The sequence below is a fragment of the Accipiter gentilis genome, chromosome 14 (assembly GCF_929443795.1).
Source record: "Accipiter gentilis chromosome 14, bAccGen1.1, whole genome shotgun sequence".
Taxonomy (NCBI): domain Eukaryota; kingdom Metazoa; phylum Chordata; class Aves; order Accipitriformes; family Accipitridae; genus Astur; species Astur gentilis.
Genome location: NC_064893.1, coordinates 26,351,883 through 26,423,971, shown reverse-complemented (window position 1 = coordinate 26,423,971; position 72,089 = coordinate 26,351,883). Strand labels below are relative to the sequence as shown.

Genomic DNA, 72,089 nt, shown 5'->3' with positions numbered 1-72,089 from the left:
AAAAAAGCTCAATGATAGCAAGCTATGAGCAAGAATTCAATAGAGGTTTTGTTTTAGTATCTCTGAAAGGAAACTGTCTCCTCTAGGAGAACACTTCTTCCTCAATAGCATATCATTACTTACTTCTTTACATGCTACGGAAAGATGTTTCTTTGAATCTTTATGTGTGGAAAGAGGCAGAAAAGAGTGTATGATAAAAGAGTCTGCTAAATATAGCATAAGCCTCTGAATGCAGAAACGCAGTGCATACTTATATGCAAAATGTGTAACAAAGGGAAACATGCCTTATCACATCAAAATATTATGTTTTGTTAGTGTGTATTTATGTTCTGTAATGACATTTATATTGGGAAGGAAATGCTTCCTCCTCCTTTGGCAGTAACCAACAGGACAAATTTCATTAACTTAATTCCCAAAAGTGGTGTTTGCTCATGTATGGTCCTGCGTAGCTGAACCATTCTGTGCCTTCGTTTCCTGTCCATCAATTATACTTGTTGAATTCTCAGGCATATTATTAAGTCATTTATATGTTTTTAAAGCGCTTGGATGTCTCATAAAAACGATTGCATAAAAGTGCATTTATATTAGTACACCTTAATAAAAACAGATCATGCCAAGCCCAATTAAACTCTTTTTTATGTCCCACCATGCAAATCTTCCTGTACAGCTTGAAGTTTAACTTTCAAAGCTCAGCTGAGTTTATTCAACTGATTACTATCTAATCCACCCACCCATCATCCCACACTCCCTCAAAAAAATGTTAAAATCCTGCCCAGAGTGATATTTTTATTTTTAAACTTGAATGTCTAAGCATTCCTCACAGATGTGAGAAAACTTGAGCCTTAATCATTACAGTAAACCCATGCTATCATTAGACAGAACATGGTCTTTAGCAAAAAATGTAGATTTTCATGAATAAATTGGCTGGTATCTACCAGTCAGTACTGTAGGAAGCCACATTTGAATACCTGGCAGTCTTACATCTGCAAATATTGTACATCTCCTCGATGCATTGCTTGCTTATTACGCTGGGAAACAGGAGTCACCATCCTCTCTTCCTGCTCCAGCTCCAGCTGTTGCAACATACTGGATCATTTCCTAACTTTCCAAAATGAAAGCAGGTATTGCCTCCAAATGAAAGCTCGTTGCACATAGGCCTTTGCTTGGACAATTGTTCGTGGAGCAAAATATTAGACCCAGTAGGTCTTTGTGATCTGGCCCGTGCTGGAGCATGGGGACAGAGATGCACTGGAGACAGAGCTGGGGGGGTACCAGGTGTATGTGCCATTTCTTGCTGGTTCACTCTGCACACTCAGGTGACCCTCCTGGATCCTAATCTTCCCTTTACTGCCTTTTTCAGCTTCTTACTCTCAGGGTCAAAACATTTGGCTCTTGTCTGACTCGCAATTGTCCAAGTCCATGGCCAGTGCCCTTTGGGAGCTTCCTTGCTCGCTTAATGCTGAAAAGAGGATTCCCAAAAGAAAGGAAATTTCTTTCTGCTTAAAATGTCTCGTCTAGCTTGTTGAAACCCCAGTCTTACCAAAAAGCAGACTTTCTTGGCAGTGGAGGAAAGGGCTGGCGTTATTCCTGCTGGAGGTCACACTAGAATCTGTTGGAGGTTTGCTGTACATGCTTTCTTCCTGGTTTCTGCTGTGCTGTACAGTACTCACATCAAGCTGTTTTGGAGGAAATATTTTATTACATTGAACTGTTTAATTCCCTGGGCTGGTGTAAACAAGTATAACTTGTTGGTACTCAGTGAAACCATGAATATTTATGCCTGCAGAGCATCTTCTCCATTATTTTTAATCTAACTGCATTAATAATTCTAATTAAATATTAGTACTTGACACTATATAGCAAGTCTGGCCAATTCCTTTTGCAAAGATATAGACTCAATATTTGTCAAAGTAAGGCGCTGTATTGATATAAAGACTACTACTACATGATGCGTGAAGTTTTAGTTATAATTGTATCATCCTGGTGTACAGTCAGAACAGTGTTTATTGTGCACAACACAGACTTGCATTATAGTGGCAAGGCATGGTAGCCGATCAGGTCTAGCCATAAGCAAATCGTCAATTTGGTCTGTCTTGAAAATTTTAGCACTTTGCAAGGTGATCAGGGAGGGCTTGGGAGGCAGTTCACTCCTGAGCACCCTTACATCTCTTGAGTTTTGTGGTTTGTGAGTTCCAAAGACTCTTGTGGGTTTTAGAGTGAGCAAAGAATGATTCCCAAGAAGATCAACCCAGAAGGAATTCTTTAGGGCAGCATTCAGTGGAAAATCCTACTCACAAAGCCACAGCAAGTACTCTTAGACAAAACACCCGTTTTTATGCGTAGATGTAGATGTTGGGCGAGAGTATCTCTCTTTGGGTCCATAGAAGTCTGATCTATTTTATATGAAAAAGGCTAATTTGCACAGGTTGGGGAGAAGGAATCCTATTCCAAAGGATCAATACTTTGTGATTTGTAATAACATTGACTGGGTTATCATTAGTCTTCAGATACTGCACACATGGGTGTATCAAAAGATTAATCACATCTGATTATATACAATTTTAGGATCAGTTCCAATAAACCCAATTACAGTGTTTCATAATGAATAAGTCCTCTCTGAACTCATCGTACCCCTCTTAGGATGCAGACTTGCCTGGTTCTGAGCACCTCTGGTGAGATAGGCAACAGTCTCTGTTAAATCCTGAAGTCTGAGAAAACCAGGCCTCCTATGAGTTAATTATGGGGGATTAACGACCTATATGAAAAATAACAGATGTGGCTAAACAATAAGTTTGCAAGCAGCAATATGACCAATCAATATAAAGCTGTGTTTAGCAGGCGATTATGCACCAAACATGGCAGGAAGATTAAAAAAAGCAAAACTCTTCATACTTAAAAACATATTTGAAATGCTGGGAGTATGCAAACATCCAGTTACGAAAACAGCATGCTAGAACTTCTGAGATAACTTCTCATTCTTGTTATTATACAAGGTGATTTTTAAAAGGTTTGCTTATTTTCATAGTTTCTTTTCACTCAAACTAGAACAAAATGGACCACAGGTAACAGAACTGCCTTAAATAGTTACTTGGTTGGCAAAGCAAAATTTAAAGTCCATTTCAAATCTATACACTAGAGTAATTAATCTAAGCTGGAAAGGATGGGAAAAAATAAACACTACGATAAGAAGATATGATATCAGGAGCTGGCTGTGCTTGAAATTTCTCTTGATTCTTGCTGCTAATGCTCGAGACAGACAGGAACTGCAAATAAATAAATACGTTCTGTTAATATTTGCTGAAATTTTTGAACACATTCCCTTTGGCTCTACTTGTATCCTGTCTCTCTTTTGCTTTCTGAGAACATATGTGCGATTGAGCTAGGGAACAAATGTTTGGAGAAAAAGTTCAAAGTTTCTAAAACTGGCACACATTAGTATTTGTGTCAGAGATTTGTGCACTTTAACCCCAACTCGGAAAAACCATTCCTGTTCAGGATAGCACTAGCACATCAGGTAAAACCCTATCTGCACCAAAAGCCAAAGGGTATTTGGATGGGGACAGGACTTCTCCCATGGCCCTGAAAGTTTCGTGCATATTTGGGGTTTTAATCCTCCCCCAAAGTCTAGAAAAGTCAATGAAATCCGTCCCCTTGGATTTTAATGGACTTTGGATGAGGCTCCCAGACAGCAAACAGAAAAGGTTTTATGTGACTTTGTTCCAGTACTGCAAACTCAAGGATTCAAAGTTTGTAAGTCAGATCCTGCAGAATTGTGGCAAAATTATATTTAACATGATAAATTTGAGATCTTGTTGTTGTCTTTTTGTATCTTGAACCTATGTCTTTCATATTTTTTCCAGCTGGCCTGCTACGAGGGCTAGACACTTGCTTTATATTATACAGGGAAACTGAAAGTCTCAAGTGATCACATGGCTCCTGAAGCATGGGGCTTACCAAAGTCACTAACTGCCACATAATATTTAATGAAATGTTGGTGATTTAGCAAAATAACTGCTAACTGTATTTCAAATATCAAATGCTGCAGATTATGATCATTTGGCAAAGATCTTATTTTTTGGATGCGAGTTTTCCAAAACACTTTAGTATATCACGTTTAACTAGCAAATCAAAACATTGTAGGAAAACTTGACTCCAGATAGATATTTTGCCAAGAAACAAAGAGTTTAATGTGAACTGATGTTTATATTTAAGGATATTCTCTACCCTGCAGCTGGCAGGTGTGATGTGAAAGCTCCTAAATAAGTGTCCATCGTGCTCCTATACGCAGACTGGTAAATTCTCTGAATTTCATGCCACCTTAGCTTTGCTATTTACTTGGGCTAGCTAAAATATATATCCACTGTAGCCTCATCTCTGAGCTCAGTTCTTATATGTGCCAGCCCATAGCACACTCTTATTGTTGCAGGTTTGCTTTTAGAGTAGGACACCAGGAGCTACAATAAAGGGCAAAATTTGGCTTTGTATAGATGGACTGCATGGCTGTCAGAGCAGTATCACCTCTCTTTATTCAACTTTATTTGACATGCAGCCATGATTTGGGATTTCGTGCCTATTTTTACACTCAGAACTCCTGATCTGAAGGATGTGACAGTGCATTTTTCTAGAAGCCTGACCCAGAGATCCAGGAGGCACAGAGCACCCACTTCACCCACAGCCTGTATCGTTTCCTTTACAGGTCTTCGGCTTCAAGGTTGTCCACATCACCTACAGCCCCCCCCCAAGTTCAGGCTGCCTGCAGTTTTCATCTGCTTCTGTTTTTAGGGAATGACCATGGAAAGGACGGATGGCCTGTGTGATAGAAACTGGATTAGGTGCAGCCCATCCATGCGAGAAAGTGGAGCGTCTTTGGGTCTGTGTTAAGTGCAGATCCAGTGGGGATAGTTGGAAACTTTGAATAGCCTTGAGTGTATCCTTGCTGACTCAGGAGAACCAATTAAAAAATATTTCCAGTCAAGTAGATGCATCTTAAGTTGCATTCAGAAGGTCATAAATTTCCTGATTAAGCTATCTGCTTGTTATAAACTAGACTCAGGTGTTAGGTATGTTCCAAGAGGGCAAAACTGTAATTTGGGCTTGTGAGAATAAACTCTATTGCTACAGGTAGCTCCAATTCTGAGACTGAAAAACAACAGATCAGCCATTATGTTATTCACCTATTTGTTAAAAACATTAATGAAATGTTTTCCTCAGGAGCAGGAAAAACCAAAGCAAACAAACACAAACCATACCACAGTTTCAGTGAGTTTCAGAGCTATTATGGCCTTTGATTTATAAGTTTTAGCAGGTTCTGGAACAATGTCAGAAGAAAAACTGGTAGAAGCTTGCTGTTACAGCATGAGAATACTATAGTATTCTCATTTTTATTCTCAGTATTCTCAGTTGTATTTCAGAGGATTTAGTCTTTTATTTTGTGGCTTTATGACACCAATGGGTTGCATTATTTGCAATTTGCAGACTCACAAAACTGTAAAATACAGTGTGCTTACATTTTGAAATTAAAAACATTTTCACAAATAAATCTAAGCAGATTGGAAATAATACAAAACTCTGTTCATTTTACTAGAAGAATTTGAACAGAAACTGGGCATGATTTCAAAGTCAAAACACAACACAAAACTTATTTGGGTTTGCAGTGCTGCAGAAATGCAACCAGTTGTCATTTATTCACCGATCATTAAATCAGAGCAGATTGGTATTACTTAAGAGGCGAGATGAAATCAGCATTTCTCTCCTGTGGTCCATTTTTTGTTTATTGCTCTTATCTTCTGTACAAGTGGATAAGGGAAAAAAATACAGCAAGAACATAAGCAATTACAAGGTCTAAATGCTCTTGCTTGCCAGTGTTAAGCTAGATCTATTCTGCATGGAAAGAGACACTGAACAAGAGAAAACTACATTTTTCTCCATATGAATCATCCTATCTAGTTCCAATAAAATTCCCATGGAAACTTCAGGGCCATCCAGCAGATCCTGCACTATTTGTTAAAGGGAAATGTTGTGGTTTCAGACTTGCCTTGGGTTCCTATCAGGCCATCCATGCTCTTTAGCAGTACAACTCCTATAACTACAGTAAATCCTGTGGTCCAGTCAGGCATGGAAAACAATCCAAAATGTTGTGTTTCTCGTTGTAATGATAGGTGGTTCCCTCCTAAAAGACTAGCAGTGACACTAGATGCAGAAGCTAAAGAGCTGATAATAAAAGTATTGCCTGCATAAACCTTGCTAGGTTCAAACATTTCTTCCCAGGTTCCCAGAATCTACCTATATCCTGAAGATCCTACTGAGTATTTTTTTTAATTAGCATATGTATTGACTTTGATGGGATCAGGTCTGCCTCACATGCAGCTTTCATACCAGCGCAAGCATATCAGTTTATCAGTTTACTGCTATAAGCTCTAACGGGGAACTGCACAGGGGTAAAGGCGCTCTGCATCGCTCGTGTATTGTGATTCTCCTTCCTACTGAGCTATTATAAGTTGAAGCGAGGCTGAGTGGTTACTATATAAGTTTTTGCTGCTACAACTGCTGACTTTTGCTAATGTAGCTACTATAGTTACTGACTCATCAGTGACGTAACCGTCCGGACAGAGGACAGCAAGATGGATGCGGTTTCTTCGAGTCAACTAGGTCTTTGAATATGACTTGCATTTTTTTTCCCCAGTAAGTTTTAGCAAGAAAAAAAGAACATTCCATTGGTAGCCCTTGCTCAAGCAGGTCTGAATCTCCTGCCATGAAGTTTGTTGGCTGAGTCAAGAATTTTGATTAATTTTAATATAGTAGGGGAAAAAAAAGGGGGGGGGGGGGGGCAGGGTTCCCAGAGATTTTCTGACTAATTTTATTTCTGTAATAGGGCTGTAGTAAAAATGCTATTGAACTCTGAGCTACATGGAGACTAATACCAGTCACCAAGCAACTAACTTAGGAAAAAGGATAAATGTTAGTAGGAAAACAAGGATATTATTAAAGCCAAACAAAGCAAAAGCATAAAAAAATCAGGACGCCAGCTAGCTCTCGTTGTTCCAAAAAAAACCAAAACATCACTTCGAAACAAAATCCAAAACAAACAACACTTTTCACTTAAAAAATCTCAAACAACACATCAGCATTCTAGTAATTCCTGCCATTGAATGTTTGACTCTTAAACAGCACATATTTTAGGAGGAAATATTTGAGCTATATAAATAAAAGGCATCCAAGAATCTTTGTTTTCCTCTGAAATGCAAGGCCAATAACTTATCTCTTATTAACAAGTTCATCTTTTGTTTCCCCAAGGTGCTTTTTTTGTGTGTCTGTGTGCTCTTGGCAAAATTGTTTGGAACAAAAAGAAAGCAGCTTCCCCTCCTGTTGTTTTGCTGCCTTTGCAAGCATTTATTTTCATGGAGACAAAGCTGGGTTTCCTCTGTGGCGGTGTTGTGTTGCGTGAAATGTCCCAACATTCCTATGAATGGAGGCTTCTAAAGACAGGCTGTTCTGTTTTGAACTTGTTATGACAAAAATAGCCAAAAAAAAAAGCCAGCTTGTCAAATTAGGAATTACATGAGGTCAGCAAATTTGGGAACAACCGCAACTGGAGGAGAGAGAAAGAGAGAGACCTAATTACGACTTGGGGGGAGGGAGAAAGGGTGGACCTTTCTGAAGCAAACCCAGAGCCGCTTTTGATCTCTGAGAGCGGTGGGGCACTCAGGACGAGTCTCCCACTAATTTTGGTGGCAAATGATCGGGCCTTAATATGCCTAAAAATAGCTCTAATGCTGGCCAACATTCCGGCTTGCCCTCTGCACACCATAAGATTATTTCTGCCAGATGCATAAACAATTTGAATGGTGAGGTTTAGCACTGCCCTAAAATCCTGTGCCCTCTTCTGACTTTCTCAGGTTTTTATACATTACCTGTCGCTCCGACATCGAAAGCTAACTTCTGCAAAAGTCTGGCTCTGAGAAATCTCGGGAAAGGGAACTCCACCCATTTTGGAGAAGGTTGACATCACAGCACAACAATTTTACCACTTGGACCTTTGTCCGGCCTCAGATGTCATCAGGCACAGGGGTTTCTTTCAGGTTGGTACAGGAGAAGGACAAACTGTAGAACTCATATCCAGACCCAAGTAGTAAGTCCAGAAGTGGTTTTGGTTTGTGCCAAAGTCTAATATTATTTGTATATGTAATTACAGAAAGCAGTAGATAGTCTAGTGTAGTCTAGGAGACTGCAGATATAGCAGTAAGCCAAAACTCCTGTATTCTGATCTTAACGCAGTGACTCAGTTTGCTTATCTTGTACAATGCAGATAGTAATCGTGCTGACCAGCAGTGCCACAGGCAGGCGTCAGCAGGCATCCAGCTCAGTCCTGGCAGAGGTCGGGGGAAGCTGCCGGGAGATGCTCTCCCTCCACCTGCCAATTTTGCAATGCTTGATGAATTGCTGGGTTGGTTTTTTTTTCAAGCTCCATCTATCAGTCCCATGATTAAGTGTAAAATTGTACATCCCTCATAAAAAAAGGTTATCTGCATCTGTTATTTCGGAGGGAAGATAAAACTGAGATTTGTGTGCAGCCAAACAGCTTAAAAACAAATTAATAATCGTATTTTCTAAGAACCTTATGATTCCTAAGCCAGCTGGGGGTGTGGGGGTAAAGGATGTCCTGACTTCTGAACGCTTGGGAATGGCATTCCCAATTGTTTAGACTAATACAGATAGAGCACATTGAAACATAAGGCGGGAGATTGTTTAGTCCTCTGCCACGGCTCCCAGAGGGTGCATCACAGAAGAGTGCTGTTCTTGCTTCTTTCCTTTGGTCACATGCAGATGCAGAATCCAAATCACCATCTAGAAATTAACCAACTATTTATTCAAACCAAATTCAACCAACTAATTGTTCCCAAGCTTTTCCCTTCACTATTCATTATTTGGTATGTACAATCGGTCCCCTAGGACCTAGGTCATATGACGTGCCTTTTCTGGGGGCCTGGATAATTAGAGTATGAAAGTATAATAAATAGTAAATACCAAATTTACTTGGCAGCAGTCAGTTATAGACACAACCATCCTCTCTGCCCATCTCCTAATATCTCTGCTAATAAAAACTCATTCATGCCAGTGTTCACAAATAGCAAATGAAATGGGGCACAACACTGAATGTAAAAAGCAAACGTTCCTTGCAAATGTTTGCAAATCCTACCTTGTAGACTGCATTAGTTCTGTTAGCCATGTGCAATACCCAGGGATGTGAAGGTGACAGATATCTCACTGGTGTTTGCAGTAGCACGTAAGTCAACTATGATAAATGTGGCATCTTTGAAATACTACGTCTGGAAGTGGCTAGCATATTTTCACATACATTTTAAGTCTTGTAGTTAAAACATATTCCAACCTTACGTTGTCTCTGACTAGTGAGTTAAAAGTCCAACATTCTGATTTGTTAATTTTTAACCTGGGTACGTAAAAATGTTCTGACTTTTTAAAATGAAGATGTAAAATTAGCAAACCTTTCCCCCTCACACGCATTTCTACACTCACATGTAAAACACACAGTTAAGCACCACTTGAACAATAGAGTAATAACTAAACTAGATAACCTATCTGGATTTAATCCAGCCTGAACAAAGACAGCAGTTCAAGTTGAAACTGAAAGCCAATATTTAATATATGACCTGGTAAAGACAGCATTTGGTGTAACTTTAACAGAATCACAAAAGTTTAACAATTGTGTGGGGTATGTCTGTGAATTTTAACCTTCTATTTATTGCAAACAGAACAGAAACATTTTCAAATAGCAGCTGAAGAAGTGTACAAATTACATTACATGAATGTGTCTAATCTGGGAAGAAGGAAGTTCTGCCTCAGATACATGTTTCATGCAACAGAGCTGTTTACTTTATTTGTAAACCCTTCAGAATACTGTCCAAAGTTCATTCTTTGTTCAAGGTAAGAATGTAATTGCACTGCCTGAAACGCAATATAAGTAATAAAGTTAGGATTCACTAGAGAAAGACAATTTGGAATTAAGAAAAAGCAATTTAAACAATCTGAATGCCTCTCCTCCCTCCCCTCCTTCTTAATGACTCTCTCTCGTCCCCTTAAGAAATCTTTGAAGTAAGCCAAAAAGCACAAGCAAGTCTGTTTAAAGGTCATGTGTATCTGCTCCGTTTCCCCTTGGTGCAATATGCCTTTGATAATCCCAGGAGTATACACTGTTGTTTTACATTTTCATCCAAGTTTCATTTTTAGGGAAGACACAGCAACGTCCAAGCTTTATATACAACCTTTGATATGTGTTTAAAATTGTTAATTACACTCTTGTTCAGACTTTCAAAAGCAAAGCCTATCAGTGGAAGTTCAATGGAGATTTATTTGCAAGCACAGAGCGTACTTACGGAGAAATAAAATTAGGGAAATAGGAAAGCATATTGAATATAGGCACTCCTTCTGCAAAGATAAATGATTTAGTAATGAATAGATTCTTCAGGCCATAAAAAATCCATTTATTTTCTTTTGAATTTCAACTAGAGGTCTTGCACTTTCCCACTCAGTTATAATCAGTTAAAATTAGAATACAGAGAATGAAACCAGTGTACAGGCAGACCAGACAACAACCATAATGTATAATAATAGAAGTTAAATTAACAGACATTTTAAAAGAGGCAGTATTTCCACAGAAAGGTACTCATTTATTACCATTCAACGTGGAATGAAGATGTGATCTAAAACACACACTGCTTTTACAAATTATCTGCCTCATAACAACATGCTGCCAAATTTTAGTCAACCCATTAAAATGAAGAATCCACTTGACCTCTCCTGTAATTGTGGAAATGAACCAGAAATATGATTAGTCCAGTAACTTCAAGGGTTGCTCCACATTAAGCTTGCCTTATCAAGGAAGCTGATCTTGCAGCAGAGTGAATGCCCCAAGTGTTGGCTTCTGCTTCACTCGTGTTTTCCTGCGTTTTATCTGCAAGGGAAGAAGAAAGCTGACACACACCTGGCTGTGGAGCACAACAAATTCCCTTCGCTTCGTGCCACACTTCGTCCCTTGTTTTCAGAGGGGATGGACACATCAGAGGGGCAGAAAGGGGAGCTTCTCCAGGTTGTAGCCACACGACAGGGATTTCTGGCCCCAGGACCAGTCACTTGCTGATGGCCACGTGGCTGCTCGAAGGCAGAGTCCTTGGGGCAGGTCCGTTGGGACAGTTCTGTGGCCCAAAAGCTAAACTCAGCCTGGGCAAGCAAAATGGCCTTGTTTGGACTGACACAGCATCGACTGTATTGAAACAGCATCAGCTAGACTGAAAATATGCTAAGCAGCGATCAGCTACTGCTGTAGCACCATTTCCCCTTCCCTGTTTCATTTCTGTGGTTCCCAGGGTCTGGCTGAATGAGATTATTTTTTTAAAAAAAATTGGCTGGGATCAGGTCCAGTATTGCTACCTTTGGGCTGCAGGGTCTTTTACTATTGAAAAGGTCCCACTGAGGTCAATGGCCAGAGCTATTTGCATGATTAAGGGCTTACTGAAACGAGGGAGAGAGATTGAAGAAATATAAGGAGAACTGGCTGTTTAATTTTTGTGTTACCTGTAGCCTTCATATTTTGGCCTTAATGCAGGTAAATGTGTCAGGAGTTGGGTAAACGTGTTGAAATTAGCTGGATGGTTACAGAACAGTGAGATGGGAGCCAGTTCTGCAATAGCTTCATTCCCAGCGCTGCTGCTGCTGTTTGTCCTTGATGTGAAGAGATAAGGTACAGTTGCCTCCAGGTCCAGTCAGACTTTACCACCTCCCGTCTGCTCCAACTGCTGAAGTTACTATGCTATTTTCATTAGAAGATACGATTTTCCTTAAAACACCCTCCTGAACACCAGGGTGGCTCAGGAATTAACCGGTGCTGGGATTTTCATGTGGCTGTGGCCAGGCACATGGCTGGGAGTGATGGCTGGATCTGCCAGTCCAGGCTTAGACTTCCTTGCTCATCTTCAGGCTCTGAGCATGCAGTAAAGTCTAGTGAAGGGACTCTACTATAAAGGCCAGTTTGACAATTCCAGTGTATTTTAACAAACACAGCTCAGGCAAAAAGAACTGGAGTTTGATCTTCAAAGTATTTTCTAACTTAATGCCTATAAAAGTTATGAACAGTTCTACGATGCTTTGAAAATATACAGGTTTTAGCATTTTTGGCTGTGCAGATTAATAACTGGAAAAGTCTTTATTCCAATCAACTACCCTGAAACACTGAAATATCTGGATCCCATTTCTCTAACGGTAATCTATATAGTTTAGAAATTAGAATAGAAACAGAAATAGAAAGGAGTAGAAACTAGCTTGAATAAAGGCTAAGAAAAAACTTTAGCCCTGATTTTATCCTGTTATTGTTTGCTCTTTCCTCATGCTGTTCATCAGAGCTGTAAGCGAGCTTCATCCCCAAACAGATACTGCACTGGGCACACATCTGGAATCTGAGTGCTGCAGGAGGCATCCTGCTTGTTTATTACAGCTGTGCTTGAAAAACACATTCAAGTCAAAAGATCTCAGGGTTTGATCCATACTTATTATCTATAACTTGACCCATGGAATTTCTGTATATCCTGAAGCCCAGGAATTTTAATCTAACAGTTTACATGTTTAAAGACAAGAGCTTTTGGTTACACACTGTAGCTGCTCAGTAGATGACTATAAATCTAAGCAAATTGTTAAAGACTGAAACTCCAGAAGGCAGGAGGAATGATGCAAACAGAAGGTCCTGTTCTGACTCAGTCACTTACCAACTTGTGTTACATTTTTATTGCAGGTCAAAAGTCGACAGAGTATGCAAATTAAAAAAAAAAAAAAGGTTCTTGTTTTGGAAAAATACACCATTTTAGTATTTATAATTACACACTAAGGGGCTTTTATGCTCAGGCTCATTTATCTTGGATTTTTGCATAATTTGAACTAAAAGCGGCAATATATGTGGAGCTTATTTATTCAAATTATACAGGGTTAGTGTTTTCCCTCTCTTGAACATGGTGTGCATTTTGGGATAAGTGCCAGGTTCAAGGAGGGAGGAGGAGTATAAAAAGAAGAGACTGGAAAAAGACCACAGAGATACTTGTTCTACTTTTAAAATGGCTTCCAAACCCTCCTGAAAAATTAGATGTGTAAGTTAAATCCTCTCCCCTCTGTAAGACAAATACATTCTCCGTAAATCTCAATAAATCCAACTGACATTTGCAGTATTACTATGCCATCTAAGGTGTACAGAAAATTGCTGTTCTCACCTGTGTAATTTAATAGAAGGTGGCTTTTCTGCGTCCTCAGACACCAAGTCTTCCCTTCTCACTTGCCATTCTTTAAAATGACATATGTCAAATATATTAGCTGAAGAATTGACTTACCTTGGCTGTGTGCACAATGTTACAGATTTTACTGTAGGGATTACTCACTGGGCATCCTGTTGTAAATAATGTTGTGAATAGATCTTATCATCCATCACAATCCAGGCAAAACATGTTTACAGTGTGGTTATCCAGTAAATGAAGTGTTTTGTATTCAGTTTTGCACTATACTAATGAACACTTAGCATGGTTCAAATTAAAGGTATTAAATTCCTGCTGAACTAAAATCTCCAATGCAGCAGAATTACTGTGCCGGACAGGACAGTGTCAGTCCTTAAAGGAGGGTGGTATAGGGCAGTCTTTAAGAGACTTAATTATTCCCCAAGGTAACAATTGTAGCTTGTATTGGAGTCATTCTGTCCCCTCATGTTCAAAATGTGATCTTCCCTACCTTCCTGCAGGTTACTTGGGCGGGCTTTGGCACAAATATGTCTATTGAGCAAACTGAAATGAAAATGTGTGTTTGCTGTGAAAGCTCTGGCAGCTCACAGCTAAGCGGGAAGCAGGTTTTTCACTCCCAAATGCAAACTGGGCGGAGAACATTTTAATATATTTGAAGACCTTAATGATCTATACTTAAAAAGTAAATTTGCTGCATTCTCCACTGGTGTAAATCAACAATCACCCATTAAGTGCAGCATAATTTTATGCCCACACGATGATCTACTTTGAAACCCATAAAAAAGCGCATCCCATCAGCACATAAAAGAGGACTTGTGCTTCTGCGGGCACGACGCAGGTCGCATAAATGGAGTCATTTTTGTGAGCCTAACTTTCCAAAATGCTTCTGTAAGCAGGGACAGATGCAGCCCAGATGTGAGCCGGCCAGTTGAACATCGTTCCTGCCTTCCTCGCCCCCAGTCACCGCAGCTCGCGTGGCCGGGAGACACGTGCCCCTCGCCACCCTGGGCCAGCAGTGGGTGGCTGTGGCTCCCAAAGGGGCTGCTCCGGCCAGGGCACTCCGGACCCCGACCCGGCCGTGGCTCAGCCCGGAGAGAGCCCTGTCCCACCACCACCCAATAGGCCTCCAGGGTTCCCCGGTAGCCCCCAAGTCTGTTTTCTGTTTTCCCAGAAACCTGGCCCTATTCTGAGTCTTGCTCCCGTTCCCGGGTCTGTGCTGGTGACTAAATTCTCCTTGAAATAGAAAGTGTCATTGCCGCTACTGCGGTTTTTACGCAAAACGGTCGTTTCCAAACTTTCAGCTTGTGATTCCTGTTCCGGGCTTGTGTGCCCATTTCCTTCTGTACTTCCAGGTCGTGATCCCAGCTGGGTCACAAGCTCATCTTTGGGAACTGCTGACTTAACGTAGCCACGTAACTCCATTGCCAAGCTCCAGTGAAGTGCTGTGATTAGCAGGATTTATTTTTCTTTCCCAATAATGCATTTGTTATGGAAAGGACTGAAGTAGATCTTCCATTCCTTAGGAAACAAAGATGCAGTGTTCCTTTTGTAATGAGATGGCCTCAAGGAAAGAGTAATAGGGGGAAAAAAATTAAAAAAAAGCAGAGATCCACTTTTTAAGACCTCAAACACTAAACTGTGCTGTACTGAAAATCTTTTAGCAGCCTCCGCTATGCTTGTTCCATCTCCATGATGGGCCCTGTTGTTGCCCCAAGGAAATCTGTAGAAAAGTCCCATTAGAAAGTTGCTTTAGTGCTGTTGAAGGGCAAGTGCTGTATCTATACGTGTTATGTTTTGAACCATTCTTTCTCCGTGGCTTGAAAAAGAGCGTCACTGCTTCCACATGTAAAATATGAACTCCCAGTGATACTCTTCCCAAATGCTAATGCACAGCTGTGGAGTTTGGATATTCCAGAGCTGACTCATTCTGCAACACAGCAGATTCACAGAGATGAAGTGGAGGAGGGGCAGTGCAAAATAGCTCTTTCAGGAATTAAAAGAACTCCTAAACCCCAAAGTATTACTATTCCATTACAGTATTTCTTTCATTGAAAAGTTTGGGTTTTAATGACCCCTAATTGATTTTTTTTTTTCGGCTTTGCTTTGTTTCAACATAAAATCTATGTCACTCCAGCGCAGCCTGCCAGTCTTTTGTCTGATGTTACAAACAAATCCAGCCAAACATTAAGATTCATAAGGGGGGTGGGGGGGAAGCACAGCTTCTTAAAGCCACATCAAGTATGTTAGAGACAAAACATTTAATTTAAATGGTAGAAAGTAACACAAAACAGCTTCAAACCTAGTAAGCAGAGTTAGCTAAGTAGAAACACATGTTCTTTTGACATTTGTTTTCATGACAATTAGAAGCAACTAGTTTTCAGCTAACATTCTTGTTCATCCCTTTGAGGCTTTGGCTAATACATTAATTTAGAATTACTGCAGAACAGGTGCCGATTGGAACAGTATAGGTAATTACATGCAACTTTGTAGCATGTAAGGCAAATAAGCCAAGTCTGGTTCAGGCACGTACATAACCATATATTCAATGAGTCAAGCAAATGAGGAACACAAAACGCTTTCATTTTTATGCTGCTTTAACCTCAGTGTATGTTTTGTTCTAATGTGTTTTGCATGCTCTGATCATCCTGATCACATGCATGTGTATCATTCACTTGCAGAGCATATAGCTTCCTCCCCCCATCTGAAGACAAAGCCCTGTGACAGCATGCAAAGACAAGAACAGGTTTTTAACTTGGTGTCATTAGCTGGCTGGGTTTGGTTGCGACAGTTTTAATGTCACCCCAGAGCCACTGAGGGGATTAACTTGTCAATAGGCTCTTCCTACGTTTTTTTGATTTTCTCTTAGCCACGAAGCGAATCCTCGCTTTATTGAAGTCAGTGGAAGTTTCAAGACTGATTTCAACAGGGACAAGATTTCACGTGCAGTTAGAGACACAGCTGAGGTTTTAAAAGGGCAGATGGGTCCGACATACCCTGCTGACTGCAGGGAGGTGATGGGGGGACGGGGGACCATGCCCTTGCAGGTAAATAGGTACACATAACTCCAGGCTTCTGTTGTGGGATGACTGTTAAAGTCCAAAAGAACCAAAATTGCCTCAAAGCTGTTCAGCAACATGGGCTACCCTGAAATTTGTTGCTCCAGGAATAAAGGGCCACAGTTTGGCCAAGGCCAGGTCACTTTTCTCGCAAATAAGGGTGGAACTGGATTGAGGATGCAAGGGGAGAGCCATGAATGATTTGGCTTGCTATTCCTGGGTGCCTAAGACAGGTAGAAATGACACTGCCAGCAGAAATGTCAACACATTCACACCCCAGTCCCTCCTGGGGTGGAGCGGTGTCGACATGCCTTCCCTCTGGTCTGACACAGGTGTAATCCTACAGACCATTTTTCCCTCTTCTGCATCCCATTCCTTCCTATCGCCTTTGGCAACTGCATGCCTTATCGAGGCTGGTATGGGCCCTAAGTGGAGTGACTTGGTACGGGTCTAACAGAGAGCGAAGACTTGGCAGGTTGTGTCCCGGAGCATATGGAACAGAGAGACGTCACTGCGAACATTAATAGAAATTGTATTAGCACCTCCGAATCCAATTTTCAGAAGAGCTATGAGAACTAGAAGCACACACTGCTGTTGCTATCAAGGGATTTGTCCTAGTCAGTAAGATTTTCAAGAAACACAAGTGGCCTATTATTGTTAGCCAATTAATAATTATTTTCTTTTTGTTTGTTTAAACAGGTTTACCGCGCTACTGGAAGACAGGAGTAATCTTAAAAGTCTTGTTAATGAGTTAGGAAATGCAGAAACACCACACCCTGCACTTGATTTATTTCAGTCATACAATGGATTTGTATGTGATGAAGAAAGCAGATGGTGTCATATGACAAAGCCTTTACGGATCTCGCCTGCATTAAATGGATATATATGTGACCTTGGCCTTCATGAAAGACCAACAAAGAGCTTGGTTTATTATCCTGAAATTTTCAAAGTACCATTTCAGCATCCATATATGCTCTTGGCATACAAACATCTGTATACGCAGAGCTGGGTTTTCTCCCATAGAGCATAAAAATATTACAGCAGGATGTCACAGTCTTCCCAGTATTGCTGTATATACGGCAGGGCTCCTGCTAGTGCAGCAGATGGGTGAGGACCGCATCCCTCTTCAGTTCTCACTGATGCCACTGCAAACCCAAGCAAACCAGGTCGTTTGTGCTGGTGTCAGCTCCTGCCGTGCCTCCACATCAGAGGTGTGCATTTGCAGTGGTGTGCATAAATTTTAGTACTAGTACAGATTTAAAACACCTATGTTAATGAATTTCATTTCATGTAATAAAATAGGTAAAACCTTGCTAGAAGGATACGACTGAACTGCAGTGTCATAAATTGATTTAGTGCAAGTGCGGTTTCACAGGCAACGAAGGTTCTCCTGTCCAGTCCGTAACAGGACTCCAGCAATTGCTCCCCCTCCGACCTGACTGACTCTCGCCCATTGTTAAAATGTTCTTGGTTTTATTTTTCTTTCTTTGTTCTCACTTCTTCACAATAAGGTATATACATACACATATATTTAAATACAGCAGTACTTTTTCACTTCTAGAAGAGCGTGGTACTGCCCGGACAAGCTCTATCTATCTCGGGAGGGGTTTGCCGCTATAAGGAGCACGGTATAGCGACATGGCAGACTATTTCTCTGTACTACAGACTTGGTCTGAGGTGTGGCAGGAAGCATAAGTAGTTCAGAGGGTGGCTCCCTCCCCAGCTGCAGCGAGCCAGAGTGCAGCATGCTCTTGGGGACAACACGTTGTCATTGCCACGAAACATAAAGCTGATCCTACCCCACTCCGCTCATCAGAGTCCCAGCAACAGTTTTTGCAGCAGCAGGGTGTTCGCTTTGTGTCAAAATCAAATTATTTTACTTTGATGACCTTTACCTCCAATTGGATCTGGCCTGATATAATCTCACTAGCAGGAGCATTGGTTAGACCAGCAGAGAAGCTGTCCCTTAATTCCAGTTCCCTAAGCCCGCAAACCGCTTCAGAATGAGCCACGGTGAACGTTGGTACATGTAAACGCTACTATTATCATGCTGTTAAATTATGCCTTGTATCTGATGATCCCAAGTAGTTTATCAACAATGAATGATGCCGTCACAACATCACTGTGAATCTTGTAAATAACTGAGATAAGATAATGCAAAAGAATAGAAGGAGCTTTATACCAACTCTGTGCTTTTTAAGAAGCTGTAATAAATTGTGTATCACAGCGTGCAAACACACTACACAAATGCCTTTTCTTTGCCATCGCTACATTTTGTGCATATGATTTTGATTTAATGTCACTTATTTCTGAAGTCTATTAAACCAATTGTCTTAATCTCACTTATTCTGCAGTGTATTTGCTCTGTGTAGCAACAGTATTAATAAAAATCCCTCTATAAACACATACCAGCTGGAGCAAGCCCCACAAGAACTGAGAAGGGTGCCCCACATGTGCAGCGTTATCCATATTCTTTTTATTAGAGATAAACACTTTGTCTGGTCCTTCTCAGGAATGCCTTCTCCTGGATGCCCTGCTCTCTCCTGTCCTACAGAGAGCCAGCAGCTGCAGCAGATCAGGCAGTTTTCATCCTACTCCCCACCCCATGGGGAAGTGGAAATTTCTCTTCCCCTCCCCTTTTCTCTCTGTTCAGCCGGAGGTGATAATCCCCTCGGAATGCAGCATTTAGCACTTGTCAGGTATATGGTAATTGCTACATTCCCAGGGGATTAAATCCGTGGAATCTAATTACAGTGGACTGAAACCTCCCTATAAGAGAGGAGCTGTGCTGTATAAGAGGAGTGAAAGTCTGTGTCAGGCTCACAGGGAAGGTGAGGGCTTTGCCTTTTTCCTAGCCAGCATAAGCAATACGGTGGTCCTTCTGTCTGTCCTTTCGGGAGTCCAGGCTATGGGAGAGGCTCTTGGTAGCTCTGAGCTCTGGCTGCAATTCCTGTAAAGGTCTGGAAGTCCCTACTCAGGGCAGACTCATATCAGGGTCTGAAAGACTCTCTAAATCAGGGCTTCATCTTATGGCTACAGAAATGCTTGGAATATGAAAGATAAGGGTTTGGGGTTTTTTTCCCCTAGACAGGAATACAGGGCCAGGCTGGTGTGGGATGAGGTGGAAGCGGTCCCTTGGCAGCAGCAGGCCAGGCTTCAGGCAAGTTAAAGAGCAGCAGAGCCTCACCCTGAAGGCAGGGTGTCCATGTCCTACATCCTCGGGCACCCCGTCCTCTGAAGGCATCCCTTCATCCCTTTGCATGAAGTCACTTCACAGCTTCCCTTGGAGGGGTGTTCCAGGTGGCCCTAATGGCTACAAACTTCTTTATTTCTCCTTAAGTACACCTATCATGATCATTTTTATCTCTGCTTGTTCTCACAACTCTGGATTGTGCTTATCTAAACTGCTTAATTGTATGTCCCCTTGTATGTGTTTACCCTTGCATTTGAGGTGGGCAGTAGCTCTTAGGTTTGGCATTCCTTGAATAATATGGATGCAATCCAAACCCCATTGAAGTCAATTGGAATTTTACAATTGACTCATAGGCCTTGATCAAACACGATTTTACTAAATCAGATTGGAGTATACATCCACAAACATACCCATATACACACACCTACCTATGTCCATAAAAATTATTATTATGGATAATCTAAAACAGCTTCAGTTGCCACTAATGTGTCCCCTAGAATCATTTTAGTCCATGTCAATTTGAAGTCAGCAGAGCATATTGCAGGGGAGGAAAAGAAAATTCAAAAGTATGTAATACAAATATGCTGATCTATAGATGATACCAGAAGAAAATGAAGGAGACAGGAAGAGGTTTGTTTATAAAAGGAAAGATCTCACTACATATACAAAAATGAAATGTGTTATGTCAAGTAAGATTCTTGCTCTGTTTTATTTACATCAAAAAAGAACAGACGGGCTGCAAGCTCATCTATGTAAGCTATTTTGTTGCATTCAGTTTTCCAGTGGATAATTATATTTGGAGAGTGAAGAAAATGGATATTACACCTTGATACCTCAAATCAAACCCCTTTGCAATTGCGTGTCTGCCTATTCTAAGGAAAGGGCTCTGTCTTTGATTACCTAACCTAATCTTCTGAAAACATGAGTTTCAAGGAGATGAGTTTCTCCTCTGCTAAAATCTACACGTGCTGACTCTGTAACTGACAAAACAAAGTGGAAAGATTTTAAAATGTTACTGCCTATCTGCATTATTTGCATAACACTACCAAGACTGGGTTGCCAAACAACAGTATTAGAAATGAAGTCATAGGACTGACTTTCCAAAGCCTTAGGTTTTTAAAATATTGTCTCCGTTTTATTTGTTTGTGATTTTTGAGACTTTATGTATTCTCAGTTCACATTTCATCAGTTCTTTGCATCTTCAGTTTCTGCATACATAAAGTTGACTTGTAATGCTTAATAAATGAATCCTTAAAAATGTGGTCTGAAATTCTTGGGTGGAGGTCATATACATGCGTAGAGTATTAATCCGTATTATTAATGCTATGACTAAGAAGCATGCATAATTAGAATTTGGAAACATAACTGGACAGTATGTATATAGTCTATTATAGATGTCTCTCCAGCAGGGAAATTATTTCTAACTATCCCACTGACTTATATTCTCTTTTGGGGTAAATTATATCTGATGCTTGATAGTTTACTCAAAAATAAATAGGGAATACTACTTCTGCCTATCTTTTCTGGAAATACTTTTCTTCTGATTTGGGAAATGTTGAGTGTTCAAGTCCCAGTAATCATAGTTAAACATTGGTACCAATAAAATATTCATATGAGAAGTGGACTGATAATTCTTTATTCACTTATACATAAATCACAAAATAAATAAATAAATAAATAAATAAATAAAATTACCCTGACATACCTATGAGCTAAGCCGGACAAATAATTTTACATCTATTTGCTCCATCCTCTTTTTGCAATTTTGTTTGACCTTTCTTCATTTTGCCTGTTTATATTTGGAACAACATTTTGATAGGCAGTAGTGTCCTTTCGTGGTTTCTTTTTTCATATTTTCCCCTTTGTATTTTCCTGTGGTCACCCTCTATTACAGCATACAATAATTTTAGACAAGAGAATGCACGCAAAACAAAGATGCTCATTCAAACACAGGCAGAAAAGCAAGAGCGTGTTGCAACCCAATCTCCATTAGTCTAGAACTGACAAATTACATCGCAGTCACCTAAAATTTCCTCTGCTATTGCACTAAATTTTTGCATGTTATTTACAAGCTGTTGCATTCGACTCCAGAAGTGGCAGCGCTTCCCTCAATGAAAAATTCACTGTACGGTTTTGAAAAAAACACATTAAGTTAGCTCACGTTTAATTTAATCTTTGCTCAGAGTTTGACTGGGTGTAAAAAACAAGCAAGGAGTTGAAGAGCTAGCCCAGTATCTGCAAAGTGTAAAGTGTGGCTCTGTCAAGAAAAATGCCTATGTAAACAGAAAAGGCTCTTTGTGGTGATGCCTGTCAGTGGATATAAAATCATGTGTCCTAGAGAGCCGGCGGGGGGGTTGAAAGTGTTAAATGGGGCTGGCACAGGGGGAATGGACTGCAGGTGAGAAGAATGATCTGATGGGCTGAGTGAAGAGTCCCCAGGTGTTTCTGTTTGGGCATGGGGCACTGTGCTCCCAGAAGCCATAGATTTTATATACTGACTTTGGGACATTCAGAACATACCAAGTCCCTTAAAAACTCCCAGTGAAACAGGCACTGAAACCCACTCTTAATATTGACACCACGTTTAACCTGTGTCCTTACCCCTGTAATCTCCGTAGGGGTCAAATCAGAGCAGTGCGTAGGTTTCTTTGTGTGTTTCGATGAACCTGCACATTTTTTTCACTACTTAGAATTTATTGTAAGGGAGTTTAATACTTAGTGAATAGCCTCACTTCTTTTTTTTCAGTAGCTGCACAGCTATTAAAAATAGTGGGGTTTTTAGCCAAATAAGAAAAGGGAAAAACGCATTCTGAGAAATTATCATATGACCTTTTCAGAAAACTTTTTTCCAAGCATCCTATTTTCTTAGTTTTATTAACTACTAAGCTATTGGATTTTGTGTTTGTTTGGTTTTTCATAACGTTTGTTAGTTATTATTTACCAGTCATAACACTTATGCAGTAATAGCAGCAGAGCCTACTAGTGAAAAACAAATGCATGTGAAGCCAACCCCGATTAATTTTGATTGAAAATTGTCATCTGTGGATGAAATTGGCCTATTAATTGAGTGGCTCCAGCTGTATGAGTCTCTACACCTGAAAGCCATCAGTGTGGCTGACAGCGTTAGCGCCTGGTGAGTAAATGTCAGTGAGGTGACCCGGGAGGATGCGGTGGTCCGATCTCTTTTCCTCCAGAGCTGCTGTTTTCAGGTCAAAGCAGAGCTCCTGGCTGTGTTTGAGTGGTCAGGGCATCTTAGAAGACTTTTCCTCCTTGCTGCATTGTTGGAGGAAGAAGAACTTTATTTCTTAGGGTTGTGACGTTTTAGTAAGTACTAGATTATTTTTTTTTCTTTTTTTTTCCCAGATTAGAGTTAACTCAAGCAGTAATCTAGTATCTGATTACAGGTAACTGGAAAGTGTGACCCAAAAATCCTGAGCTTGATTGCCAGAGAAATTTGGAGAAGTCCTACCTCAGGTGTACGCTTTGTCTTTCTCAATGAAACACCGCGAACCGAAGTATAGTTCTGATTAATATTGGAAACACGTATGGATGAAATTACCAACTGTCTACACACATAAAATGAATTCGCTAACTATGAAATTAGCAGTTTGCTACTGAGCTCAGGGCTGCTGCGAATTCAGAAGGCAAAACACACAGCAAACCTTGGTTTCGTCCTCAAACTCTCATTTACATTAAAAATATGCATATGCATGCTTATTGGGGAAACGTCTTTAGAATCGGCAGTTTAGGGCAAATTTGCAATGCAATATGTAATTTATCTTAGCGAGGCTGCCAGATGACTGGTCATCCTATGTTTAAATCTTGCAGCTGTGTATTGACTCATTCCTGCACTCTTCCTTACTTTTTAATGTGGAGATAAGAAAGGCACCTGGAAAAACTGAAGGGAAGGCCCTGCAGTTCTGCCTGTCACAGCTGCACATGGGCAAATAAGCAGGTTTGGTGGGGGTTTTTATTATTTTTTTTTGGTGGTTTCGTTGGCTTTTTTTTTCAAATACGGCACAGACATCAGGACTATGGGGTTTATAGACATGATCACTTTATAGGGCACGTTAAAAAAAATATTTTACCTAAATCTTCCCTCAGACATACTAATGCAAGTGATTGGAGCTCTGTGTATACACAGAATTAACAGGCTTTTAAAGGGAAAATAACATTTGATGGGCAAGAAATGTACCTGTTATTACAGGTGCCTAATGAACTTTGCTGTGGGTGAGAGCCTGTGAATGTAATAGAGATTTTTGCATAGTTATTTTTAGAAGCATCAAATTGATGTCATTGTGACACTGTTTACTGCTCTTCATGTTGCTTTCCTGAAGAGCTCACCAATTTCTTCATCTCATCAAGACAAACTATCAGAATCATTTAGAAAATAAGAACAAAGGATAAATCAGTCTCTGCTATTGCCAAATCATTCTACACTCTTGCCAAATTGTAGGACTGCTTTTTTTTTTTTTTTTTTTATTGCTCGAAACAGTATTCAAAAAGATTTTTTTAATTTAAATTGAGTAGGGGAGACAGGAGAAGAGGGGAAAGGGAAGAAATATTTTACTTGTCAAAACAACTGACATTGTCCATGCAGTGAAAAAGAACAACACATTTCTGGGCACTGGTTATAAAACCTGTATTTTAGTAGATTAATTTACAGCCATATAACTATTGTCAGGCTAAAAAAATTATTTAATAGAATTTGTCTTTTTTTTCCCCCCCTAAAAACCCCTACAGCCAGCTATTCTTCCATTATTTCTAATCACTACGTATAAGTGCTTTGCTAGGAATACATTATCTCTGTTTGCAGACTGTAAACTTGTATTTCGGATGATAAATCTGCTGAGACATTGGCTTAGTTATGAGCACAGTGCATGGGTAGCTGGATGATATTTCATGTACTGTTTTATATCTAAATTCAAACAGTATGAACCTTATGTTCCTAATATTGCCAATTCCGAAAATGTTTCACAAATGTTAATATTATAACTGAAACAAAGTTCATAGGAGAAGTAGGAAAACCCTTATGCTGAAAGCAGTCCTATCATGAGACCAAAAAAAAACCATGTGTGCATTTCAGGTATATATTGAGGTTCTGTTACGCTTACTTTTTTTTTGAAACAATGTCTTAATGGAATTATAATTGAATATATTCTTATCATTAAAATAAAATATATTTTTAAATTCTCCCTTCACTTCTGAATACAATGTACCTTTCTACCAATAATAATCAGTCAGGGCTGTGGGTATTCACAGCTGGAATTATACTAGATGAGGTGTCCTGTGCGTTACAGCAATCTCTGAGCAGGTACAGCAGTTAATTAGTCCCCTAGTGTGAAGTTTGCCATCAGGTGTTGAAGCAGTTTCAGTTACAGTGTTGTGGTGAATCATTTCCTTCTGATGCTTGTGGTGATCAATCATGTGGGGCCCTCTTCTAGATTTTCACACTAGCTTTAAGACAAAAGACATTTACAAAGAAAAACAAAATATTATCCATCTGGGTACCCAGCATGTATCTCGCATCGCTTTGATTATTTTTAAACTACAAGGTTAGACAAACATTTTACTTTTTAAAATTTACATATTAGTCTGAAACAAGCTTCATAAGGAAATGTTCTAGAAAAAATATCAGAGTATAAAATACAAAACCTATATATATATATATATATATTTGAAATGCTGGTTGGGGCAGGGGGAGTTAATTGCTGACCTTCTTTCTGAGCATTAAATACCTAATCAATATAACACTCAGGAAAATATCCTGATTTTCCAGAGGCAGCTTTTAAACTGCATAGCACATAAAACTAAATACTTTCTTTTTTTCTGAAATAAACGGCAATACAGGCCTGCACTTGTATGACCACGCATATTTCATTACGTACACAGAAAGCACGTATGAAGAATTTTCACCTGCAGCTATTTTGATAGATTGATTTGGATTCAGGAATGCATCCCTATTCGAGCCCACACTTAAGCATGTGGTTAACAACACGCACAAGGTAATACTTAAAGTTGGTCACGCACTTAAATGTGGTCTTGAGGAGGGCAGGATTTGAGCATGTGCGAAAGTGATTTCTTGACTTGTGGCCTTTGTCATTGCAACACAAAAATATGCATGGGGAATGCCAGCCCCACACGGCAATTACAACAGCCTAACCTCCTGTCCTCAGTCATGTTTTAATATGTGAAATAATTGTGTGATGATGAAGACCTTCGGCTCTCAGAGGTTTCAGTGGGAATTAAGGATCATTGGAGGTGGCGAAACTAACAATATTTGCATAAAGATGCACATGGGAAAAAAAGAACGTCAACCGGATAATAATATTCCAGGCCTATTTTCAGTGTCTTCTGTATCTTTTTAGCTGACTGCCATGTTCAGGATGGATTTTGCTAGGAATGTAAATGATCATGCATTTCCAAAGATACACTTTTTTTCTTTACCTGATGGTAATAAACGATGGAAAACAATTTTTAACTTTTCCCCATTGTTTCCTCCATTTTCCAGATCTGTACCCTGGGGTCTGGGAAGATTATTAACTGTGAAGATTGCTTGCTTTCCATTGCTACTTATAATTATAAAACGGTTAAATGAATAAAGAATAAGGAACGTGACCTTATCACCCTAACTCATGAGTGATTGTCAATTGAGGTATCCCAATAGGTCAAATACTGAAGTCTTCATTTATTTTTTTCATTGTGTCATGAGCTAAAAATGGAAATCCTGCTCTCCCAAAGACTTCTGCGCATTCATGCTTTTAAGCATCAGAAAGAAAAGCCTATGCCTTAAATATGTGTGTTACAGAAGTGAGACCTAAGGAAATCAGAAGTCAACCCCGTTGACTTCAATAGAGGTTTTCCCATGAAGGATTGCAGGATTGGATTCCTGGGTGATACAAAGGGAGGTTTACAGAAAGTGCTGGGGGTGGGGGAGCTGTTACTGAAGATATAATTAAAGTTGCAACAGTAGTTACTAACGATGACTTCCGATGAAAGAAGTAAACTACAAGCCAAGTAAATTTGAAGGTCTCTGCTCTCTTCTCAGTTTAATTTCGAACAATAAGGATCCTTCCTGAAAGCAAGAGGAGGGTAGGTCTGGGGGATGGGTGCATTTGCATTTTTGTAAGAGATGGGGGCTATCGCTCGCTCGGGTAGGGAGAGTACAGAATAGTGATTATGTGGAGACACTGGCACTTGAATGTTATTGCCCCTGCTACAGTATTTTGGATAGCCGGATCAATATAACATTGGCTGTCCTTGCAAAACACAACAGGTCAATAAATAAATTTGTCAGCATTTTTCTAGCTTGCCACGCGGGGAAATAATACAGGTTACTAAAGAATTGTCACCTTTGATTTATAAAGCTAATTAAGTGTAGGTGGTTTGGTTTCTCGCAAATCATTTAGCAAATTAAAAGATACAGGGGAAGAAAATTCTACGAGTGAAGCAGAGAAATACAGTACATCTGAATACTTCTCAGTTTATGGAGACATCTGACCTCGATTACTATGACTGCTTCTCACACAGCGTTTTAGTGTTGCTTACCCTTTGTCTATTGCTAAGATATGATATTCAAAATAAATCTGCAATGAAGCAGTTTAAAATTAGCATTTAAGATTCTAGAAATTCACTCCAACTTAAGTCTTGGGGCAACAGATACTCTCCCTACTGATTTCCTCCTTTTGCAGCACTTACTATTTTTTATTGCTTTGCATGATATTATATTAATAATACTTGAGTTTATTCATTTCATTGGGATTTATTTCACGTGCAAACTAGCTTTACTCTTGTATTAACAAATAATTCAGTTCAAGACACCGTACTTATAGCAGCCTTTGGAAACATCACACTCTATTTTGTCCTGTTGTGTTATAAATGAGGGGCTCCTGCAAACTAAAGGAGCAGTTTCAGGCATTTTATTTCCTTTTTTATTTTATTTTATTTTATTTTTTTATTAAATCATGGACTTCTCCTAATCACCTTTGGCTTGCAAACAACGAGGGAGTCCGAGATGAGTGTCTCTAATATTCCATCTAATTAGGATTCCTTTGTGTCCTTTTTTAAAAAACCCCTTGGATTAAGGTTGTCTGCATCTGACTGCAATGGCCTAAACTGTGCTCTCAGTGACACTGTGCAGCCTTTCTCAAGGAAAACAGAGCCTGGCTGGTGCTTCCTGAATATTGCGGGATGAAAGGGGGTTTGGATAGATTCGATCCTAAGAAACCTATGCAACGAATGCGGGGAAATGAAGCTGACTCGTTAATGGAAATTTCCCGTATCTCCCCTTGGGATTTTGCATTGGGGATGCTAGGTATTGTCTCCAAAGCCACGAGTCAATATATTCCTCACAGCCATGGCTCCCTAATCCACTCAGCCCTTCCTTGGCTATGAAGAGCTAATCTGGGACTGATACATTTCTGTCTGGGATTTCCTGGACAGAAATACGTGCACATGTGCTGTGTAATGGCATGTAGAATAAACCTGATGTATCCAGGATGCCTCAAACTTATTGCACATGTGTGAATCAACCGTACATTGTGCAATAAATCCAACATTTCTGAGAAAAGCAGTATAAGATCTACGTGTCCACTACACAGATCCCCGGAATTTGGGATGTATGAAAATTTACCTGATGCTACTGCACAGAAATTCTAACTGCGCTGCCTTTTTACCCAGAAATCCCAGATGAAAGGCAAATCCAGCCCTTAAATTTTTCTTGAACAAAGAAGAAAAGGACAAAAAATTCTTTCTGTCTTGTTGGTGACAAAAAAGGATGTGCGTGCAAATACCTAAGTGCAGAGTAGCCCTAGCTAATCCTACTGTATTGCATCTTCCCATTTTGTTCCTCCTTTGGCTAACTACTGACAGGTCCATGGTTTTGGTTTGTTAGATGCCATATGGCTATTGTATGGTATTCTTTAAAGGTTTTATACACTTGGTTCAGCGGCTGTGTCTCATACTTGTAGTATTTGGGGGAAAATACCGTGCCTCTCCAAGCCTCAGTTTCTCCATCTGTAAAATGGATATGGTGATGCCTTCCACTATGTGTAAAGTACTTGTACCAGTACGCGTCAGTGGTTCTCTTGTTCTTATGGCCATCTCTGACTTTTAAATAAATTGTGAACGGTTTTAAGTACGACTTGTGCTACCTATGCAGATTGTGCCTCTGTAAGTCACTCACTCCCACACAATGCATTTTTTAAAAGCCCCACAAAACTCTCATTACCTTTGACCTATTCCTGTTTCTGAGATGCAAGACATGAAAGTCTAGGACATTAACATAGTGCATGACCCTCTCTGAGCTAGCTTCAAAAATTTTATATAGTCATAGCTATCTTCAAAAAGTCTTTTTCTTCTCTTGACAAATGATCAAGTAGAAACAGAGGCTGTTCAGATGACAAATGTTTCTTACTGAGAATAATTTAAAGCAATGAAAATATTTATAAAATTAAGTAGTAGGTGAGTATAGCGAGTCTGTTGACTTTGTGTAACTGCTTATTATTATCTTAAATACAAGGCATACTGTTACTACCAATCCACTACCATTCAGTGTGTGGCTGCTTGTTCACAGCAGTTAATGCAGTTATGAACCTTTAAAAAGGATTAGTGACTTTCCTGCCTTAGAAATGAATTCTTTTCCCTTTATTTGACAAATTGTGATTTTATTTTCAAAGCTGAAACAAAGGAAAGGCTGTACTCTGGCAAGGAGATGCACTGCTTAAGGCTGACAGCTGGAGTACTGTATATAGGATGGCAGTTCTTGATTTGTCAGCATGTTGCTAGGGGTAGGGAAACTGAGACTATAGTAAAATGCCTATTGAGATATTCCTGTATCTCATGGTACATATGCACACTCGCTCTTTCCCTCGTCTATCTATATTCACTGCAACTTCTAAAAAAAAAAAAAAAAAAAAAATCCTCTTGACAAACCCAGAAAGACGCATCCTGCGTTTCCTTTCTTTTCCCTGCCTTTGCCTACAGGTCTCAAAAGTACCAGAATGAGGGGCAGCACAGAAACCGAGCCTACAAAAAAGTCAGACCGGAGTCCTGGGATGGAGGAAGAGTGCAGCAAAGCTGGGCTCCCCAGGGGCAGCGTGAAAGGAGAAGGGGGGCGGTCAGCAAGCTGACATGGCCAGCGGCGCTGAAAACTATACGGTCTCCTTACTTCAAAGGCAGTTCTGTTATGGGGACCCATAGCAGGATACAGAACCTTAGATCTGTTTGGTGTTGGTGCACGTAGAAAATGCTGAAGGCACGTAGTAGCCTTCATAGGGAGTGCTTCCGATTTCTCCTGAGTGTCTGTGCAGGTAAAAGGAAATGAAAATTTGCCCAATTAGCTGTTTCCATGTACAATTATCTGGTTTACATACCTGAATTAAAATAATTACATGCCTAAAGCAGCCACCCAGCTTCACGCGCATTTGCAATACTCCATCGAGTTCCTAACTTCTCCTGGAAATCCACCTTTGATGACGAATGTCTAAAACCATTTTGGTGTCTAACCCAGCAGACTATGGAGCTTTTCGTGCACTGTATAAAATGATCACATTCACTATTACCTTTCAACATTTGCTAAAGCTATTTATCTAAATCTACGGATACAACACCAGAGGACATAGCGTTACCAGTTTACGCCTTTTTCTAAACTTCTGTGTGCTGCCTTAAAGGCTTTCATTCACCACGCAGCCTGATAAAGTGACAACGTCTGAAACAAACTGGTCTGTGCTGTTCCTGCAGCTGAAGCAGGAAGTCTGCAGCAGGAAGCATTTTTTCACTCTCATGGTTTATAGTGTCACCAGAAGTCCTTGATAAACCATAAAGCTATGGTTGCATCTGTTGGGCAAGGATTTTGTCAGCACCAAAAGCTGTTATTAGGAGACCTGGGAGAGAGGTCTGCTTCTCGGCAATATTAATAGCTAGTTACTGCAGAATGCTTCAGACAAACGTACTTCTTTTTTCCTGTTAAGTATGCGTATACATGTACTTTCCAATTATTATATACAGTCTATACCAAATGTCCTGCTTGCTTAACCACAGGAACAAGCCGTCTTCTCCCTAACTGTTAATAGAAACTTCATTGTTACCAAACTATAATATCGTATAACTTTGGAAGAACACTCTCATATTAAAAAAAGTCCCATATGAAAATTTTCTCCTATTTAATCTGCAATGACACCATCTCAGATGAATAAACTGAAAGGGGTTTACATTTCAATTCTACTTGTCATTTCATTTCTGGTGGTTTAGTTTTTGCATTTGCTTCCACAGAACAAGTCACCTTCCTCTTTGTCTAATGTCAGTAGTTTAAGCTTAAAACGTCCCTCAGTTGCATGGGCTACCGTGAGGCTTCATGGTGTCTTGTTCGAAAACAGGCTTTTTACCTGTATAAAAATTTCCAGTTACGTTAATTTCTTTTAAAAAAAGTCCTCTCAAAAACTTGAAGTAATAGCTAATTTCTTTGGAGGAAAAAAATAAAGTCATACAGGAAATAATGCAACAATGGCAAAAATGAAGCAAAATCTGATGATTTACTTTGAATAATATCCCGACACAAACAGACCACAGGGAAGATATTACTCTCTGCCATACACAATACTTCCATTGTAGCAAAACACCAATGTCAAATTTTGAATTTCCACATGTGGGTGGAAATCCTGCTTGTTGACAGCCAGACTTCAGGGGGCTGCCGTGTCCGTACAACAGCCTGCCCATCACCGCAGGCTTAGGCCTCACAGACTAGTAGGTTTTAAAATCAAAACTCCTCTTAAGCATGCTGAAATGCTGCGGTGAACTCACAGCTGCTGGAAATTACTGTAGCTCCATTAAAGGCAATAGTGTGATATTGATAGGCACCAGCTGAAGCCCTGCTCCGAGCAGCCCCTTGCTGGCCCAACCGCATCCCAGCACTGAAGGAAGACTGGTAGGGAAGGCACGCTACGTAAGCAGGAACCCAGCATTTTCTTACACGTATTGTAATTTGGCAGGTTTTTCCGATACTGGCTGGCTCCCGAGAGTTGTCTGCGTCTGAGCCAGAGTATTGGCAGCGTATTGACCCAACTTCCCTTGCGGGACCGGTTGGGAAATGTTGGCGCAAGTCAGCACGGCAGAAGTTGTGGAAGCTGTGCGAAGAGGCTGCGCTTTGGGCTTGGTTTTGTACGTTACTTGAAAGCTTCTTAGATCTGGGAGGTGTGGGGGGGGGTTTCTCTTCCCCCTCCCCCTTTAACCCAGCACGTAGATGGCAAATGTTCATCACCTGTTTATCAGAGCACCGACTGCGTCGTCTCGCACTGTTGCAAGAACGTTATTTTTGCAAGAAGAGGGAAGAAGAAAAATGTAAATCAAATAAATATAACAAATGTAAGGACAGGGATCAGGTTACCAGTCGGTTGTGAAAGGGAGTGGGGGGGGGGGGGGGGCTAATGTGTTTTGAAGTAAACCGATATCTTCTTATGGTGTCGGAACAATAATTCTCAAAATGGGGAAGCACGTTCACTGTGTGTGTGAGAACATGTGAGGCAACTCTCTTGCACTCAGATCAAGGAATACTTGTTCTCATTAACTGGCATTAGAAACCAGTCAGATCTGGCAACATACCATGCCTTTGTCAACTGTCATGCTAATACCTCATTTTAAACAATTGGTTGTCTTTTTTTTTATAACCTTTCAAATGCACATTTTTGTCATACCAGCTATGCGGCATTCACAACGTTAAGAAGCCTCGGATTTTTCTTCCTGCGTTTCTGATACAAGGAGGAAGTGTTGATGAAAGTACAATAGGAAGAAACAAATAATGATAACAAAGAGCCAAGCCCAGGGAATTCTGTCATCAGATTAGGAAGAAGAAAAAACATCGCAACCCTCCAAGAATGGTAATACCACTTCAGGATTGATCAATATTAGCTTTCTATTTATAGAGCACCTTTCATTCTGAGGCTGTGCGGTGTTTATAAATTAATAAACACATGTGCAAGAATCCCATCATCCATTATTAATGTATCAGCACTTTCAGTTTATGAGAGACAATTATTATTTTCAACACCATGAAAGTTTTGGAAAGAATCACAATATTACTTTTTGTATCCCATTCTCTCTGCCCTACAATTCAGGCATTTAAGTGCTGCAGTAGCTCTATAGCTGAGTGTGAGGACATACACTAAGGCAAATACTTTTGCAAAAGTATGTCTCAAAAAAGTAACTGAACTCACCGCTTTGTTCCTAGGGATTACACCTGACAGAGCCTGGGGTAATCTTACATAAAAACCTTTACAAAATGAATACTTCCTTAACTCTGTATTAATATGCGTCTACGTCTTCAGTCTCTCTGCTATCTTAAGGCAGATAATTTTGTTTCCTTGCCTATGGGTCAGTTCTTAGGGATCTGCCTCCACATCGCGATTACAAACAGCAGCAACTGCCACCCTTCAAGGCATTTTTGGTCTCTGAATGCACTTGGAACATGCCATGGAAAGTAAAGGAATTAATCCAGAGGTGCCTTCTTCACTCTGGGAACATCTTGTGAACTCTGAGAGGCTACTTGCATTATTTTGATGATAAACCCTGTTGCAATTATTATTGGTGTGCCTGAAATTTCGATTCAATTTGTTTAAGATCTAAACAAAGAGGAGGCAAACTTCTTTAATGGAAGGCAAAATAGAAAATGACCCCCAAAAGGAGAAGTGGAGAAAAAGGTGACATTTGAATTGCACCTACAGCACAGCACAAGTGTCAGAACTGAAATGTGGCTGTAAAACTCTTGTTTTACAGACTTGTGAGCTCAGTCACAAGAGTGAACAGAGCTCGCTAATGGCGTGAGGAAAGTTGTATTAACAAATACAGAATTTAAGCATGTCATCATATCAAAACAATGCATTGAGGTTTCAATTTTAGAACCAGTTCAGTGTACACCTACCTCTGTGTGTGTGAGTTGTCAGCTCAGGGTTGGGCATTTAGTATTAGACTTTTTTAAATTGAAGAATGGTGTCAGGTGCTAATTAGCATGGGTGATCATGTTCTTATTTTGCCATATCCAAGCAATGGAAAGAAGTAGTTTATAGACTGAGAGTGAGAAGACTGGAAGCTCAACCTAATCAAGGAAGAGAAAGGATTAACAGCCAGTCTCTAGATCTGACTCTTGATATTCAGAGTAAAGGCCATGTGATACTGGGAAGGACAATTTGGAAAGTTACAACAAAAGTTTAGGGCCTCTGGTGCTGATAACTGAGCCATTCTGGGCAGAGGGTATGACTGCATTATCTTCAGTTTGTTTATCTTCTCAAGCAGCCTTTTTTACATCATTTATATTTCACCCATGTATTTGCCTTCATTTACTGCACAGCACAAATGTATGCAGGCTTGAAGTTTGTTTCTGTTTTCAGTCCTGAGGAAGGGCTTGCGTGCCTGAAACCTCTTCTCTCTCTTCCCACTACATCTAATAAAAGATATTACTTCTCCATGCGAGTCTTTATTCTCTATCACCACAGTAGCAACAATGCTGCTGTTATTGCTATTGTTACATACCCTATCAAACAACTAACGTGTGCTTGAATAAATAACAGTAAGATCCCACAGATCTTTCACCCCACGAGTTATAAGAAAAGAGAACATACACATCATGGTGTGCCGTCATTTCGAAAAGGATCCATTTGCAGAACAAAGTACAGGAACAAAACTGTAGGCTGAGCAAAATGAGCTTCGAGAAAGTGATATCTTTTCTTTGAGAAATCTACATGCTATTGAACAGGCTGCTGTTTACATGTCTTTTCCTACCCTACGTGTACTGCGATAAGTAAAAAGAAAAGACGTGTCATGCTTCAAGTCTGTTAAAGTTCATACGCAGCGAAAACAAAACAAAATCAAGGTCAAATAGAAAATCTTTAATAGCTGTACTGTCAACATGCCTCACAGGATTTGAAATCTATGAGTTTATACAGACAGGATGTATAAAACAGTGAAAGAAAAACCCTGCAATTTTGTTCTCATTATAAAAATAAACTGTTCTACGCTAAATGTGCTGCTTAGAAAGTAACTAAACCTTCAAATGTTAGCTGAGCATAAAAATACCTACGAATGCATTTTTAAAGAATGCAGCACTTTGGTCTAGAATGCAAAGGGAGGGGGGGGGGGGGGGGAAGAGAGCTGCTGTTGATGCGAGGGAGCCTGGTAACTGAATATGGGTTGAGAGATAGTTACTAATGCAACAGCCAGGCACATTCTTGGGGGGGAGGGTGCGGGGAGCCTTCTGCATGGTTACTGCACAAAGTCGCTTCACGGATTATCTGATGTTGCAAGAACCTGATTGCTTGCAGCTTTCTCATCACCGTCTCATCTGTGTCTTCATTTAGTAAATCTAATCATGTGAGCACGTTAGTCAAATCTGAGACCGTGTCTAACTACCAGAGTGCCTCTGCAGCAGGCGTTTCCTGTAAACATACTACTGCCTGCGCTTCTGCAGAGGCAAAAACAGGAGAATCATCTGACACGACGGGATTTTCTTTTACTCGTTGCTGAAATAATGCTGAAAGGAGTAATTTGTGCAAATGGGAAATTCAAAAAACAAGCCACAAAACACTGATAAAGCCTTCTCATAAGAAATTCTGTTTTTCTGGTCTCAGTGTCATCTGAACATCGCACAAACAATTTATGAACAATTTTGTAAGCAAAGAAGCGAAACGATCCTGATTTTACAAATAGAAATTGTTGTGCAGAAGTGAAGACTGCAGAACTTTATATTCCCACTCATGGCCCAGATGCCCAAAATAATTTTAAAAAGGACGTGTAAAATTTGTTCTCTAAATTTGAGCCATTAGGTTACACTCTGATCATGGTTTCAAGCTTATCTCCTTAAAAGCTAAAACGCTGCGTATTTACTTTATTTATCTGTTCATGCCAGCGAACGGAGAATTTCATGTAATGACTTGACTGCTAGAGCAGGGGCTTAAAAAAAACCAAACCTGCCAAATTTTGTGAGCCCTGTGAGAAGACTTGCCCAAGATCATGCAGGAAGTCTGTGGCAGAGCTGGGACTGAGCCCAGATCCCCTAAATCCCATTTGTGCCTTAACCACACGATGGGCCAGATTTAATAGCTGCCTAAATATGAATCTAAAATGAGAGAGTCCCTGTGCAAAAGAATGAAACTTGGCCGATCTCCTGCTGCCAGGTATAGACCGGGTATTTTGCTACTCAGGTCAGTTGTTTGAGACAAAAATCCAGAGTAACCCTCGAAAGACTTTAAACTTAGGTAAAGGCTTCCTGTTGCCTGATCAGCTAGCTCTGTTTTCATTCTCTTTGAGAGCAAGGGTTTTCTCGTGTGCACTATGCAGAAGAGCAGGACTTGAGACAGTGTGCAAGACTTTTAGTATGGACTTCTACATAATGTAAATGTACGTAATGTAATTTAAAGGAACTTATAAATTTAAGTACATTAGGAATTTGAGGACTGAAACTAAACTTTTCAGCTTTTGGCAATGCTATTTTATCTTTTTCTGTTGTTATGGCGGAGATTATCTCAATTTTGGGCATGCTGCCTGGTTCCAAAGTCTAGTTTGGGGCTAGGTTTAATATTGCAAGACTGTGTAGTAACATATAGTGCAGAACAGTAAACACAGGTCTGTCAGTCTTTCCTGTGCATTTGTTGTAGAAGTTTTTACTTCATACATAATACATGGATTGCTGAAGCTTCTCCAGAAAGGCAGCAAATGTCCTCAACACAAGGCAAAACAGAGGGAGAAGAAAATATTAGATTTATTTTTAGAAGTTGGCCCTTGCCTCATATCAAACATTTCCAGTGCCATGAGCATAAATCATGGAGGTCATTGTGGCTAATCTGTAAAAATAAATTGGATGTTTTCATTTCAGTCATGTAATGTGATATTATGTGATGTATTTTGAGAAAAAAGGAAAAAAGAAGAAAAGTTTTACGATATTCCAAGCTTCTCATTTTTTCCTGAAAGTCTTCTTATTTTCTTATGTTTTCCACAGAGGTACCATATCTCAGTGGATAAAAACCATACGGCTTCTATGTTCTCTGTTAAATCATGTTTACAGTCATCCAGAGTCCTGGCTCCAGTGAAACGCCCCTTGTGATCAAGAAGGTCAGTATATTTCACCTGAAAAAGTACAATCTTTAAAAAGGGGTAAAAAATGAAAGGGGGGGGGGGGGAAGTAATGGGTTTTGGTGTGTCATGAGAACAAGAAATATTGCAAAACCTAACTCTGCAAGGCTTTTAGGAGACATAGTTAAGGGCAAAAGCACAAGTTTAATATTTTTAAAAGTTTGTGGGCCCTGAAGTTGTTTGTAAGTCTTCAATACAAGGACTTTCAAAATGCTAAATTCAGAAGACAATAAAAAGACTAATTTTTTAACAGTCATAATTTTTAAGAGGGTCATGTGACTCAGGACACTGGGTAGAGCAAAACTAGTAACTCCCACACCCATTTCCAGTGAAAATCTACTTCGTTGCTCTTGCCCTGCTGCCTTTCGTAGATAATCGATACTTAAACTTACATAGCAAGTCCCACTGAAGTGTACTGGCCTACTCCTATGCCTAAACTCGGGAGTGTTTGTGGGATCAGGTTTGGTCACATAGTACAAATTAGCGTGCAGCAGGTTACAAAGAAATGTGAAGCTCTTGCAATACAGTGGAATATTTTGCATGCATGTATAAACACAGTGCTTGGATACATCATACTGAAAAAAAAAAAAAATCACACTTAAAAAACCAACTGAAATTGCTCATTGTACAACAAGCCCTACATCGGTTTCCTCCTGTATTAATTCAAAGCTCTCAGACCATTCAGAGCAGCGGGAGGACCAAGAGCTAACGCCTGGAAACCTGTAAAGAAGTGGACTAAGGCAAAACCCCGTGGTCTTGGTTCACACAGCTGATTCACGCAGGGGTTTTTTAACTTCCAGGAAGCTAGCGAGGGTGCACCGTCTACCTGTAGACTAGTTGCAGGGCCAGGTCCTAAACACATATATTTTAAAAGTTTGACCTTATCATTTTTGACCTTCTTTTCATGAAAAGAATTCTGTTTCAAGTTAGTGTGAGGCAAGATTCAAATTTGCCAATAAAGATATTTCATCTTCCAGAATTACCTGGTGAGTAAGTCTATTACCACATTCTGTAATGTTTCTGATTAATCTTTATTTGCCATATAAGTGACCTAAATTTCAACCTGAGAGTTGCTCATTTTAGACTGGGAGAACATTTTGAGAACACTTCAAAAAGCCCATAAACCCCCCCCCTCCCCCCTAATTTTAGTTGCAATTATTTTAGAAATGTCCTCCATTCAGGCAGGATGATTCTTATATCGAAGCACATAAGCCCTTGGGTGTGATCTAAACCTACTGATGTGAACTAAACTGACTTTAACAGGTCCCAGTGTGTCTTTGGGGAAAAAACAAGAGGAGAGACCACACGGAAACTCACCTCTTTCTTATCCCATTTACTTGAAGAAGGTGCTAACCTCAGGGTCTAGCAGAGATTAAGCACTTCGCTAACAGTACTACAGATTGCATTTAACTCCTAAAAAGCTCCTCAGCTCCAAGCGGAATACTCGAAAAAAATATTTTAAGTCTTTGTCCGCCGCATTTAATTCCGCTCCAGCGTCCGTACCTCTGGAGAAGAAGTAAGGCTAAGCCAGGCGCAACAGCTGAGCGCTGACGGCTGCCAGAAGAAATGCGAAATACAGGGCTCCTTGGCCTTTCGGGGGGTAACGTCCACGGCAAGCTGCCGTGTTTCTGTGGCGGTCCCCCCGAGGAGGGAGGCGGCAGCATCGCGGCCGCGGCCGGAGGTCACCGGCTCTCCCGGTGGCGTGGCAGAGAGACGCGGCCCGGGCCATTCTACCCCTCAACGACCCCGCGGACGACACTCGAGGGCCGCATCGGGTTTTTTTTGTTTTAATTTACATTTGCAAAGACGAGGCTCTGGGAGCAGCCCAGACCGATCCGGCCCCGTGATGGCCCCCGCCGGGTGCTCGCTTCCCGCCAGGGCGAAGGGAAGGCTTTACAGAGCTCCCCTCGGCCGCGTTTTGTGATTCAGGGAGATAACCATCGCCCCCATCGTCCCTGAATCACAAAACACAAAAGCCCGCCGGGGCCCCGACCCGCCGCCCTTGCGGGGGCCCGCCGCACCGCTCGCCGACTCCCGCGCTTTCTCCTCACGCCGCGCGGCGCCACAAAGGGAACAATCGCCGCGGCGCTCGCCTCGCCCGCCCGCCCTAGGCCTCGGACCAGCCGCCCCGAGGCACCACCGGGCCAAACGGCAGGCAACGCTAGGCGGGACGAGGCCGCCGGGCCCCCGCTACCGCCCCCACCCCTCCGGGGCACAGTTGTTTAACGCCGGGGCCGTGCCGCCCCTCCGGCCTCGAAGGGCTCGCCCGCCCCGCCGAGGCTTGGGAGGAGGAGGAGGAGGAGGAGGGAGGGAGGGAGGAAGGAGGAGGGGGGCGTGGCGGACGACAATCGGGAGGCGTGGCCTACGCGGAGCGGGGCGTGGCCAAGCGGAGGGGCTGCCCGAGCAACAGCTGCCGCGGGAGCGGTTTACAAACAGTGCCCCGAGCGCGAGCGCCAGCGCCGCCGAGTCCGGGCTCCGGCGGCACCGCGGGCGGCCGCCCCCGCTCCCCTCCTCCCTCTGCCCCCGCCTCAGGATGCCGGCCGGGGAGGCGGCTCAGGCACAGGTGAGGGAGGGCTGGGGGTCAACTTCCAGGGGCGCTCCGGCCCCCCCCCCCCCCCCCTCCTCCTCCTCCTCCTCTTCTTCCACCTCACAGGGGGCACCTGAGGGAGGCGCAGCCCCCTTCCCCTCGGGGCGGTCTCTGCCGTGAGGGGCTGGGGGTGTGACTGACCGCGGGGGGGGGGGGGGGGGGGGGCAGCTGCCTTCTGGGACGTTTTGAGGGGGTGAAGAGGGGTGCCCCCCCTCACACACTCCACCTCAGAGCAGGGTCGCCCATTCCCGTCCTGTCCCGGCGCCTGGGAGGCTGGCGAGGCGCACTGACCGCCCCTGGGGGAGAGGAGGAGGAGGAGGAGGAAGGGCAGGTGTGTGGGGGGACGCGGCTCCCGGGGGTCGGGGGGGGGGGGGAGGAGGAAGGAAGGGCCGGGGAGGGGGCCAGGTGTGTGGCACCCCCCCTCCCTCTCCCCCAGGTAACGAGCCCCTCCCGCCGCCCCCTCCCCGGGGGCCGGCCGGCCCGCAGCGCCCGCGGGCGGGCAGGGGAGCGAAAGGCAGCGGCGGGCGCGGAGGGGGAGAAACCCTTCTTCTTCCCTCCCTCCCACCCGTAAACTTCTCGCTGTCCCCAATTTCCTTCTCCTGCTCGGGATCGCCTCCCCCTCCCCTGCTCCCCCCCCCCCCCCCCCCCCCCCCAAGTAGGTGTCTCCAACTTCCATTGTATACCTGGGTATTTGCTTTTAAATACTCGAGGCGTCGAGCCTGGGTTTTGGGGGTGCTTTTCTGCCGGGTGGGGGTGGAGCGGGAAGAGACTATTTCTTTGTGACTCAAAGATGTTCCTGGAAGAAGGATTTGTAGTAAGTGGCTCATGGGGCGGGGGGGGGGGGGGGGGGGGGGCTTGTTAATGAAAAGTTTATTGATCCGTTTTGCCAGTTTTTGTTTCGTTTACCTTTGTCTTCTAAAGACTAAGCCCTTCCTGGTAATTTTTTTGGCATCGTGTTTCTCCTTTTTTTTTTTTTTTTTTTTTTTTTTTAAGGGGAATAGGAAGTTTAGAAAATAAATAAATAAGCCTCAACTGACTTCTTAGGCAACAAAAGACGTTGCCAAGCGAGGACAATAAAACTCTAGAATATCTAGAGATTGTATTTCGTTCCTGTTCCCTGATACCCACTGGACTTTCTGTTTCTGGGTGTGGGTTTTTTTTGTTTGTTTGTTTCCCACACAGAAAACCTGCAGCCAAAGTAAGGTCTGTATGTACTCTTAATGAGCCATCCCATAAAATGCGCTGTGTGACTCCCAGTAAGTATTTGAATTGAAGTGTAATAGTTTTGAAGTGGTGGTGAACAAAAATCTTTATGTTGGGTTATTGATCTGCTGATGAAAGGCGTTTGAATTTGAAAAGGGTTTAGTTTAGGGGTTTTGTGTGTTTAAAGGTTTTTTAAGGCAACAACATTTTTTTTTTTTTTTCCATTTCTGAAATGACCTTGAGAGCTTTAAAACTACATCAGTTTCTGCCAGTGGGTTTGAGGGGGAGGCAGTAGCAGAAGGATCTAGTGAAAATCGAAAATAGAAATAGGAACTGAAGTAGATGCAGTGAATATTTTCTTATACAAGTATGTGAAAAGGGAAGTTTTTTGTAAGAATGTGTGAAAAAGAAGAGAGGGAAATAACGCAGTTTCAGATGCAAGGAGAGAGAGGGAGCATATCATTCTTCACATTTTATTAGGCCCTGAAATGCAGAAGTGATATGATCTGGAAGACACAGAAATAAAACGCCTAACTACAAGTTGAATAGCAGGCATTGACTTGCTGACCAATGCTTACATGCTTGTTGGTTGGTGGGGGCTGGTTTTGTGTCTGCAAAGGTATCAGAGCACAGTGCTATGACAATGGCTTGCAAATGCTTTAACGCCATGTTTTATTGCTCTTAGGAGCTCTTATTAACTGTAGGTTTGGGAATACGACTAATACTTTAATTTGTGATGTCCACAGTAAGGTTTAAGCGTTTCCTTGGAGAATATAAAAGGACAGTTTCAAATAAGTAGGATAAACTGCATTCTTTGGCAGAGGGGGAGGGAAAGGGTGGAGGAGGGTGGTTTTTTTTTTTTCTTCCCCTTTACTAGTTCTGTAACTGAGTCAATATTTTAAGATCTGTAGCAGGAATGTGGCTTTGTGATCACTAATCTTCCTGTAACATATTTTTTTAATGAGAAATATTGTAATTCTGTGCAAAATATTTGGATTTTTATATCTCACAGCTCCTTCTTGAAATCAGTATGAGTTTTCAAGTTTTGTCTTTAAGTTTTTAGGATGATGAATATGAAAAACAAATAACTCTAGAAACATGGTTATTACAGTGATTATTGATTGGCTTGGCCTACAGCCAAGCAACTCTTCTGCATGCACCAGAGTTGCTGATTTAAATTCTATAGGTTCTTTTTCATATGTTAGCTTTTTTGAATCGTTAAATGGTATATATAGCTATTTAAGAACAGTAGATCAGTTTTTAGTTAAGGTTGTTCAATTATGTCTTCATCGCTTTGGAGTTGGTTGAATGACTTGACATGAGATTAAGCACAACAAAAGAAAAGGCAGGGGAACAACAGCTGCCTTCCAGTACCAGAGCACTAGTATTCTGAGCAGTTAAGCATTTTACCTTTTAGTACTGGTGTCAGGTTTAAATGTTAATATTTATATTCGTCTTTACAAGAACCTTAGGCATTCTGATCCTGGATATTCATGTTTTGGGGTTGTTTGTCTCTTGCATTTTTAAGAAAATTATCTTGAGATCTGATACTGAGGAATGAATTGATCTCATTAACTTTTAAGACAAAAGTAGCAAACAGTCACCACTAGTTTGTACTTGTTTAGTTACTGTGTGGTAAGAACTTTAAGGTGTGTCCTTAATGGCAACTGACGATTCTTGCTGCGAAGCCTTGTTTATTTTAGGTAGATGTTTTATACAGAATTTCCAGTGGGACAAATTACTACACTGACTGCACTTATTCTTTCTGAAGACTGGCAGTAAGCATAAGAGAATAATTTTGCCATGCTGCAATCAGTATATATTTTAAAATTGAAGCCATTAAGTTTTGCTGTGTATTTTAAGGCTTTTCCTACTTCCTTTGTTTAAACATTCTTAAACAATGCATATCATATATGAATTTAAAACATTCATATGGCACTATTGGGGCCGAATTTAAATTTAAAATGAATACCTACGTCCTTGTTGATCAAAATAGAAAAAACATTTCTTTAAATATGTGGATGTTTTCTGGTTTTGAATGTGGTAAGAAGGCTATATTTGTATCTTGTAAACAAAGTTTCATATTAAGTAGTCTTTAGAGAATGGCTTCCAGGCTTTGGATTAGAGGATTTTTTCTATTTTTTTTTGTTCTTCTTAATTTTAAGTGAATAATGTGTTTTGGTTTTGCTTTGTTTTGGTAGGGGTGGGGAGAGCAAGATTTAAGGTAGGGGCTAGAAAGAGGAAGATAATAAACTTTAACACCTTTTATCAGACTGTCTTACACAAAAGGTTACTTCATTTTGGTTTCTCCTTTCATGAGGTCACACTCAAAAAATTCCGTTTTGAGCACTTATTTCTGATCTTCAGAATCTATCTTCTTCTCCTTACTAGTATATTTTCATTTATAACTATGTTGATAGATTAATATCATATTTTATATGAACAAAGTGCTAAGTTATTACTGTGATCAGGGGGAAATAATTTTAAAAGGGAGCTGTGGGTTTCACTTGGACTTTCAAAACGGTGCTTATAATAAACTTGTAGTTAGAACAATCTGAGAGTTTGTAATTAAGAAGCTCTGGGGAAATATTAAGTAAATTTTAACTTCCCTTTGTTCTTTGGGACTTTTTGTTGTCCCAACTCTTTCTAACCTGAATCTTGATATGGAATTCATTGTCCTAGTAAAAGATTCCATACACTGTGTATGTAAATACACTCCCTCTTTCCTGTGTTATGAAATGCTGTAACTAGTGCTGGCATATGGAAAGAACAGTCCCCGTCGTCCGCCCCCCCCCCCCCCCCCCCCTTCCCTAAGGTAAAATGGGTTAAGCTTTCTTTTCTTTGCAAGAAGCTGAAAGAAGAGTTTGACCTTTGAACTCACCCTCACACTTCCACACTGCTTTCAGGATGATTAAATAACCAAGGATATTTGCCTGTGTCTTATGCTTATTTATCTCACTTAAAATGTTCTAATACTTAACTGTTGAGGTATTGTCTTTAAATATAGCAAGACAGTACATTTCAGTTACAGCAGGGCTGCCATTTGCCAGCTCAGCCCTCTTATTTTTGAGACTCTTGATTTAGAACATCAGCGTTCCAATCAGATACTCTTTCCACGTCTCATAACTACATTAATTTCAAACTGCTATTTACTTTTAATGGACTTTGGGTTGTTTCTGATGACCCTTGACTCCCTTTTTTTAAGGTGCCTTTAGTAACAGAAAAGTTTTTCTTTCTGGTGCATTAATACGATCAGGGGATTCTGCTGACTACTGTATGCATGCTTTTAGAGAGATGTGACTCATACCACAAGAGATTTGCAACTGAATACAAAAGTAAGGAAAAGGATATGACCAAGCTATGCAAGAGTCTCAATACGTGTTGTATTTTAGGATTAAAAAAACCCAAGCACACTTTTCCAGCCTAATCATACCTAGGTTTTTGTGCACCTCCAAACAGAAAGCTGCTTTGAAAATAATTTGCTTTTAGAAATCAAACTTTTTCAGTGAAATTCCCAGATAATCTTGTTTTGTTGCTGATGACAACTTGTTTATGCCAAACCTGGGTCTATGTCAGTGGGGGAAAAAAATTTTAAAACTTCTACTGTTGTAATCATATGACTTTGGTCTGACCATAGTTTGTAGTTTATCATAAATCTAGCTCTTTTGATTCTTCCTTGTTAATTTTTTTTAAGGGGGGCAGCAACTTCAGTGTTATGATAAGAACGGACATTCAAAGTAAAACAATGTATGTGTTGGGAAAAATGAGTTACAAATCAAAAATGTAGGTGACATACTTGTTTTGAAATACAACATCTTTGAGTTCATTGTAGAGGATGGAGTTGGTTATCAGACTGCCTTGAGAATTTCAAAAGAAAGTCTAAGAGGAAATGTGGTTAGAATATGCAGGAAAATCTATGTAGATCAGTGTGACTTAAAGATTTGAGCAGAAACCCATCCAAGTATAAGTGAATAATTGACTGGATAGTGATTTTCTTTGTGCTAAAGATTTTATGTAACTAAAAGTATCAAAGTCTGAGTTTGTTTATGCGCAATGGGTACACTTGCATTTTTTCAGTGTAATAAAGTGAGTGCAGTTTACCTCTGACATAAACTACATAAGGGAAATTAAAAGGCTCTTGTACTGTGCTTGCACTTTATCATGATGGTTGAGAACTGGTGAAATCCTTGGGGTTATGTCAGCCTTTCTTTCTTTTGGTACACAGGTAGGAAAAAGCAAATCAGATGTACTCCAAAGACTATGATGTTTAGTACATTGTCAGGAAAACAGATATAAAGGTAGTCCAGAGAAGTCACAATTTCTCTTTATCTTTAATGTTTGTTTCTAACCTTTTTTCTGATGCTAGTGAAATTTGTATATGAAACTGCCTGTTTGAAAGGTCAGTTTCTTGTGGATGCTAACTCTCCTTTCTAGGACAGTTTGGCACTGTGAAGTCCAGTATGTTGGACTACATCATCACATACATCCCTTCAGTCCACTAGTGTGAGATAATGTGATGCTAGGCAATTAAACAGGTTTAATCTCCTATCAGTTTATGTGGGTCTCTGGAAGATCTCCCACCTGCATGGAAGAAAGGAGGCAGCTATTTGAAGTGTCAGTTCCTAGCACTTTTCTATTTTGGTATCTTCAGATGCTAGTCCAGGGAATGACTTAAGTAGGAGTAAATGTCTTTCCCTCTAACTGTGTACCTTTTTCCTCTTTCAAGACTGATTTTTGCAAATACGTAATTGTGGATATGTTTGAAAGTGACAACTTCAAAGTACTCTGCAGAGGGGAGGGATAAGAAGTTGCTGCTTTTTCTTCCAAGGTACAGGGGTTTGAGCTGTGTTGGGTAAGAGTTAGATTCAGAGTTGAAATCAGGTGAGAGCACTAGGGAAGATTAATGACTTTAACAAAGTGAACTCTTTGGATGTGATTACTTCTCTCAAATTCAGGAATAGTAAAAGAATCTCTTCCTGTTGTTTCACCTGTGCTGCCCAAAGGGATGCAACTTGCCTATAATTGCTACAGAGGAACTCCTGGCTCTTGAGTTATAAGGAATTAAGTCTAATTTGGTAAACTCTGAATTTACCACTTCTTTGTAGTTGTGGGTGCTGGAGAGACCTAACATCCTTCTGCCAAGAAGTAAAAAAGTCAAATTTGCTTTTAAGGTCTCTGAAAATATCTTCTTTCAAATGAAAACCAAGACTAAACATATAAGGCAGTCTATGTAAGGTGAGACTGACTCAATAAAAATGTATCACTCACTCCACCAAGAGAGACTTTACCTGCTGTGGAGAGAACAATAAACTGTTTTGTAAGGTAAGGGGTCATTGCTAGTTTAAGTGCATGTAACTTCTTGATTTAATGAAGTTGCATCATCTTATAGCAGTGGTGAAATGTGTCCCAGACTTATTTAAAATAGGATCACTCTTGTGTCTTTCAGCATTTCTACAACAGGTATTGGCCACTTCATATTGCCTAAAGTATACTTTGGTTTTGTGGTTCCTGAAGAATTCTCTCCTAATCAGAGGGGGAAAAAAGAGAAAAAAATCTGGCTGTTAGAGCAGTCCTTCTGAACTTTAAAAGTCAATACTTATTTGTAGTACTTCCTCCTTTAATGCCAAGAATTAGTCTCTTTTATATTTGCTCTTGCTCAGTGGAGGAAAAACATGTGCAAAATGATGCAAGCTTATATGTTCTCTGCTTTAAAAGGAATAATTACATCTTTTGATAGAAGAGGCATTCAGCTCACTGAGGAGACACATTCAGCTCATCCATCCCTCTGCCAAAACAGTTAGACATATAGCCTTAAAGAAAAAGGGACTCCACAGGAAAAGGTTTTTCAGAGAAAGGATATCCTTTGTTTCTATTAGTATAGATGTCTGAAATGGGGGGAGGGAGTTTTCCTAATATTGTTCATTATTAACTACTAGTTATTTTCCACTGGTGATTAAAATCCTGTTTGCTAGACTTCAGGGGGAAAATGACTTGCATGTATGTCTGTTTTATCTGACTACAAAAGAGCTTTCAACACCAAATCTTTCTAAAGTGTTTGTGGAGAAATGCCTGAATAATAACATTCTTGCATTCTGGTGTATATGTCTCTGTTTCTTCAGTTCTGTTTTCATGAATTGTTCTAGTATCATTGCATTGGAAAGCTCTGTAGTGTTGTTAGAAGGGACTGTAACTGAGGAAAACGGAGTAGTGTCTCTCTTAAAGAGGATAAAAAGATAAGCCCTGAAAACCCCTCTAGGATAACTTTGAAAACTTCAAGTCTGAAGGATGAAGACTAACAAGGGGACTTAAGTTTGCAGATTTAGGGAGTGGAAATTCCAATTTGAGGTCATCTTTTATGTTCTCTTTTCAACCTGAACGTCTTCATTTTGATCTTTCCTGCAACTGAAACAAACAACTCTCTTCCTCCCCTTCCTCCCCCTAAATCTCCATTTCCTTTCAAAGCACTCATGTTAGTTCTTTATCAGACTGAACTGCTAACAGACTCTTTATTTAAAAACATTTTTGTACTTGAACACTTGGCATTGCCGAGAAACAATGTTAGGTGTACTCACGTGCTCCTCCATTAACAAAAGAATACACTGGGAAGTTGTGTTAAATTGATAGACTGTTAAAAGAACGGAATAGCTCTTCCCTTCCCTAGAAAGCAATAGAACACACAGTAATGAAGAGTAAGTTATTGGCTTCATGTGGTGTTATGAAGAAAAGCTGACTCTTGCCTTGTTCTGCAAAATAATGTTTTATCTGTGCTTTTATAGTTTTCCAGTGTTTTAAGCCATAGGCAGATGGACAGTTATACTCCTTCAGAAATAACGTCACAGTCTATGCAGCAAATAGTATGTCGTCTTCCCTAGGTTTAGGGACTATCCTTACCTCAAATTGAGATATTTCTATCTAATAAAGGAAAACACCTTATTGCGCGAGGTGTGACGTATGCATTTCTTCTTAAATGGAGAAAGGAAGTTATATGGTTACTATAAACACCCTAATACCTGTAGAGACAAACCTGAAATTTCATGCTGTGGATGTTTGGAAATCTGACTAATGTTTTGGAGCAATTGGTAAATTAGAACCTCACAATAACACTTTGCTTCACTTTCTGACTAAATATAGGAGCCTATGAAGGCCACAGCACACCAGTACTGCTCGTACAATTGAGCCATTGTCACTGATGGGTTCTGCAAACACTATACACACAGCCTAGGACACTATAGGTACTATCTCAAAAGTTTGGATCTCTTGAATATTGTTAGCAACTACTTAGGGATGGTATTTCTGCTTAATATCCTGTGTGTGTACTAGGTGTGGTGCAACTGGCTTAACTTTATGCAATGATACATAGGTATTAAAAAAAAAAAAGAAAGAAAAAATGCTCTAAATAAGCTAAGTTCAGCCTTGGCTCAGGCTTTTATTTAAGAATTTGAATTTGTATTTATTTATGCATGAGCTACTCTGCCTATGGTCAATATTATACCTGAATATAGATGTGCCCAGACAAAACAGATAATAATATCCATAATGTAGTTTTTATTTGTGGTCTCAGTGAAGAAAAACTGATGTTAACTGGTTCATTTTATTTATATATTAATTAGATAGAACTGGAACAACTATTCTGAAAAAGCAAAACTTTTAGATTGAAATAAAAAAGGTGTTTAAATAACTTGTGATTTCCAATAAACAATCAGCAGCATAAGATGTATTTCATTAGCAATGCCAAAGAGCAGCAACCTTTTCTGAGGTGTAAACATACGAGAAAGGAATGTTTCATGTAAAATGGCTCTTAATCTCCTGAAATTTCTTGAAACATGAGGAAAACTGAAGATTTTTTTTTTAAAGTGGAATTGAGAGTTACATGAACTTTTCTCAAGTCAAATAGACACAGTAAAAATTAAGGTGGTTAACCTGCAGCAGCTGGCTCTCTGGTGGGTTTTCGAGCATGGGCTTCTTGTTCTTTGCTGACACTGGGTTATGTAGGACTTGAAACCTTGTGGAAGGAACCTTAGTAGGCTAGTGAAAGAAGCTTTGGTCATCTGTTAAACAGTGATAGCTGCTACTGGCCTTGAATTTAAGGATCTTCTATGTCTGAGGAGGGATCTTCTATGTCTGAGGAGGGATCTTCTATGTCTGAGGAGGGATCTTCTATGTCTGAGGAGGGATCTTCTATGTCTGAGGAGGGATCTTCTATGTCTGAGGAGGGATCTTCTATGTCTGAGGAGGGATCTTCTATGTCTGAGGAGGGATCTTCTATGTCTGAGGAGGGATCTTCTATGTCTGAGGAGGGATCTTCTATGTCTGAGGAGGGATCTTCTATGTCTGAGGAGGGATCTTCTAGTATACGGAAGAGTAACTAAGTATATGATACTTAGTTGTAACTCTTCTAGTTTTCTCACTTCTGTTTTTTTAAGAAACTGTTGCAGCAACTTGGTTAACTTCTGTAATTGTTTCAGCTTGGTTTTTACAGTTTAACAGTAATTTTGCTAGCACAGAATTAGCAAGGTGTAGTTGTTTTTCCTGATACTAGTTATGCAACTTTTATTCCCAGTGATCTGTAGTGTTTAAAATGGGAAATTCAATGGTTAGACTTTGCTGTTCTCTGAAAGGTGTGTCTAGAGTGTCTGTTAAATATTCATGGAAATTTTGAAATGCAGGAAGTAGAAATGCAATAAAATTGCTACTGATGGGTCATTTCCCAAAGAAATCTTTGAGACTGTAATATGTAGTCTTTGGTTGTGTAATTTAATAAAAATAAATTAAACTTCTCTACAGGCACTTAATTAAAGTTTTCTCTGTTTTAATAATCCATTTATATGCAGCCGCTTTTTGGTGTGGTTCTTAGGTTGTGTGGCAAGTGCAATGAAAACAAGACATTCTCATCTGTCCAGTTAAATCTTTATTTATGTATGTTTTGTGGTGTTTATAACTATAATGGGTATCACTGAAAACCTGTTGAAATATTTGACTAAAGGCCATATAGCCAAATATGACTCAGTTGTGAACCAAAGTTTGCTAAATGCTCAGGCTCTGGACTGTTGGAAGAGTAAGGTACAATAAATGGCATCCTGCAGTTGAGAAGAATTTGTCACTTCTGGATAGTACCACTCCAGGAAACGTCCAGGTACACTGAGCAAGACGGGTTCCTCCTGACCTGCTCATTTTCCTCAAGGCAGTTGCAGCAACCACTGGAACATGTGGGCCCTGGACTCTGGTGTGAGATGCATGTTGACGTTTACAAATGAATAGAGAAGTCAGAAGTCAAGATTCCTTGACTCACTTTAATGTGAATAGGGATAATTCTTTATTTGCAATTTTGAGTTAATCTGTAGCAAATTTATTGCTTTTCAGCTATTGGAACGATGGATTTCCTGTTTTGTACTGTTTCTTTACTCAGTATCTCTGATACTGGTGTGTCGTGTCTGTTCTTTTGTCTTCTGAAAGTGAAAGACAGCAGAAGGAACCCCAGGTACTGTATTTTTCTGTTGAGCTAACATACAGACCTTCAGCCACAAATAGTTAGTGCTCTTCAAAACTGCAGGTTGTCCACTTTCCCAAGGAAGCAATAGTACAGAATTAAGGCACCTCTTGACAGTTTTGCTGCTGCCTACAGGGCAGGATTAATTACAGGAATGTAATTAATCAGCATTTTTGGTCCTCAAATCCAAGGCATAATATTAACTTCACTAGGAAGAAAGTTTTTCTTAATAATGGATAAAACCCTAGTTGTAGATATTTGATTTGTAGTTGTAGCATGTGTTAGCTCATCTAAACAGTGAGAGCATAAAACCATGCCTACTTGTAAAAGCCATATATCTAATCAGAGTGAAGTGTGTAATCACCAGACACACAAATAAGACTAGAGCTTTCTAGTTCACCTTCTGACTCTAGACGTATTCTCATTTTTTCTTCTCCATTTAAATATAATTCTGTCGAGTTCTATCTGCAGTTTTCTTCAGAAATGCTACCTGCAATTTTTTTTCAGTCTATAGGTACTATCTCCTGTATATGATGGTATATCCAAGAACAGTAATTGTCTGCACTGCAAATAGGCATTTCAGATTCCTAAAACAGGAATATCTTGCTCTGCTTTGCAATGCTGCCTAGAGGATGAGCTGTGGCCAGTTCTTCAAAAGTGTTCAGAACCTCCTATTAAAAACAGTGAAAGCTTGAAAAGCATTCAGCAGCTAACACAGGTTGGTGGAGGTGTGTAAAGTGCTTTGAAGAGCCATGGAAGAAGTCTCCAAAGGGCTTGTTCAAACCTATTGATAACCCCAAAAATTTGGATCCAGTCTCCTGTTAAACATTTCTCATAGTCTGTGTGTTAAAGTTAAATGCTGTGTATTTATGTGTGCAGCTGCGAGGACAGGTTTAGTTTTTTAGACAGCTGATATGAGATTGAAACAGACCTGTTTTCAAAGGGTTTACCAGAGAATGTTATTGATTGATTGAGGTAGATTTTTCACACATCAGTGATCAACCTAGGGCCTTCCCAGGATTTGATCTATGCCTGTCCCTTCAATTCTAATAAATCTTGAAGCATGTGGTTTTTACAAAATGTTCACATTATCCTAGGTTAGGTTTGAGTAGAATCATGTGTGGTGGTCCATGTTACAAGGATGTCTCTTCTACCCTCATCTCACCCCAGAATGCTGTGGAGGTTAGGGTATTGAGTGTGGATTTCTGCTGGTTTTCATCTGTTTTCTCTTTACGCTGACTTAATTTTTGTTGCTTTATTGTGTATATGTAGTAATGCCACAAAGTGGGGAGTGTAATAAAGCATAATTGACTTTTTCTGTATTTGTAGACACTAGCAAGGAAATAGTTGATGACAAATCTCAGCAATTCAGTACGTGGGACTTTAGGTACTGGCATTTGGCTTTGACTTCATATCCCAGAAATGCCTCTGGCCTTTTTGTGGGATGATTCTTATACCTGTTACTGCAGAGTTCTTTACCTGTGGCTCTGAAAGTGAATGCATTAAACTCTTAAGTTTGTTCAGTTTTTTATCTTGCTTGGATATTCCTTATAGGTGTCCAGGAGTCTTTCAAAGTTGATGTTCATTTTTGGTTTGCAAATAAATTATTTTCAGGCAGATAGTCACCACTTATGCACATGAGCTTTGCTATAACATGTTATCCTGTTGTGTCAAAAATACCTCTTAAAACTACAGTAGAAATAGAACAAAACGGCAAGTTGAAACATGAAGTGAAACATGCTAACCAGCACCCTTTGATATGTTTTTCCTTATGTTTTACAAAAGGGAAAGCTTTTTGAATACTTCAGCTTCAAACTTTTGTTATAGCTTCTTCACCTGCCTATAGGGGGTGAGTGAAAGCCAGAAAGTCAGAACTGAATGGTGAAGGTAGACAGGCAAAGGCAAAGGCTGTAATAGCAATTCAGAAGTGTTGCACTGTAGACTGACCTTGCCTATTACAAAATATTTTTGAGTCATTATGCAGAGAGGAAGTGTTAATCATGGCAGTGATAAAACTGAAAATGGGGATAAAGGATGTAGTTAGAAAAGATACTTTGACTGCAGAAAATCCAGGTTCTATTGCCATCAACCTGTCAGTCAGTGGTTTGTTAGTTCTTACACTCTACCCTACCCCCCCCCAAATCCCTCCATTCGCATTTAACTTGGCATATGATGAGTCTTTGGCCCAGGCCTGAAACAACTTGGGTTTAAAAAAAGCTAGAAACTTCTTGGCATTAGATCTGATCATTCTCTAGACCTGGATTAGAGGACTGGACAATGAAGTTACTAAGCTCTGGAGATACAGAAAAAAAGTGGAAGACAAGCAACTGGCAACAATAATTTTATTCTGTATTGGCATTCTGGGTTTTGGTTTTTTTTGTTTGGGTTGGTGTGTGGTTTTTTTTTTTTTACACAACTTCATTAGGCTCTAGGATCTTGTCATCTGCATGATGGTGGAAAAGGAGCTGCTGATTTTTCAAATTAAAACCAAAGAGTATTCTCAGGGCAAGGCTGTAGCGCAGGGAGTGGATAGTGTTTGAGATGTTGGATCTATGACTCCTAGCAATGTGTTGTCATGGTTCCTTTCCCAGGTGGTTATCTTGCCTGAGCTTTACTGTTCTGTGGTAGGTACAGGTATCCAATATAGTTGAAGGCATCATATCAAACCTTGGGTGTATAGATAGTTGCCTTTTCACTTCAGCTGGTTAAAGGTCCTGTCCCATTACCCTCCCGTGGCTGTTGGACATACTGGTTCTGCCAGCAGATGGCTTTACAGGAGCATTATCTGCAAACATGTTTGGGCCACTGATCTGTATAAACATTTCAAGTTCTGGTGGCTGATTTTGACTGAAATGTTTTAAGATTTAATGGCTTAAGACCACCTTTTTCTGTCCGACTAGCACTGCTGATCAGAAAAGGCTGGAGAAGGTAACCTCAGCTGCATAGATAATCACATCTTCACCTGCTACAACTACTTGTCATGGAAATCTCTGTAGCCTGAAGTATTACAGGGTTGTGCTTGAATTGTTACTGTTTCTTTGGCTGAAATGAAGCATCACATTTCTATTTTTTCCCAAATAAAAGCCAGGCAAAGGTGGAAGTTGAGATGAACTTTAAACCCCTACTTTGCCCATATTGTCTTTTGCTATAAGAGCTATAGAGCATGTTGTGTTTTGAGGCATATTAATTCAAGTAAAGTGAATCACTGGCCAGCTGTGTTTTATGAAATAATTTGTAAAAGTTTGAGTCAAATTTTGAATGAATTCTTTTCATTAGATACTCATGTATTTGGAAATGCACCTCATATCAAAATGATTCCTTTTCAATTTATATGGTCTTGTATTAGTTTGGTAGAGTTTTCCTTTATCCAAAAATTTCATCAAGTGGAATCCTGAGCTCCACAACACTTTAATTTGCCAGCCCAAAGAGTGGTGGCCACTAATTCCAGCTGGCAAACATTATAACGCTTACATACTTAGAGATTTAAATTGGAGTTGTGATTAGCTATGTTATAACCCTTTTTAATCTTGTGGAATCTTAAACCTTCCCTTTTGAGTATAATCAATAAAGCACATTTTTTTGTTGCATGCAATTTGAAATTAGAAGCATTTCCTTTTTAAATGTAATAGTTGGCCTCTTGGATGATTTAAATACTGGACTACTGTACAAGAAACAGTATCATTAGTTTATTTCAAACTTTGAGATGATCTAATTGTTACCATCCCAAAATTGTCACAGATTTTAAATCTGTGAATGATAGTAAAAGCTTTGAGTAGTGGTATTGGTGAATAGTTCTTAATACAAAGATTTGAACTGATGCTTACTGTGTACCAGAACTATGAAAACTAATTCCAAGCTGTCTAGTCTTGGGGGGGGGAGAAGTCTTTTGCTCAACAGCCTTTAGAGAACAAAGTTTTACTGTGCCTCTAAACACTGGTTTCAGAGGTTCGAGGAAAGGTTACTTTGGCTTGCTGGATTTACTTGTTATGAATTCAGTAGTGTATGTATTGAAATATGGTTTCAGCAGCTTTATGTAACTGGCTAAGAGTAGGTTTAGAATAGATAGTAGACAAAGTATTGCTTTTATATAGCAATCTTAATACAGAAGCACAGCTAATGGAATACAGGGATGTTCAAGACCATACTATTTCAACTGTGGTAGGTAGAAAAGTGACCAGAGTGCCTTCCAGCTGTCCCTCATTGACTATTTATTGAAAATACGCCTTCTGTGTTCAAAAGCATTCGATAGTTCTCTAGCCCTAATGTTTTCATTATTTGGGAGACAATACTTTTCTTTTGAAAAGTCTGACTGACTATTTTCTCTCTTCTCCAGGTGCTGGAACTCTTTGTGGCACTGAACTTGACCTTGAGTGTATTTTGCCCAATGCAATTATTAGAAATATTTGTACAAAAAAACTAAGTGCAACTGACTGTTTCTGCAGACTTGAAAAATCAGAAGAAATAGTTCAAAATCCCCTCATTCTGTCACTGAGAGAACCGATGGATACACTTGCAGTGATGTGTGAACACAGATAAAAACGAAAAAGAAATAATTTTTTGCTTGTAGAAAAAAATCTTTTTTTCTGGCAGAGGTTTTTTAGCTTAGCAGACTTGTAAGCACATGTTGGAGAACTTTACAAGTGTCCTTATTGTGATCAGTGAGCATCCCCAAAGAACTGAAACCTTACATTAAAACGTAATAGGGAACAGAACATAGGAAACATGCCAACTCAGCCTCTCTTGGCATACATGGATGGACCGGATGGAATAGCCAGTACCGTTGGTGCACAGATGGAGAATAATGATGCCTCAATGACAATAAAAGGAACAAACACAATTTCTTATAAAAGCTTGCAAGAGAAGTTTCTCATGCAAACTGAGGGATGCATGCCTCTGGACTGCATGTTTTGTGACGAGACTTTTAAACATCCTGAAGAACTTGGTAAGCATGTTTTAACTCAGCATAGGCCCACTCTTTGTGAACCGGCTGTCCTGCGTGTTGAAGCAGAGTATCTTAGTCCTCTAGATAAATGTAAAGTAAGAAAAAACTTGTCTTCACCAAACAATGAAAAGGACAGAGAAGAACTTAGTTGTGAAGTTTGTGGACAAACATTTGATGAGGCTTTTGATGTTGAGGCACACATGAAAAAGCATAAAGATTCTTTCACATATTGGTGTAATGTATGTGGAAGAAGATTTAAAGAGCCATGGTTCCTCAAAAATCACATGAGAACGCATACTGGAAAGCCTGGTTCTAGAAACAAGCACCAACAAGGTTCTGAGAGCCCCATAACAATCAATGAGGTGGTGCAGGAGCATGTAACTGAAAATGTAACGTCACCTTACAAAATTTGTATGGTTTGTGGTTTCCTATTTCTCAATAAAGAGACTCTAATTGAGCATAGTAAAGTGCACACCAAAGAATCAGTACCCAGTGGTGAAAGCCCCCAAGTGACTGGTGAACCTAATGCAGAAGAAACATCTCAAAGAGATGAATTTTTGCGATTCTTGAACTTAAGACCAAACTTGGTTCCAGAAAATGACAAATCACAAAAACCTGTGAAGTGGATAGCTGAACTAGATCCTTTCAACACATATCAAGCATGGCAGCTGGCTACCAAAGGTAAAGTTGCAGTTGGCCATGGCCAAATTAAAGAACAAGGGCAAGAAGGAAGTACAGACAATGATGATTCATGTTCTGAGAAAGAAGATCTTGGTGAAATCTGGAATGCAACTAAAGGTAGCCAGACTGAAACTACAGGGAAGTCAAAAGTAAATAAAAACAGCAGTTACACAGGGAATGGTAACTTATCCCAAGACAAACTGAAACATCCCGGTGGTGAAGTGCCTTCTATGGAGATGGATTCTAAATTGTCCCAGAACAAAGAGAAACCAACACACTGTTCAGAGTGTGGTAAAGCCTTCAGAACATACCACCAGCTAGTCCTTCATTCCAGAGTACATAAGAGAGACAGGCGAACTGATGGAGAGACTTCTGCTGCTTCGAGGACATGCTGTGCTGATATAATTGCAACTCTGGATGAAAATGGAGCAGGAGAACGAATAGAAGGAGGCTCTGAAGATGGATCTGAAGATGGGCTTCCAGAAACACTTACTTTAGGTGAGTAGTATTTTGAGCATGTAAGTTTGAAATGGCTATTACCGTATTGTTTATGAACTCTTTAGAGACAAAGAATCTATCTTGCCTTTCTCAGTTATCTTTTCAAAATTTGGCCAGAGATATGAAATGTTATGGTGGGAAAAAGGGAAAAGAGAAAAATGAGAGGGAAAGAAAGGTTCTGACACCACCATTTTGAGATCTTTGAAGTTGTGTTGAACCTTCTTGCAGTTATGATTTGGGTTACTGAAATAATTGAAGTACTTTTAATAAAAATCAGCCTAGCAAAAAATCCCTGTTTACTTACCCCTTCTTTCTCTCTCCCTCTCTCTCTCATACCTGCAATACCAAGGTTCTTAGTTTTACTGGATGTTTTTGAGTGTTGCATATCCCTTCTTGTCCAGCACATGTTTTTACAAATAGTATTTCTGAAGAAATTGTAGTCTCATTTTTTTTCCCCCTGCATCTTGTAAGAAAGGGCATAAAATGTCCAGTGGTTGATACCAGCAGTTGTTAACATTCTGAGAAATAAAGAATAATTCCAAAATTTTCTATCAAACTACAGGTTCTATGTTTCTTTTGGATGGTATGTAACTTGAAAGTCTAAATGTCAGAACCAGCAATTTTAAATTAGTTGCGTAAGGACATGCATGCAGGCTATTAATATGTGGACATCACATATGTAAGAGGTATATGTTTAACTCCTCTTCTTTGAAGGGTTGCTAATGATTTTCTTTGACAGAGTAGATGGGCTCAATTTCTGTGTTACCCAGGATTAACTCTGCATCTTACAGTGTCTTAGAAAAACAAGTAATACTGAATGATTCCTTAATTGAAAAAGATTGCATGTCTGGGGACAAAAAGGAATAGTAAAAAAGTCTTCTAGCTAATCTAGCACTCTTGTGTGTGACATGCTTTGAGTCTGCATTTAAAGAACAGATACTTGCATAATCTCAAGAAAAGACACAACGTACAGAATGTCCTGGCACACACAACTGACTTTTCCATTTCTGGTAATGTGCAGCCCTTTATTTTGCCTCCAGTAACAAAGGAATGGAATTATTACCTAATGTTAACTTGCTTGTTTTGTTTTTCAGTGTCTTATCCTAAACTACAACAGCTTTCATTGTGAGATGCTGAGTCATGCTTATTGAGACATTATCTGTTTGTTTAAAACAGCCATGGCTTGTCTTAGCCATAGTTTAACCATACTTAGCATTTCCTGTATAGAAGCTTTCCAACACGTAGGAACTTCAGAGAACTGTTTTAAGCTATCTGTTATGTATCTAATGTCTTGGTCAAGCAAAACATCTCCTTCCTTCTCTTCCCACTGTAGCTTTCTAGTCAGCTTTGACTTGGATGTTTTACTGAAGTTGTCTTGATGCTTTTTCAATTCAACCTGCCAGAGAAATCGCGTTGGTTTGAATGGTGTATTGTGTGTAAGCTTTTTCCCCTTTCCTGTTGGACATTATGCTGTACTTGCCGCCCTCCAGTGGTAACTACAGCTGCTTACACTTGAGTGGAACCAGTTTTTAACCCGTGAATTTGTTCCTTGAATGCGTTTAACAGAGCTAGCAACCCCTGTTACTTTCCTACTCCCGTATTTGTCAAAGCTTAAGCATTAACGCTTCTAGTGAACAAAGATTACTCATTAAATCTAAGGATGTTGTCATACAGGCATGGCATTCCATTGATTAGCACGTAAATAATAATAATAATGAAAATCCATCTTTCTCCTTGGCTACCTTCCTGCGTTTTGCCGTGGTGCGCAGAGCAGGTTTACAGTCTGAATCATCATGTTCACACTTACTAATTCAAGCGCTCCCTTTAATAAAAGAAAACAGTTTATAATCTGTGTGAATTTTTGAGATGGGATATTTTACATCAAGTTCCTGTAGGTCAGTAAAGAGTTTTTTTTCTTTGAGACCTAGTTTTGCATCTTGTTTGTTCTTTGGGGCTTCTTCATTGCAGTCACTAACCGCAGTGTTACTTGACACAGAAACCTTTTTAACTTTTTCACTCTTTGATGGCTAAGTGTGCAGCAGTACAGAACAAAAGATGCTCATAGACTGTAGGAGTTGACAACAGTTCATCATTCTGTGCTTTTCCTTAAAAAACATAATTAAGATAGTTACTTATAATTTTAAACGAGACTCCAAATTTGCATTTGCTCTTTGTAATATAGGTATATTTTCTCCCAAAGATAAAAATGAAGATGGTTTGGAAAGAGCAAAAGTTAAAAACCTTGGAGCCTCCAGAGAATGCAGCTATTGTGGAAAGTATTTTCGTTCAAATTATTACCTCAATATTCATCTCAGAACTCATACAGGTAAATGGGCTTCATCTTTGCGGGAGGGGAAGGAAGTTGTCTGAATCCAGTTGGATGGAATGTTTGGCTTTGCTTAAGAAAAACAGAAGTTGCCTTCAAAATCATTGATATTAAGAACAAAGTTTTCTCTAATGCTAAAAAAAATAAATAATTCCAATTGAAATTTCTTAGAAGGAATTCTTTATATAAGTGCACTTTTTTTTTAATAGGGCTAATTCCATTAAGTGCTGTCAAGAACACAATATATTTTAAAACTTTAATTCTTTCTGCTTTTAGCAGTCTAGCAAAAAGTTTTGGTGGGTTTGGCTGTTTTTTTAAAATTTTATTTTATCTTAAAAAAACCCTATTTCCCAAGTACTAAGTCGATAGTCTGCCAGTTGTTGCTACCTGGGAAAAAGCTATGTCTGTTTTTCAGTTCAACTTTTTGTTTTCCATAGCCAGGCAAACTCTTCCTACTTCTGTTAATGTATGTCCCTGTTTCTTTTGAAACGGCTCTATTTATAGATGAACTGTAACATTTGTGTTGTTGAATAGCATACTTGTGGTATGATCAAGGGCTACAAATTGTTGGAGTTGACCCATAGTTATACTTCTTGCTTATCTCTGCCAAACATATTGTCAGCTACCATCTCCTTACATAGCCAGTGTGTGGAAAATATCTTCACTGTAGCCAGAAGATGTCACTGTAGTTAGTAAAAGCAGCAAGATGTTTAAATGATTTAGATGAGTTTGGGAATTAGGACTATGTGGAAGGGGAAAGAAAAATCTATTTTACTGTTTTGCAGTCTACGTTATTCCCTTGTCTTTAATTGTATTCAGGACTTCAAATCAAGTTGTATCAAACTTATTTACTGATGAAACTGTGTTTCAGGTGAAAAACCATACAAATGTGAATTCTGTGACTACGCAGCAGCACAGAAAACTTCACTGAGGTATCACTTAGAGAGGCATCACAAGGACAAGCAAGCTGATAGTGCAGCAGACGTGAAAAGTGACAGCAAAGTTTCATTACAGAGTCAGGAGACGGAGCTCTTGCTGGCTGCTGATGGTGCTCAAGAAACCAAAAATTCGAAGAGGCTTTTTGATTGTGCCAAAGATGCTGAGGGCTTCCGACCTACCAAGCAGCAAAAGGAAGTTCTGTCCCTGAACAATGCAATAGGCAGCACAGTCCTTTTAAAAATGAAAAATAATTCTAGGGAGTTGAACAAAGGTTCTGTTTGTAACAACTCAAATCAAATACATGAGAATGTGTCCGCTCCTTACCTGGAAAAACTAAAGGTTGAGAAGGAAACGAGGGAAGCTCAGCCCAGTGTTCCTCATAAAAGAGAGAGGCAGGCTTCTGTGACATCAGAAGGTGATGATGTCCAGTATGTTTGTGCTTTAAAGGATGGAAAAAATGTGAATGATGTGCGGGACTGCACTGAAAACTACAAACACAAACCTAGGGTGGACTGTCAAGAAAAGCCCTTGAACTTATCTATTGGGACTTCACAAGAATGTTCAGTGGTTTCAACTAGAGGCCTGCTAGCACCCAGTACCTGTCCATTTTGTACTTACAGAACATTTTATCCAGAAGTCCTAATGATGCACCAGAGGCTGATGCACAAATACAATCCTGACACCGTTAACAAAAATGGCTGTAGAAACAAGGCTCTAGCTAAAGCCAGACGCACTGGATGCCCTCCAGCTCTGCTTGGTAAAGATGTGCTTCCTCTGTCTTTTAATTCTAATAAAAGTAAGGCTTCCCCATCTACACAGCAAAAACTGTTGCAAGCGGGGAAAGCTAAACAATGTCACCCTCCACAGAACAAAGTCCCTCTCTTTTCAGTGACTGACTCAAGCAGCACAGCCCCGAGTAACCTCAAGTTTCATAAACAGCAAAGTAATATTGGAACTCAGGCAAATAACTATAGACAACCTCAGCAAGAAATGCACTCCAGTTCCAGTATCTCTCCCGTATTGGACAGAGTAAAAAGATCTGAATCTAAAGTAAAAGCTCTAAGTGTCCCAGTGTCTCAATCTGGTCTAGTAAGCAGCAGTATGAACGGCCCTCTCGACTCTCACCTAAATGAATCTGCCTGGTCTTGTCATCGAGGAAGAGACTATCCTTGTAGTAAATCTGTGAGCAATGTAAATCTAGACTATGGTGAAACGTCTTCTAAACGAATGAAACCTAATCTGTTAGCTGTTGAGCATATTGACTCTCCAATGGCTAGTTACAGAAGATACGAAATGAGCAGATTTCGTGTTGCAAACAGATATGCAAATCTGCTACCTCAGGAATGTTCTCGCACCAAACCTGCATCCTCTGTTTTGCCAACCAAACAAGGGCTTCTGAATTCAGATGATGTTGATCCTCCTAATGTATTGACTGTTCTCAAACCTTATGAGCCGTATAGCTCTGGATCACTTTACAGTTCTTGTGGATCTAGCAATGGCCAAGTAACCAGCTCTACAGTAGAAGGTACTGTATCTCCTTCCTAGTTAAATGTCTTACACCATTACAAAGGAAGGTGAATGAAATAAGTGTGTACCTACCTTGAAACAGAGAAAATAAAGTTGTACTTCACCAAGTCCAGTCAATGCTTGGATTTTAAATTTAAAATCCAGGTTCAGCAAACTCCTGGCTTGGGGAATTAGGCATGAAAGGTCTGAATTTTAAAGAGGGATTTAAAGTTCCTCAAGTTCCGCCCCCCCCCCTGCCATGGGTCTCTGATAGCAAACATGTATTGTTTGCTCATCAGGGTACTCCAGACATGCTAACTAATCCAGGATATGGAATGAGCCTTTCTGCTTAATATGCAAGAAGTCTTGGACTATCTGGAATATTAATAAAACCTCTTACCAAAAAAAAAAAAAGCTATCACGGACAATTGTTCCCTTCAGTTGCAGAAAAGGATGAATTACAAATCATAAAACTATGATTTAAATCTTATACCTCTGTTCATTGGGTTTTTATAATGTTTAGTTTTTATTAGGAACAGAATACTTTGGTAAATCAAAACAACGTATTTCTGCTCTTCTAATTATGGTGTCTTATTGCACTAAGTAGCAACACTTTGTGGAAAATTCTGGGCCTAGCAGAGATAAATGTTTTGTCATGTATTTGGAAAACATTAGTACTTTTATGAAATACATGCTTTTTGTGTTTTATTCTTAGTCAACATTTTCAAAACTTAGCAGGAGGCCAAGATTAAAAGGTGCTAGGTGATATTCAAGCAGTTGTCTGACTATTTGTAGAAGATGGTATTTATGACTTTGAGCTGAGGTCAGTATAGACTTAGCTATAAATATAGGACTTTGAATTTTGAAATGAAGATCCTGTTATAAAAATGAATAGCGTGTGTGTGCTGTGTAGTCCTAAAGTCTCTGCTAAGTTCTTAAACTCTGTGAATACTCCTATTCTCTGGAAGCAGTAAGATTATTCTTCTGAAGTAGTCTGGGTTCATAAGCAGAGGTGTGTTACCTTAGGTCAGAGTGAACTGCAAAATACTAAACCTGCATTTAGTTATGTGGCAAAAAATTTATTCGCTAACTCTGTTCTGGTTTTTGCTTGCTTGCTTTAAGGTTGTGGGCTTCATAAATATTCAGGCTTGCTAGTGGGTTATGGAAGGATGAAGGAAAGTGTTACAGTTCTGTTTTCAGTCTGGGTAGGGAGTGGGTAAAGGAAAAGCCAGCATCACAGTTGACTCACTGAAGTGGTTGTGAAATGGAGTTAATTCCTAGTTTCACGAAGAGTGTTGTCTGTGTCCATGAACTGTACCATGAATTGCTATGAAGAATGTAAAATGGGCACTAGGTTATGCATAGAATGCAGAGGGATGGGCAGCAGGACAAAAGTTGTTGCTGTCTTTTGATTCCTAGTGATTTAAGAGAATGAAATACAGGTGGGTTTTTTTTCTGAGCACAAAAGTCATTCATGCAGTTGTGGAATTTACAGCATTTTGCAAGACTTTTTTTTTTCTACAGCAACTGTTGATGGCAGCTAAGAACTTAATGTGTGATCTCAACATTTGGTGTCCTTAAGGACTAAATGATGTTAATTTGCACTGACTGAAGACTTGTGAGTCATGACATTGCTATCTGTTGAACAGATAGAACATTCAGGATTTTGAGGGAATGCTCTTGATGTTTTATAAAACTCTATTAATTTTCATGAAAACAGGAAGGGCAAAGTTAAAAAGTCTTGCAGCTTCAGCGAGTTAGATGGGTAGTCTGTACCCCAAGGACTAGATGGTGGGCAGTCTCTCGCTCCTTGGGATCCAGCATTAGTGTACGCTGGGGATAAGGAAATTCTCTTATTTTGCCAGTAGTCTTAGTGAGGTTAGCCTATTGAAGTAGCAGTTGATGCAATACTATTCTTAAACAATAACTTCATTGGAATCCACCTTGTTCTTCTGAAAGCTCCACCTGTCTGCCAGAAAAATCTCTGTGGTAGGCTTTTCTTCCTCTTTGGTACGAGCCTGGAGACAGTGGCCTGTAGTCAAGAACTTTCTACTGGTTTTTGTTATTTAGAGCTCTCAAAATTATGGCTGCAACTAATTTGACAGTATTGTTGTCATGGAAATAAAGATTTCATTGTTTGTTACACAGTGCTGTCTCAGGGCAACAAAAGCAACTTTTAATGGCTGTTACCTACATTGGAAAGACTTGTGAAACAAGACCCCCTCTATGGGTTTTCTTAGCAACTTCAATAAAAGCCCTGTGCAATATGTAGGTTTTTAAGGCTAACTCCCTAGTTTTCCAACCATTCTGCCTAGAAGTACCCAGCCCAAACTTTGATACTTGTTTGAGAGGGTGTAGGGTAGCAGACAGGCAAACTTCTCAGTATTTGAATTGTAATGTGGGTGGAGCCAGTGAAGATAAACATTTCTGCAAATTCTGTTCTTTTTGTTAAAAAGCTGAAGTACAACTGTTTGTCTAAGAGTTGCAACTCCTCAGAGATGTATTTTGTAAGATATCATATGCAAAGTACTGCAGGTGTAGACCTGCAGGTTTCTGTAGTCTTTTATAATATCACCAGAGTTCAATAAAAACATGATGTCAAAACCTTTTTTTAAGGGCCTGTGTGCCTTGTGGCAGCGTTATTTACGTCCTCTATGAACATGTTATGTCGCATGTTAAATGCTGGATCAAGTTGTCATGAGAATATGTTCCACTTGGCAAACTTGATTAAAGCATGATGCCTTCCGTTATTGCTTGTAAGCTCTGCCATTCTGTGTTGCCCTGAAGAGACAGAAACATTCTGAAACCACTCAGTTTGTGTTATTTTCAAATTAGTTGCCTTTGCAATGGCAACATGCTATCAAGGATAACCTGTTGGCTGATTGATCTGGCAGAGGCTGCAAATTAAAGACAATTGCTCATGACACACTCCAATGGCTTTGTACATTCTGTTGAAATATTAATTTAGCTTTGCCATTTTAATTTAATTAAAGCTTGCTAGGTTTTTTCAATGCTGCATTTAAAGCTTTCATGGAATATGGATGGCAGTTGGGCTTTTTGTATCCTGTGGGAGTAATGATTCTTGACTTTTTTCCTTAATTTTATGAAGTGTTTTTGACTGCTTGCTTAAGCTAATAAGACTTAATATGGAACAGGCATTGATTTTTACATATATAAATCTGAATTAATGGTCTTGGATAAACATAAAATTACCTGTATACTAGACTGAAAATTGCTTAACAAAGGTCTTCAAGTAAATGCATATTAACACTCTTTGGAGTGTCACAATTGCCATATAATCTATGAGGGCAATAATGTAGTATACCTGTTTTTCCTCTCAAATACTCATATTCAAAATTTCAATTTTCAAACAAATACAGAAACTGGGTATGTAGGCATCACGATATAGAATGTACTGCAGCACTTAAACCTTCTTAAAGTGAAGCCTGCTGTGTGATGAGTTAAGAGAGGAAATTTCTTTCTTGCAAATGAAATGATCAAAATCTGGAGAGATGGACATCACGTGTATACAGCTTAGAACAAAGTTGTTAATACTTTTAGTTCTCCTTGTACTTTTTCTGGATACTGAATTTCATATAATCTTTTAATAGGACTAGGAATATCTATTTTCTTGGGCCCTGCTTGTGAGATGATTTGTGGTAGCATCTGTGGTATGCTGGGATTCTGGATGCTGACGTAGACCTGCTCATAATTGAATGTTTGACCAATTAGATTAGCAGGAAATAATTCTAACTCCTCTAATTTTTGTCAGGAAAGAGATCGGTGTCATACCAACACTTATCTAGCAGCGTGCTGCAAAAGCGAAGTTATGAAAGCTTCATTGGTAATGCACACTTTCGACCAAGTGACAAGAAGACTTAATCATTTACTTCAAGAAACGGTAAACAAGCCTTTTGAACTAATTGTTACTTAAACGTTGCATTATGTACTTGTAGCATCAAAGGTTGCTGCATAGCGTGATGAGAGGTTATGAAAGTCTGAACCAGAACAGCTGAAAATACAAACTCCCCCTCTCTTACAAAGTCAGCCAAATACTGGTGTAGCAGCATTAGTTATTTTGAATAGTGGTAATGGCTTGCATAAAAAGTACATAGGTGCTGCTTTTCTAAAAGAGATGGAAGGGCTAACAATAGCTAAATATTAGTTACAATACCAGTGGGAAGTGTTCAACAAACGGGCTTTCCCCCTAAGTCAGTACTTGGTGGTGGGGGAACATTGTGTGGAGAACTAGAAATGAGAGGAAGTGCCTCTTATCACAGTTCATGAATCCTATGAGAGGTTATGTTGGTTAGTCCTTCCTGAAAATGTGTAGATGTTACTCATTTTACAACTTCTGAAGATTGCCTCAAACAAGATGACTTTTCTTGGTGGATTATTTCATGGGGAAGTAAGGGTTTCCTGATAACTCCTTGACAGTTTATCTTTGTGTACTGGAGAGGTTATTCCAAATAGTTTTTCCTTTGTTTGACTGAGGGGTGGGTGTAGCCTCTTAGAGGAACAGGTCAAGTGAAAAGAATTAGCCTGGTGTTCTGAATTCCCGTGCTTCATCTCTTCAGTTCTGTAGCTGTGTCTCAGAACTTAACAACCCCATTGTGTTTGCAACATTCTTAGCTGCTAAGGAGATAAGTACTCTATAAGACTATAAATAAATATATCTGTATGCTTTTTTCAAACCCAGAGCTACAGATAATTTTCCTCATTCAAATTTAAGGAGACTGTCTTGAATGGTATAGCACCTGGACCAGCACATACTATTTTATGGAAAGATTTGACATATCTGGGGAGCAGAGCTATCTGACGTCTAGTTGTCAGCTTTTAAAATACTTCACTTTATTTCTTGATATTCTTCTAGTCTTACTGCTTTTATTGTCCCCCTACTAGACATAATTTTGTCTAGTTCTTTTTAAAGCTAACTCAATTTCCTGCCTGTATTTCCACTTGGGGCTCGAGTATCTTCAAAAGTAGACTTGATTGCCACCTTTTATTTGGCAAATACAAGACACAGACCTTGTATGACAATATCAATTTCTAAATACAAGGGTGTGGAAGAAATTCCCTTTATATTTTGAAGATACTCCTCACAGCAAAATGTGTTGTACTATTTTATAGTTGTATACCACAAAACTATATCTTCTTCTTCTTCTTCTCCCCCCCCCCCCCATCCCCCCCCAGGTCTAAGGACACAAGCGCATGTTCTATGGAGTTATACCTGCAGTTCATCCCTTGAAGAAAAATGAATGGTGAAAGCTACTGAACTAAGCTGTGATTGTACTGTTTATAGAAACACTACAGTTTTATAATACTGGTTCTGTTAACATTTTTTACCAAATAGCCATAAAAAATAGTCTAAACAATTGGTTTATGAAGGTGTGTGGAGAATGTATATCTTGACATTGACTTTTGAGTATTTTTCATTAGAATTAATTGACCAAATATTAGGTAGGAATTATATTTTTACATACTTGAGCGCTGCTGAAGAGTTTCTCTTTGAAAGAATATATAAACATTGCACCTCAGGTAAACTGTAAATACTGAAGTTGAAATCCTGTTGGCTTATTGCTCCTTTTTCATAAAGGTGAAAGTTTCTCATCTGTCTTTTTTTTTTTCTGTTGAACTATGTTAGTTTTTTAAAACAAGTTCCAAATAAACTGTCTGAAACTGTCCAGTTTATAAATGTTGTGAACATCAAAGCAACGGTGCTGACATTATGCTGATCTGCCTTGTATGTGTTAAGACCACAATGTGTTGGAGGGATCTGTTTCCCTGGGGTTGTTTCCAGCATATTTTTAAATGCAAGGATGAGGCAATACTTGACATTTGGATTTCAGTGTGGCATTCCTGAAATACGGTTGGATTCTTCTCTTGGCATTGGTTGCTGTTCTTCAGAGAAGCCTCTTAAACATCTCTACCAACATACAAACTTTTACAGCAGAAAATACCTAGGACTTGCATGAGAAACAATACTAATCTAAATGTTTCAAATGTTTAGTTTTGTACTAAACTCAATACAGTTACATTTAGAGGAAAACTACTTTGCACCTTTGTTCAAACTGTAAAGTCACAGACAGACTTGCAATATGAATATGGGATCTACAGACTTCAAAAGGGATGTGGCTATGGTGTAGCCTGCTTGACTGTGCTTGGAAGCTTCTTGATGTCGAGTTTTAGCATCTACTGGGTGTTTAAAATAAGTGAGAAATAACCTGTAAATGGGAGAATATCTCCTTTTATTTTTTTGTGAAGACAACAAGAGTTTTTTCTAATGCACATGCAGTTTAATTTTTGTAAAGGGAAGATGGCCAGTTACCAGCCAGTAAAGCAGAATTGTTGCATACTTCGACCTGCGTTCCTAGTTGCTTCTCATAAAGCCTGTAGTTAAGACTTAATTTCTTCTGTACCTGGCTTTGACTTCCATATATTTTAGTAAAACAAAAAATGAAAAATTTTGCACTGTTCGTTTTGCTCTCTTCCCTCATACAGCAAATGTAAAATAGCAAAACATAGAAACTCTTGTTTTTTCATTATGCAACTTGAGATGTTCCAGTTGTATGTCTTAGTTCCTGTATATGGGACCTATTTTTAATGTTTCTGTAAACTGGCGATGTAATGAAGTGCTGTGTATCAGGAAATTGTACACTATTTACCTTTTTTCCTGTTCATAAGCTGAGCCATATGTACATAATCTAGATTTTTGTTTTCCTAGTTTTGCACTTTTATAGCCTATTTTTTGAAGATGAATTCACTTGGAAAATGGTTAATCTATTTTTTTGCGTGATCTTTCAATGAGTCTTATAGAATGCATGCTGTAACTATCATCTGTGTACCTTACGGGGTTCTGTGATTAAAATGTTTGGGGCTGGTTTTTAAGATGTTTCAGCAGACAGACCTAAGACTTATTTGGTTTTAATCTCCTTCATGCTGGTACAGTTTCCCTCAAGGCTTTTTCTGGTCGGTATCTTGGGGTTGGAATGGAAAAATGGACATGAAGACTCTATTCCATGGCAGCACAGCCCTGTACTTCAGAATACACTTTGCCCATCAGTATTAACTATTGGGATACTACTGGTTTTGTATGTTTCTTTGGAAATAACAGTGCATATATAGAGGTACAAATTGTTGATTTTTTTTTTTTGTTTATGTATTTATTTCATTCCATTTTGGTTTATTTTAATTGTTGAAACCGGAAGTTGTCAAGCAGTAGGCACACATTACTCATTTAATTTATGACGTATTTCACTTTAGTTGAGTATATTATTACATGTGGATGTAAATATAGACTTGGTGTTTTGCAAAACTGGTTTCTGTGTCTTGCTTTTAAAGCTTAAAATGAGTTGCCTGGAATTTCATATTCACTTGACTGTTCATCATACTCGCACCGCTGGGGCAGCGGGAGAAGGAGAACCTGCCAACAACCAAAACAAAATTCATGTCCTCTTTGCTTGCTTATATGAAAATATTTAGCTGCTTCCCAGAAAATCCATCTGTGAGGCTTAAGAGGAAAACTCTTAAAACAGAAGAAACCTTTTGTTTCTTCTCTTTCAGTTATTTTCCTTCATGAGGGGAAATTGAGTTATTGTATGGATTTTTTTTGTGGTAATAACATTGAGGAGAGCATGTTGGTTTGATTGTGTGGTTTGGATTTATTTTGGTGAGATTTCAGAATTTGTATGGGCTTAAACTGTTTTTGAAACCAAATATGTTCTGAAAAATTTCTAGGTCTGATGTGTTCTTGGAACTTGTCTGAGGTGTCAGACTTCACCAACACCTCTGACCATATCTCAAAACTAGATTATGAGCTTTGAAGACAGCTTGAAAAGACTTGTCAAAGGCAACTCGTCCTCGAGAGAAAGGGAGCTCATCAGATGAGATCCCCAACATACCTCAACCGCACTTAAGCGCGCTTATATGAGTGACCACAGCCTCATTGACATCACAGGTTAAGCTTTTGATTCCTCTACTAGGCTGGCACTTGTTACCGTGATAAGACTTGTAGATTAGACTAGTTTCTTGACTTAAGTAAAAGCAGTGCTGCTGGGGAGGGTAAAAGCTTCCAAGTGTGAGAGCTTAAGAACAAAATGATGCGGTGTGTGGACCTGTCACTTGCTTTAGAAATAACAAGTTTGTACAGTGCCTGCGGTGCACCCACGAGGGGTCCTGGAGTCTTGCTACTGAAGGCGTTCAGCTGGGCTTAGGGTAACATTCTGTGCAGTGCTTAATGACAACAGGGTTAGACAGGGTACAGGAAGCAAGTGTAAGCTTTGCAAGTCATCTTTACTATTAACCATGGCTTTCCTTTGGTGCCTTTTAGGAGTGCTAAGTGTCCTTTTTGCCTTTAGTTTCAGATAAGCTAGACTGACTTGGAGACAATAGATGTGTGCTCACTAACTGACTGAGAGGGAGGCATTAAAGATACGGAACCAGTACAAGGATATTCAGCTGAAGGTTGAAAAGTCTTTTTGTCCTCAAGTCTATTGTATCTTCAGTGTGGGATTTTGGAGGTGGTTTTTTTCAGTGCTACCGTGTCTCTCTTGTCGTATGATTGGTTCCTCAGTTGTGAGCTACATTAATACTGCTAAAACTCTCCCCCAGCCCCACTGCTTTGAAGTAAATGTTATTCCCAGCCTAAGCTGGGTTAATGGAAAGGTTTAAGACTCTCTTTGTGGGGAAGGCCAAAACAAAAAAGAAATGGAGTCAGTGAATAAAGTTCAGGTGTCTTTTCACTGTTGGTGTTGATAAAGCTGCTCTCGTTAAGGGGTTGGTGAGATGTGCTCCTAACTCCATGGTCTGCTCTGGTTTCTATCCCCCTCGTGCCAGTGAAGCCCTGTGATAACTGGTTTGCACAGTAACCTGCAGAGTGCCAGGTTCTGTCTGTTGTCTCCAAGCAGAGTATCAGAGGACTTCAACTACTGTCTGAAACGCTGGAAGGCATAACTAAAGTGTTACTTGACAGTGACTGTAAGTGTTCAGATCAGCGTTATAAACACTTGTTTGAGGGATCTTCCTCATATGCTTTTAATAAATTACCAGTTGAGATACATAGACCACTGTATGTCTTGAAACTATGAAGCAACACTCGTTTTCTCTTATGAAGAAGATGTAATATTAAATCACAAAACAGTTTCTTCTTCCCCTTTGTGAAAGAGGAAAATATGCAAGTGCGTTACTGAGCAGATTTCTCTGTTCATTTGCACACACTTGAGAAAAGTGCATTTAATTAGGATTAGCAAGTCTCTAAATTGCAGATGGTTCTCAGGGGAAAAAATAGTTATGAGTACATTCATGACATTAAAATCAGTACATTTAATTCAATTTCATCTTAATATTAATGCATAACATCTAAAGTAGTAGTTCCTACAGAAGATATTCATATGACTTAGGATTACTGGGGAAAATGAGATCTGGCATTTCCAAACATGCTACAGCATGATTACTGTGTGTAATTATGCAGATTGAGTAACTACATGCTAATTACAAGAGTGCCCATTTTGACATGTATTGTTATCTGTAACAAGGGTCGGTTCCATGGTGTGCAGTTTTATTTAGTTGGGAGTTCATTATTAATAGTTCATTATTAATAGGTATGTGAAATATTGCAAGAATTGGTAGCTATTAGTAGCTGTTGCAGCATAATTCCAGAGAGCAGGTTGCTGGGTTGAGCATAGTATTGCGAAACAAGAAATGCTCTGGTTTGACACTTTTCAGGCTGCCATGCTGGCCTCTGTGCTGACCGCAGACCTGTAAGTATGCCACCTCCTCCTTTAAAGAGTTAAACGTAAAAGTGTGGTATCTCCCCGGATCATCCGTTCTTAATTTTATGATTGCCTCTGGTTGAACTGAGCCTGACCTGCTTAGGGCAGATACAGCAGCTTTATATTCCTTCTGTACATTTTGTACGAAAGCAAAGCAACGTCCTTAGCGCCGGCCCAAGCAGGATCTTTCTGCAGGATCGTGAAGCTTGGCACTGGGGAACTCTGGATTTTGGTGACACCTCACGCTCTTTAGAATTTTGCTCGCTTTGTTTCCACTGAGGTTATCCCTAGCTCCCTACACGCAGAATATCATCGCTGCCGGCTTCTAGGCTGAGCTGGGCTCTGCAGCCTCCAGGAGTTCGCCTCTTCTGTTGTTTAACGCTTCACGAAGGTGTCTCGGCTTCGGTAGGACAGGGGAAGGTTGTTACCTCCAGTCTGCGTGTGGAGCACTTCCAAAGAGTCATCGTTGCTCCCCTCACTCGCTCTTATTACTAGGCAAAGCTCTAGGGTGGGCAAAGGGGTGGCTTTCAGCAGCATCTTGCTCAGGCCATGTTGCAGAGAAGGCAATCGCAGCATCGTGTTTCGAGGGCTTCGCGTGGGTTTGGGCATTAGATGGCGATGTTAGCACAGAAGAGCCACCTGGAACAGGCTGAAGGAGGAGACGAGCCGTGCGGAGACAGACCAGCTCGCTGTGCGGAGGGTGCTGTGTATCTTAAGGCCAAGTTTACTTTGGATTCCTAAATTAATTAGCAATTGCATGAAAGTAGATCAAAATAAAACAAAAACACGGCTGCCCCAGAATAGACCATACACACAGAAAGGTGTTGACCTGTTTAAATAATCCATGGAGCAGAAACCACGGTACAACCAGAAAACTTCGCCGACAAGTGAGATGAACCAAAAGAAATCTGTAGATACAGAAACGTTATCTCCGATTTTCTCTTCTCACTCTATCAATATTTACTGAAATGTGTTGCTACAGAGCAGATTTAGTGTGCAGTTTAGCTGCTGGCTACCATTATTTCTGACTGCTCAACATTTTATGATTAATTAAATGATGCATTTTACAGTGCGGTACACATCACTATGAGACAGGCATTTCCCTGCGTGAATCTTAGGTACAAAACTATTTGCAGGAGCATATCTGGTCTAATAAAGAATTATGGAACGCTTTGGCATTTAAAACTCATTTTACACATATAAAATGTTTTCATTAATCCTCTCTGAAAGTCATGACCTAATTACGGATTTTTCCTCTTGTTGAATAATTACTTGCAAAGAACCTTTCTGCGATTTCATCCCTCCATCTTTGGTGCAGTTTACATTGGAACAATTGGTAAATAGTGAACCGTAGAAGCCTGCGTTACCTGCGTGAGCTGTGGAAACGACAGACGTCTTGCATTTCTGCTAATTCTGGAAAATAAGGAAATAATTTTCACTTAAAGCAAAAAATGCCCCCTCTTATCAAATTAAAAAAAAGTTGACATTTTGTCACAAAAT

At 39.8% G+C, this 72,089-nt stretch overlaps 1 protein-coding gene across 3 annotated transcripts; it reads left to right on the top strand.

Annotated features, from left to right (window-relative positions):
• The first annotated feature begins 39,096 nt into the window (after positions 1-39,096).
• Positions 39,097-67,077, top strand: ZNF217 (zinc finger protein 217). 3 transcript variants are annotated; one of them, XM_049816281.1, is made up of 6 exons: positions 39,097-39,213; positions 54,261-56,048; positions 58,249-58,374; positions 59,246-60,838; positions 64,592-64,720; positions 66,013-67,077. In XM_049816281.1, the coding sequence occupies exons 2-5, from the start codon at positions 54,650-54,652 to the stop codon at positions 64,699-64,701; spliced, it is 3,228 nt and encodes a 1,075-aa protein (XP_049672238.1). In that variant the 5' UTR covers positions 39,097-39,213; positions 54,261-54,649; the 3' UTR covers positions 64,702-64,720; positions 66,013-67,077. The 3 variants fall into 3 exon arrangements, with proteins under 3 accessions (XP_049672238.1, XP_049672236.1, XP_049672237.1); XM_049816279.1 differs by having other exon boundaries at positions 58,231-58,374; XM_049816280.1 differs by lacking the exon at positions 39,097-39,213 and adding an exon at positions 40,279-40,493 and having other exon boundaries at positions 58,231-58,374.
• The last annotated feature ends 5,012 nt before the right edge of the window (positions 67,078-72,089 follow it).

Excerpts from the sequence above, each read along its gene's own strand:
- ZNF217 (XM_049816279.1), top strand. The coding sequence starts at position 54,650 with ATGCCAACTCAGCCTCTCTTGGCATACATGGATGGACCGGATGGAATA. Across the intron at positions 58,375-59,245 it reads TCATCTCAGAACTCATACAG|GTGAAAAACCATACAAATGT; the intron begins GTAAATGGGCTT and ends ACTGTGTTTCAG. Across the intron at positions 60,839-64,591 it reads AACCAGCTCTACAGTAGAAG|GAAAGAGATCGGTGTCATAC; the intron begins GTACTGTATCTC and ends AATTTTTGTCAG.